This window comes from Bos indicus x Bos taurus, chromosome 3, assembly GCF_003369695.1.
Source record: "Bos indicus x Bos taurus breed Angus x Brahman F1 hybrid chromosome 3, Bos_hybrid_MaternalHap_v2.0, whole genome shotgun sequence".
Classification (NCBI taxonomy): domain Eukaryota; kingdom Metazoa; phylum Chordata; class Mammalia; order Artiodactyla; family Bovidae; genus Bos; species Bos indicus x Bos taurus.
The window spans coordinates 22,491,563-22,563,243 of record NC_040078.1 but is presented as its reverse complement, the minus strand read 5'-3'; the positions used below and the strand labels follow the sequence as shown (position 1 = coordinate 22,563,243).

Sequence of the window (71,681 nt, the reverse complement as noted above, 5' to 3'; positions counted from 1 at the left end):
GAGGGTGGAGAAGTGGGAGGCTGGAGAAGACAGCCAGCTTGTGTTTTCTGACCAGAGAGCAAGCGGAAATGGAGTAACTTGATCCTTGAGGTGCCTTTGGCTTAAGGGGGAAGGTGACTGCTGGAAAATCTTGGGGTGAACCCCAAAGGAACTCAGCACGCAGTTAGCTTCCAGGAAGAATCTTGCTTTCTTCCTCCCTTCCCCACCCCCACCCCCACCCCCCATTTCTCTCTCTGCAACCATCAGAAATAGACTCTGGCTCTTTTCATCTGACATAAGTTTTAATCCAGGGCTAGTAATACCTTAGAGAATCTCCAGAAAAGTGGAGAATGAATTTATACAAAGTGGGAGGAATAAAAAAGGCTGATGAAAGCGAGCCCACAAACCAAATGGCAAGGACACTGGTGCCTTCCGCTGAGTGGCAAACCCTATGGCTTTGCAGCGCTGACCCTGTTGGGCCTGGGCATAGACACCACCCGTGGGTCCATGCCTTCCGCTGCACCTGGCTGCTGTTAAACTGAAGATCTGTGGTGGGGGGATTCTTCTGTTGCCATGGCCAGAAAGAATTTTCCCAGGGCCTACTCCTTGTGTCTCTCACCTGTTAAATGCTGGAGTAGTTGTTACTTATAGGGAGTGGCCAGTTCCTGGTAATAGATCCACATCTTAGCCCCTCGGAAAACTAAGTAAGTGTGTGATCCTCAGAAGTTGCAGAATATGGAAAATTCCTCATCAAGGGAAAGGCGGGTTCAGATAGTAGTTGCTCAAGATATAACAAAGATATAGCCCTGTAGCTAGCCCAGTGAAGAACATTATAAATTCAGTGCCCCAGCCCCTGCAACCCTGTGTCAAATAGACCAGGCATGCACCATCCTGTCTTGGAGCATGCTAGACGTTTATCCCTGAGTGCAAGCGAGGTTTCAGCCTCTTATATGGGGATGGTTGGTACCTCATCCAGTATTATTTACATTTTCCACACTGAGAATTAAGCAGTTTGACAGTTTGCATTTCTGGGGATAGAGTACTTGGTCTAAAGCTATGGTAACAAATTCCCACCATAACTGGTTTTAAATATTCTTTATTCACCGAGGTCCACTGTAGGAGTTTCCTATTGCTACTGTGAGTTGTTCCTACATATTTAGTGGCTTAAAACAACACACATTTCTTATCTTATGATTCTGGAGATCAGAAGTTCAAGGTGCATCTCCCTGGGCTACAATCAATGTGACAGTTGGGTTGTGGTTCTTCTTGGAGATGCTAGGGGAGAATCTGTTGGCCTTGTCCAGCCTCTAGAAGATGCCCACATTCTACTCTCATAGGCCACTTTCATCTTCAAAGCTAGTTACAACTGATCAAGTTATTCTCACAACACATTATTCTGACACCAACTCTCTTTCCTCCCTCTATAGGGACCTTTGTGATTCCATGGGGTGCCCATCTCAAGATCTTTAATTTAATCACACTGCAAAGTCTCTTTTGCCATGTGAAGTAACATAATCACAGATTCCAGGGACCCAGATGTGACATCTTTGGGGAAGCATTAGCCTGCCATCACAGCCAGCCTCCTCAGTGACCACATTTCTGCTCCCTTCTGAAAGTCATCCAGGTGAAAGCAAGTCAGTCCACTGCTTCTTAGTGTCAGCCAGTCAACAGCTGTGCCCTGAGCTCAGGCACTAGAGTCAGAGAGAGAGAGAGAAGGAGAAAGTCTATGGGGAGAGGAATCTGAGTAGCCAGTGCCTGGGAAGTTCCTAGGGACTAGAGCTGGGAGCTGCAAATGCCTTCATGGGAGGAGAAGGCTGGGGAGGGTGTTAGGAGCTGAGTGTATATCACCCCCACCCCCACCCCCACCTAATTCGTATATTGAACCCTAATCCCTGTGGGGCTGTATTTGGAGAAAGCATTTTAAGGAAAATGTTGTTCAGTCATGTCCAACTCTTTGCAACCCCCATGGTCTTCAGCATGCCAGGCTCCCTGTCCTTCACATCTCCTGGAGATTGCTCAAACTCATGTCCATTGAGTCGGTGATGCCATCCCACCATCTTGTCCTCTGTTGTCCCCTTCTCCTCCTGCCTTCTGTCTTTAAGGAAGGAAGGAAGATTAAATGAGGCCATAGCCTTGGGGTTCTGATCTGATAGGATTAGTGTCCTTGTGAGAAAAGAAACCAGAGAGCTTGGGCTCCTACCTTACCCCAGCTCAACCACAGAGAAGAAGGCTGGAGAGGACCCAGTGAGAAATCTTCTATAACATTGGCAAGCCAGGAAGAGTGTTCGCATCATAAATTGAATTGACATGACATGACATGAACATGACAAGAATCTTTATCTTGGACAACCAGCCTCCAGAATGTGTGAAAACAGACCGATGGTTAAGCCACCCGATCTATGGTAAATTTGTATGGCTTGCCTGAGCTGACTAATCCAGGAGGTTACTTAGCCATTGGCTAAGCATCTTCTCCTACCTGGGCCTTTGTGGGATCTGCCCTAGTTTTGTTCATTTTCTGTAATTAGTACTCACAGCTTTAGAATGAGAATAGATCACCTGGTTTAGGATTTTACAGTGTAAGTTATTTCATGTAACAATAACCTGCACAAAGGAGGTGGGGTTTTGGTTTTGTTTCTTTTTTTTTTTGTAAACAGTTTTTACATCTTCCCAAATATCAACCTGGCGTGTCTTGAGCAGCCGGATTGAGACTTTTGCAGAGTGACCCCATGAGTCCATGTGGCCTGTGTTTCCTCTTCTCCTGGGAGATTTCTGTGGTGTGGACTCTCCAGAGCCACAGACCAGGGTTTGGGTGCTGGTGAGGAATCTGTGGCTAGCTCTAGAGAGACCTAGGCAAAAAAGAAAAATACCCCAGAATCAGAGCATGTAAGGGGGCTGGGAGGGCGATGTGATAAGAGGCTGCTCTTATGGGAATCAAGGGGGTTGGAGGATGAAAGAGAGTGGGTGGGAGTATGTAACTGTCCACCATGAGGTCAGAAGAAGTTCAAGAGAGAGCAGCTGCCATTCTGGGACCAGAGACTAGAACCTTCTTTGCCATTCAGGCTCTGTCATCCTCCTCCTTACTCTGCCTCTGTTTTCCCCTCCTCCTACTTTACAATTGACAAGGAAACATATTATCCCTTAGAGCCTTCAGAAGGTAAGGCAGTCCCGTCAACATTTTGATTTTAGTCTAATGAGAACTTTGTTGGCCTCCAACAAAGTTGGAGATAATAAAAGTGTGTTCTTTTAAGATAATAAAAGTGTGTTCTTTTAAGAGGTTAAACTCATGGTCCTTTATTACAACAGACAGAACATCAATTCAATGCGTCTGTTACATTCACTTTAGAAGCTATAAGATGGGGACATAATGAACTGTATGGATCTGCAGGTTGTCTGCTGACAGGTCCAGCAATACTGGTACATGTTTGAAGCATTTCATTAGGTGTCTTTTTTCCTTTCCATTTTTTTCCCCTCAAGGACTCTCACCCTATTTCCTGCACAGTTGTACCCAACATGGTTCTCATTTACAGCCAATTGGAAGACATTGGTGATGACACAAGTGGATTTCATTTGTTTTAGAATGGGTTCTAACATGTAGAGGGAAATAATATAATTTATGAAAAGTTAAATATTGTAGAATACTCCATCTTCAAGATACACTTTTTTGCAACTTTAAAAAAAAAATTAGGGTGAAGAACTACCTTTCATAGGGTGAAACACAAAATAGCTTTCAGCAATTTTCCCCACAAGTAATTTGTGATTTGATCCTGACCAGGTCTGAAATTTACATGATTCATATGCTGTTGTTTTCGTAAAAGGTTTGTCCACAAAATGAAGATTTTTAAAAGCATTACTTGAGTCCTCCATTAATTACTGATTATATGATGAATTCCTAGAAGCCCCAGCAACACTGGGATGAAGGAAAAATTTCTGGGATGCTTGAATCACCACACAGCAAAAGGTACTCAGATTTTACTACTTTATCTTAAAGTAATAGTTCATAGCTTGGCTCACTTTTCACCCATTCTGCTGATTCTGCCAGTGAGTTCCTCTATAGTGACAGCCAGAGGTGCTGATGGAAAATATGTAACTAGTCAAGTATAAAAAGCAGAAGTTGAGGTCATTCCATCTATCAAAAAGGGGGCATGTCTCTCTGCCTCAGGGCTGAGTCTTTTGAAGGATCGTTTTGTAATTGGTGGTAGTGGTGGTGAGTCTTTTTGTTCATGTTGTTGCTTGTTTTTTTTTCAACTGTTACTAGGAAATAATTGTGGAATCAATGCTTGGTTTTAATTCTCGAAGGCAAAAGAATGTAACTAAGGACATTTTCCAAGGAATGTTTGAAGATCTTCATGTTAATTTGTGGTTCAACTAATCTACTTTTTAATTAAAAGAGAACAAACTTATATATATATATAGGTTTCAATCAGTGTTATAGAACAATAGGTCTTAAACTGTGATCTACAGCTTACCCACATCAGAAACATATGGTTGTGCTTATGTGAAAAAGTCAGACTCGAGGACTCCACACCAACTAAGGAAGTCCTTTTTAAATCGCAACAGCTCATTCTAAGAGTCTCTACATTTAAGAACCACTTTTTAATATTTTTAAATAGGAGATACAAAGGCAAGACAGTAAATCATTCTTTTAAACTTAGACGTTAAGTGTCAGTGAGGTGAGCTCTTGGTGACAGTTTGTCTTCCCTATTCTTCCCCACTCAGCCCTGGGACTGGTGCTGAAATTAGAAATGAAGTAGGGGAAGAAAAACTTATTTCTTTATATATATATTTTGCTTTAATGGCCTTCAAAAAGACTATTTCATTTCCTCTCACCAACCCTGTCCACCAGTTATGTGAGTCTTCAACATACCCTTAGAGCAATGTGTATGAGTAAATATCCTACATTTGTTCACATATGCTCACTTTCTAAAGCACTGTGAAGACACAAGGCTTTAACACAGCTGGGGGCTGCTTACATATCACTGTAACTGATCACTGGTTTGCTTTACACAAGACTTCCAATTGGCTTGCTGTGGCCTGTAGTTCCCAAATCCCAAAGTGAAGTTAGGACGACCAAATAGGAAAGCGTATTTAAGAGTGATGTCAGTACACTTTTTGGAGATCTTAATAGAAGTAGAAATAGGAGAAGGGGACGGCAGAGGACGAAATGGTTGGATAGCATCACCGACTCAATGGACATGGGTTTGAGCAAGCTCCAGGAGATGGCGAAGGACAGGGAAGCCTGGCGTGCTGCAGTCCATGGGGTCACAAAGAGTCGGACACGACTGAGCGACTGAACAACAATAGAAACAGGAGGTCTAGGCTAAACATGAGATGACATCTGGGAGTCACCACTCCCACCACATGAATTCAAAGAACTCAGGTGCTACAGTGTAGACTGATGCCCAGCCTGACAGTGACCCAGCTGTGCCGACCCCAAGTCAGGCAGTCGGCCCCCCATGCCCACGCTGACCTGCAGGGCACCGCTGCTCAGTCCTGTGCTCTTACATCTGCCGAGGAGCGCCAATGTGGGGACCGCATGCTGCATTGTCGGGAAGCAGGTCCTGCTTCCCCTGAACTGACCCTGTGAGGACACGTGATGAGGCAAGAAATGTCTGTTGCTGGCTCCCACGCCCCAGCGTGTTCAGAAGCAGTGTCACAAGGTCCTCTACGAACTAGGCATGTTTTCCTTAGTGCTGAGCCGCGGGCACCCTGCCTAGTTATTCCTCAACTGCAGGAAAGGCCCTCTGCCTTTCACCCTGCCCAGGAGGCCACATCTCTGACTCCTTCCAGACCCTCCAGTAGGGGTGGAGGAGGGCCCAGATCCTCCTCAACAGACAGGGAGCTGTGAAGAAGGGGCACAGGCCCATCCTTCCTGCTGTTTTAAAGACCTCTGGTGGCTTCGCTTCTTGCATGTCTCCTTGAAGGCAAGGGGCACAGGACTGGAGTGCATGGCAGGGCCCTTAGGGATTTCACCTGGAGACCAAAGTAACACAGAGTCCATTATCAGGCCCTGCTGGTGGCTAACAGGCTGGAGAGGGCTGAGTGGTGATAGAATCCAGGATCGTGGTGAGAGCCTATCAAGAGGATGAGCTGAAGGGAGGCACTGAGGTCTGGAGGAGCAGCGGGTGCCACCAGATTAGAGTGAAACCTTCCCACACCACCTGTGGTCAGATCTCTGCTCACAGCCACTGCACACCAGGTGGCCAGACCCTACGGCTCCCTCTTCAGGGGCCAGCTCACTCTCCAGTTCACTTGAGAGCAAGAGGATGGCTTTTGTCCTTCCCTAGGGAAAAGTGCTTAGTATGAAACATGTGCATCCAGACACGATCTTCCATAGGAAGTAGAGGATGTTTTCTAGACTCAGAATAGCTATAGAAGTTTGGGTTGGTGGGTCTGATTAGCTCTGTTCTCTCCACCTTCTCTCTTTGCTTCTCTAATTGGTGAATGGTGTGGTCAGGGAGGAAAGGGGCCTGGGAGTGCCCTCCCACCCCTGGAAATGTGACTGAACTGAGCCTGAAGCCTCTGGTGTTCTTCTCTAAGAACTCGGTTCTCATTGCAGAGCTGAGGTGTGGACTCCAGGCCCGGACTGTAGAAGTAAAAGGTGGAGCCTGTCCTGGGAAATGCAGGCAGGCAAGTCACACATTTGAGTAACAGAGGCTCTCTGCTCATTCTGATTCTCCAAACATCTTGTCCAACCCAGCAGAAGACCATGAGGAGCTCAACTCCTGAATGTAGAGCCTTGTGGGCCCTGTATCTTCTCTGTGTGGGTTCTTTGTGTGCATTTCGCATGCCCTGGGTGAGGTGTTCAGGAGGCTCTATTCCCGAAATAGCTGCTGCTGCTGTGGTGTGGGTAAGACAAGGGCGTGGGGAAGGCCAACTCCCCCACCCCGCCCCGCCGAAGTGTCAGCAGCCTGGGGGGAGAGTGTGGGCAGGAAGGCCACCACGGTGAGTGGCTGGGAGTGGCCCTACAGACCTGGCTCTACCACTTGCCAATCACAGGACCAGGGCACAGAAGTCAGCAGGCAGCAAATGAGCGGGTTTAGGATGGATGAGAAGTCAGGATTCTGGGGAGCAGACGTGATCAGATCTGCAGTGAGGAGAGTTACTCTCCGAGTTCAGACACAGCAACAATGGGAGGGGAATGGTCCTTGCCCCCTGCCTTGCTGACTGTAAAAAGCCAGGAGCGGAAAGCCTACCACAGTGTTTTGAAATCTGCAAAGTTTTCCCAAGGACAACCTTCAGATTCTCCCTAAATAGGCCAGAAATAGAAGGCTCTGGGCCTCTCCTACTGCTTCAGTGGACTGAGCCTGTGTTCCAGCTGCTCCCGCAGGCGATCGTTAATGCAGATGGACTCCTCCAGGCTCTGGCACAGGTTCCAGATTTCACCAAGATGCTCCTCTAGCAGGTCAGCCCCTGTAGCCACCTAGCAGGACAGGAGGAGGTGGGGATGGAGCACCCTGGTCACTAGTGGGGCCCACATTGGGGGTGGGGCTCGGCCAGCCAAATCCCCTAACTATCACCATCCTCTCTCCCACAGATATCCAGAAGTTTACCTGAGCTTGCCTGAAGAGCATACTGGCTTCAAACACAGGACCGGTGATGCTAAGCAAGCCCCAGTGGCCTCCTCCCATACAGGGGTCTGTGTCAGGGAGTTGGAATACATGTACAGTGACCTGGGCAACTGGTAGGTGTAAGGGGTTCCCCATTGTCTAGAAAAATAACTGAAGCTTGTGGAACTCGGTGTAGACCCTAGACAGGTGTGACCTTTGCCTGAGTTGACTTGAGGGTACTAGGGAGGAGCTCAATTAACCTTAACACCTCTCCTTGCACTGACCCTTGACTGAACATTGCTTAGCAAGGAACACTGCCCTTCCTCCACCCTTAGAGAGAAGGCCCAAAGTAAAAGTGGGTATCTCATGGACTTCCCTGGTGACCCAGTGATTAAGAATATGCCTGCCAATGCAGGGGACAGGAGTTTGATACCCAGACCAGGAAGATTCCACAGGCTGCAGGGCAACAAAGCCCGTGCGTTCACCACAGCTAGTGACGCTCGTGTGCTCTAGGGTCCTGGCTCCGTAACAAAAGGGGGCCCCACAATGAGAAACCTGGGCACAGTAACTAGAGGGGAACCTCCACGTGCTGCAACTAGAGAAAGTTCCTGCACAGCAGTGAAGACCCAGCACAGCCAAAAATAAGAAATAAATACATTTTAAAAAGTTAGTACCTCATGTCAACTCATCCTGTGTGGTTCATGATTGGTACTCAACAATTCCCTCAAATCACTTTTATTATGGAAGGAAGAAAGCTCACTCAACTTTTCCAAAGAGATCTGTGATGTGGTCTTTGTTTGAGAGGAGCAAAACTGATTGTACTCATGTCTGCTGTTTAATGTTTCAACTAACCATCCCTTGCCTCATCAAGGCCATTGCCTTTGGTTGCTAAAGTTTTGAATAGTTTCCATCTCCAGTCCTTCCAGCAGGTAATCCAGGTGAATCTGCTTTTCCAAAGGAGATTGGCCTAGTCTATGTCCTGTTATTTGCAAACAGACCTTAAAATGCCTCTTCTTAGCTCTTCTTCCCCCAACATCCTAACTTACCCTGATTTGCAAATGCCAGTTCAGTCTCAGTCACAGTTACCTACTACTCCATAAATGGCTGCCCTGGGTTTGCATAAAAACATCTCTAGTGTGACATTATCTTTGTCTGTATGGCACTGAAGTAGGAATCCGACAGCTGATTAGAGAGTTGGAAAAAGCACCCCAAAGGAAAGAAAAAAAGATGCAGGAAAGAGCAGTGGGTGGGGTGCTGATGACCGACTCTGTCAAATGCCTCATTTTGCCTGGACACAGCCTTCTGAGAATCCCAGTTCTCTCCTGTTGGAACTGGGCTGCATCCCAGCATTCACCTGTGTGGCTGCACCTCTCCACCAGGTGGAGACCAGGGAGCTAGGAGTTAGAGAGTGTGAGTTGGGTTTGTACTCAGGGCACATTTAAAGGGTGAGGATCTGTGTAGCGACAACCCCACTTTCTGTAATTACTCTGGATGATGGAAGAATGTTCTGCAAATGTTGGCACCTGGCATTCGGGAAGGTTCTGAGAGTGGGCTGTGAGGGGACCAGGGAGCAGGGACTGAGAAGGATGTGATTGTGAGAGCACAGAGGCAGTCACTGACTCTCACAGCCCTGCTCCGCCCCGAGGCCCAGGGTGGGGAGGATGAGGCATGCACTCGGAAGGACTTGGCACTGCTGGGGCCTTCGCTTTACCTCACTCTGTGAGCAGGGGCTAGAGGAGAAATGGAAGAGGAGGCCCTGGTAGAAAAGAGGGGGGTCCTAAATGAGACTTCATTTCACAGGCTGACCTACTCGGCTTTGTGTTTACCTGTGGGTTTGGAGTGAAGCTGGCACATGGAGGAGCCTGAGGATAGGTCTCCAGTTATGCTCACTTCGTGAGGTCTCATCACATACCACTGGCCACTGCTGCCCAGTTCTGTCCTGGAAGAGAGTGGGGCTGGGCAGGGTTGGGCACCATCCTGCAAAGGAGACATTTCCCTTGAGAAGCCACCTTGACAAGGGACTTGCTTTACTTAAGCGGAGTCATGCTTGTTGCTGCTAGGATTTCAAGGTCTTCATTCTAGGCCCTTTGTTTAATGTTGGGGCTTTTTCCTTCATGAAAATCTCCCTGGAATTTTTGTCTGAAATGCAGTTTCTCGAGTCTTATCCCCAAGTTTATAACAGGCCCTGTTGTGTCTCTGGTGTAGATTTTCTATACTGTGCAGCCAGCACCCAGGGATTGGGGCCTGTCTCCGGTATGATATCACAGTCAATCATCCAAGGTTAGTACTATTTCTCTATTTTACATGCTACATTCTTCTCCACTATACACGAGATCCATGTGCTCAAAGAGGGCAATGAAATCACCATGGAAAGCAGACTTGGTATTTTGGTGGAGTTGAAATGTGCACCTTGGACTTCTGTCACCAGGGCTGTGCTTTCATTGTTTTCACATGGACACAGGGTAGGATCGATGGAGACAGGGTAAGGAGTAGAAGACTTCAGTAAGAGCCAGTGATTCCTGGTAACCAGTGTTGATCTGCTTGACAAGTACTTACTGAATGTTCCCTGTGGCAGGCTTTGAAGAGGCTCTGGGGAGGAGGGCTGACTAAGGCACAGAGGGTGCCTGGCTCTCAGGAATATGGCCTCTAGCACAGGAGCCAGATATTTTACAGAGAATCACATCTAATTTTTAAATAAAGACTGTGATGTATTTAATATTCATGCATTTCTTGGTCCCATTGTGTCCACCAAGGGGGAAAACAGAGTATAAATATAGGATTATTGGAAAGAGATTGGGCTTCCCTGGTGACTCAGATGGTAAAGAATCCACCTGCAATGCAGGAGACCTGAATTCAGTCCCTGGGTCAGGAAGATATGCTGGAGAAGGGAATGCCGAGTCTAAATATAGGACTATTGACAGAGATAAAATTTGGGGCGGGGGAGATGTCTGTCAAGTGTTTTTATTTTAGGAAGGGAAATAAGAAGTAAGTTTGATCAAATGTCCCCTGAAATTTAGCCGTGGGTTCCTGGTGCTTTTGGATACAAACGCTTGTAGTCAAGGTTTGTGTGGCAGCTCTGCTGCATAAGGGCGTGGGAATTTCGGCGAAATCTCCATGTCTCTCTGGGCCTCAGTTTCCTCATCTGTAAGATAAGGTTATTCAAAATCTCCAAATTCCTTTCCTGCTGACTTTTTCCTGAGTGCAGGAGAGACTGAGATGCATGGTAAGTGTGCACTGGGATCTGCAGCCAAGACCTCACCTTGGTTCCTTCTCTGTGTGTCTCCCATAGGAGCCTCAACTGGGCCCACACACTGGAAACACAGAAAGGAGAGAGGGGATGGAAGAAAGGAAATCAGCAGGTTCGGAGGATGAGAAAACCCAAAGAAAAGCGAGGCAATGGTCGAGGAGCTGTTTGCCAAGGGAGGTGAGGACAAGGACAAGTGGAGCTTGGAAAGTTCAGTAGGAAATGAGGAACGCACAGCATCATCTAAGTTCTCAAGGAGCAACCTGAGCTGAGCAGGAAGGACCAGGAGAGTAATTTAGTCCCCAGAGAACTTGTGCACCTGCCGAGGAGATCCACACGACGGATCCAGTTGGTTTATACTGCTGGGAGCACCAATCCCAGGAGGAGGATGAGGTTTATACTGCTGGGAGCACCGATCCCAGCAGGAAGATGATGGGACCTTGAGGCTCTGCACGAGACCCCCAGCTTGAAACTTGGACGTGCCCACATGTGGATGTCCTCCAAGTAAGGGTGTATGTAATAAGGTGGATAAATGGTGTTTGGAGAAACATTAGAGATCTTCATTCTTATCAGGGGCCAGGATAATGGGACTCATTTCTGAAGCAGAGATGGTAATAATATTCTTCTCCATTTACAATTTTGAGGCTTTACACACATCCTCTCTTTACTATGTGTTGAGTGCTTAATGTGCAGACAAGGAAGAGCATGTACACTGTTCCATTTTATAAATTTGTTAAAAAGACAAATTCATGTAAACTGGCTGCTTGGGGCTAAGCGCTGAGGGAGTGATGCACTGCAGAGGGGAACAAGGAGAGTTGTGACCGATGGAAACACCCTGCGTCGTGATGGTAGCTGTGGTTTCCATAGTGTATACATCTATCAAACGCATGTAGTTCTATAGTTTTAAATAGTGCCGTCAAGAGGAGTCATATAAAAATCTACCACATTTCTCCATACCAGCAGGATTAGGGAATGAAATTCAATAAAACATAATAGAGATAAACATCCATGATCATTTAATGCTCAAGAATACAGACTGATGACTCCTGAAAACTACTGCTGAGAGAATTAAAGAAGACCTAAATAAATAGAAATATATGTTATATTCGTAGATTGGAAGACAATATGTTTAGAATGTCAAATCCTTGTTATTCTCAGTAGTATTTCACCTGGCATTGGGGGGGGGGTATATTTTGCAGGCTAATTATAACATGTAAATGGAAATCAAAGTATCTCAATTAGCCAAGACACACTGAAGGAGAATTAAGTTGGAGGATTTACTCTACTAGATTTCAAAACTCAGGTTAAAACACAGTGATTAAGACAATATACTGGTTTAAGTAAGCAGAACACAAATTGATGAATGAAAGAGGAGAGAGTAAGTAAGTGACCATATCCAGTTTTTTAATAAAGTCACCAATATGCATCACGGGGTAATGATAGACTTTTCTGCAAAATATCTGTTGTGAAAAACAGTATCAAGTGAGAAATTATTACTACATTTGGGAAGTTTTTGGTAGAAATGCAGTATAGGTGCAGGAAACAGCTACTGGGAAGAATCTGACACAAGAGTGAACTGGAAAATGTGGGATGGGGTTTCGCAGGAGAAGGGATGCTACCCAGGGGTGGCTCCAGCCCTTACAGCAAGGGGGTCTTGGCCTGTTAGAGACCCTCTCTGTGCCTCCGTTTCTTCACCTGCAAAGCAGCAGAGAGTTATGTTTTTGGCACCAGTCCATTTTGAACACTAGAAGTACCATAAAGGAAATAATCATCCCCTCGAATCATGAGGGAGGCCAAAGAAATCAGTAGGTAACAATAAGTGCACACCTGAGGACCTTTAACAAATAGATTCCAGGTCCCATCTGAACTCACTGAATCACAGTTGCTACAGTGAGGACTGTGCACTTGTTTGGGTACTAACTCTCCCAGATTATTCTTACAGTGATCAGCTTGGGGACAGAACAACTGAGCTGCATACCTTTTACTCCAAACACAGAAGGAGGACAGAGCAGAAGCACAAGGGTGTTTCCAATCCCATGACTAAAGCAGAGAACTACTGGAAGACTCTAGCATTGAAGGACTAGGCCCATCTGACCCCATTTTACTCTTGTCCAGTGTACAGCAGAGACACAAGTCCTTGGGGACACATGTCTGTGGCACCTGACTATCCACCTTGAGGAAAGTGAGAGCCCTAATTTTAAATTCAGTCTGGTTTGAGTGAAAGCTAAATTCACCCTTGTTTGCTCATTGATGGGACCAATCTTCTCCAAGCTGCCACTTTCTAAAAAATAAATCGTATTGCTATAAATGCAAACTTCAGCAAAGATGTTTGTTAGAAAATTTTATTAACACTCAAGCCACCTAACAAGAAACCAGAAAGTTAGCAAGAGCATTCAGTTTCAGGAGAGTTTGGCCCAATAGAGCACAGTCACTGAGAGAAAAGATCCTTGAGTTGAAGGGAAGTGATCCTTTCTGTCCTGGGTCGTCTTGCTAACTTCAGTGGGCTGGGCAAGCAGCTGCCCATTCTAACAGATGGGATTCTCAGGGGGCGCTAGTGGTAAAGAACCCACCTGCTAATGTAGGCCATGCAAGAGACACGGTTTTGATCCCTGGCTCAGGAAGATTCCCTGGAGGAAGAAATGGCAACCCACTCCAGTATTCTTGCCTGGGAAATCCCATGAACAGAGGAGGCTGGAGGGCTACAGTCCATAAGATCACAAAGAGTGGGACATGACTGAAGCAACTTAGCACAGCTCGCATTCTAACAGACGGGCTGCTCTTGCCTCCAGATGGCGACTGGTGTCCTGAAACACATAAGCACTTAGGAAGCCTTTAGAAGGGCCCAGCCATCACTTCTGCTATTGCTCAGTGCACAAAAATGGTTTAGTTGAAAAAAGGTAGGGCTCTAGGAATAAAGTCAGGTCACAGAGAAAAAGAAGAGAATGAAATGGGACAAAGGCAGGATAAAAACAATAGGTTTCTCCTACCTACAAAATGCAAAGCACTAGCTTACTTGCCTTGATAAAGTGGTTTTTTTTTTTTTTAATTTTAACTTTGGTCAAATAAATTTTTTTATGTACCTCTTCTACAATGATGTTACCTTGAATGGTTATGATTAAAGAAAGTATCATAATATGTGTGAAATGCCTGGCATGGTATCAGTCAATGAACTATACCTGTTATGTACTTCTGTTAGCATGGCAAAATTCATTCCTGTTTGACCTCAAGCCAGATACCTCTTGTGAGGTTTTTGGTTTCATCACATTAAAAATGAAGAAATTTGACACATGTTTCTTTCCCCCACAGAATGTCAGGCCCCACAGGGCCGGAAAATAGATTTCGTTAGAGCCTTTGCTGAATCTCACACACCGTCATTAAGCATTGTGGTTGGAGGACTGTGTGGGGATGTGGGGAAGACAAGCTTTCAGAAGTAGTTGTTCCAGTTTTGTATCTTTTCCCTTAACGTGAACAAATGCTCAGTGGCCTGTTGTCACACCCATTTCACCCTTCATCCAGGTTAGACCAACAGCTAAACTGAAGAGACGGACGCTATAGGGGTTCCCCAAGTCTCAGACTCACAAGACCGGGGCAGGGAGAGATGCTGAGGAAGGGAGGAGGTGCTTCAGACCATCACTATCCGAGGGCCTGCCTGTCTGTCTTTCCTCAAACTCAGTTTCTATGTCACTGAACACAATGTTTATGTTCACTTTGGATCATCATGATCCCTGACCTATGACCTTGAACTTAACCATGCTCTGTTTTTGGAATACAACCACAGGTCAATGGCATGAGGAAAACTCAAAGAGATGGATCAAACTGTGTGCCACGAACACTGCTCTGGAAGCCTGGTCTGTTCAGTACGGGGTGAACTGGATGGACACAGAACAAGAGCACGAGGCTGTCACATCTTTCCTAAACAGACAGGCACCCCATGTACTCAGTGGCTCAGTGGTAAAGAATCAGCCTGCAGTACAGGAGACACAGGAGATGCAAGTTCTATCCCTGGGTCAGGAAGATCCCCTGGAAGAGGGCCTGGCAACCCACTCCAGTATTCTTGCCTGGAGAATCCCCATAAACAGAGCAGCCTGATGGGCTACCATCCTGGGATCACAAAGAGTCAGACAAGAATGAAGTGACTGAGCTCAAGCACACCATGTTTTCAAGGATGTACACATGAACTCTCTTAGTCACTTTGACAGCTTGGAAAGAGCTCTTGTGAGGCTATAATGAAATACATAAGTGAAAGTATGAAATGTGGTGTTTAGTAACATTTAAAAAAAAATCAAATAGAACAACCCAGACCCAGAGGAAGAATTTAGAAAGTAGGGATGTCGAATTTAAGTTTATTCTGAAGCCAACATGCTGCCCAGTAAAGAGAAGACATTGACATAACAATGGGATGCAGCAAAAGAATACTGAGATGGGACAGAAAATATTTTTAAAACTTATTTAACCACTTAATATTGTACTCTGATTTTTATCCTACAGTTTTTAGGACACAGACTAAACTGGAGAAGACCAAGAGAAGAAATTCATGACAGTTTACAAGTTTGATGTCCTTCACTTGTGAAAAGCCTTAAGATCTGTGTAAAGAGAAGATGAGGTGATATGGTTTTTCCGGTAGTCATGTATGCATGTGAGAGTTGGACTATGAAGAAAGCGAGTGTCAAAGAATTAATACTTTTGAACTGTGGTGTTGGAGAAGACTCTTGAGAGTGCCCTGGACTACAAGCAGATCCAACCAGTCCATCCTAAAGGAAATCAATCCTGTATATTCATTGGGAGGACTGATGCTGGGGCTGAAACTCCAATACTTTGGCCACCTGATGCAAAGAACTGAGTCATTGGAAAAGACCCTGATGCTGGGAAAGATTGAAGGTGGGAGGAGAAGGGGACGTCAGAGGATGAGATGGTGAATGGCATCACCGACTCAATGGATGTGAATCTGAGTGAACTCCAGGAGTTGGTGATGGACAGGGAGGCCTGGTGTGCTGCAGTCCATGGAGCTGCAAATAGTCACACATGATTGAGCGACTGAAATGAACTGAACTGAACTGAGGTGACTTTATGACAGCCTGACAGAAATTAAGACCTGCTGGCAAAGTATTTCTCCCATGAATATTTTTATACACAGAAGAATGAACAATGAGAACTCAGCTTCAATAATTTTTGTTAGGAGATAGATCAGTGGTATCTGGACATGTGTAGTAAACATCAGAGTGGCTGCTGAGGGCTTGGGTGCTATCAGTGGTGATGTTCACAAATGGTCATGGCCTAGGCACCTGGAAGGCAGGGGCCCCCAAGATTCCATGAACCCCTCCCCCTACCAGTTCTGTTGTGGCAACTCCAGATGGTTGCCTAGCATGCTGGGTCCCCCTCCTTCACTGCTGTCTGAGTCTGAGCCCCACACAGCACCTTTGGCTCTGAGCTCTGGCATCTTCAACTTCTCTTTGTGGTTGAGAACCCTCTAGTTGTTCCCAACAGTAAGTCAGGAGTTCCAGTTTTTGTCATCCCTCAGTGCTGATTAAACCTATGTGATTTTGCTTGTCTTTAATCCCCCATATATTGGGTGTCTCCTCCCCACCCTTGGCTTCTACCCCTTCTACCACATGTCACCATGGCTCTGTGTCTTCCCTCTTTATCGGATCTGAGGGCAGAACGTACCCTCACGGAAATCAACCAGGAGCTTCGGTTGCAGCTGGCAAAGTACAAGCAGGACTTCAGGGACCTCACAGAGAAATTCCTCATATCCCAAGCTACTTCTTACTCCCTGGCCAACCAGCTGCAGAAATACAGTAAGTCTTCGAGGTCATGATCACCAAAGCAATGAACGATCACTGTCTTCCCTCTAAGACACTGTAAGTCTCCAGGATTGGTCTCCTTTTCCCTTTGTCCTTCTGAGTTCCATTCTGACCACAATCCAGGAAAGGTAGTAGTGGCTCTTTTGCCTTCAGTTTCCTGAGGCTGGGAAAACTGAGGCACAAGGACTGGAGGCCTTTTCCAAGTTTGCAGTGATGTGTAGGGTGAGATTAGAGTTAAAATCCCAGACAGTGATTCCTGGTGCAGGCACAGGAGTGCCTGTGTCTCTCAGCAGCAAGCTAAGCTGTGTGGACTGGAGTCTTTTCTGTTCTGTATCGGATCCTGCATGCCTCTTGGCTAAACCTAAACTAATGAACTCCATCAGTTCGAGGTTCCCTGAAGTTCCATTGGCAAAGCCCTGTGCCAGTTACACTGGGGTAACGTGTGCTTAGACTCTGTAAGAAGGAGGGCATAGGATTTAAAGGAGCTTAAGGATGAGTCTGCTTCTCATTGAAACCATGGTTTCTGTGATGCCATCAAGACAGAGACTGCCTGGTGAAAAGGAAGCTGTGCTTTCTGAGTGTGCAGGTTCTCCTTCCTGAGTCCAAGAAAGCCATGTGACTCTGTGGCAAGATTGAAGGTGTTTTTGGTGAAATCAGACAATCTGCCCTTTCCTCCATCTCCCCACTTGAGCTGGGGAATCTTTGGTGATACAGGTTGACCAGGAGTCCAGGGGAACCTGAGTCTGTGCTATAAGATGTGTGACAAACATGAGGATGATGGTAAGTGGGGGAGATCACCAGCCCCAGTAAAAACCCAGGCAGAGTGTGAGGAGCCCTTTGCACCCACAGTCAGCCTGGCAATTGGAATCATTTTTGCCTGTTCAGTAAGAGCGGCCTGGCATAAGGACAGAAGTCAAGACCAGGGTACATGCACAACAAGAGCATGAGAGGAATCTTGACAAGTGTGTCTGTGTCACTTTCCTACAGTCATTTTCAATGAAGCGATGAGGGAGTCAATGACAAATGACGGACACAGAGACAAGTAAGGGGTAAAGCCTCTTATTTAAGAAAGTGAAAGGATGAGCTTTGGGGAAAGGACAAACTAAGTTTTATTTGCACCGCTCCTTATGATAGTAACAAAATTCTAGGAAAGAAATTGTGAGGCTGGTGAAGAAGAAATGTCTCACCAGGAGCCTGGTGTGGAGGTCACCAGAGCACAGTGGAAAGACGTGGACTCCGGGCCAGGCTTCCTGGGCTCACCTCCCTCCTGGGAACCTTCCTGTGTCTCTGTTTCCTCCTGTGTCTGTGTGGTGCTGTAGTAGTAAGTATTGTTTGAGTTGGAGTGAATGCTGAGTAAATCTGACAAAGCCCTGACAGTCGTGCCCGGCTCAGTGTAAATACACTTAGTTCATAGCTCTACTGTTCCTAATAACACAGACTTTCTCAGTGTTTGGCATATCTCTTTAGGTCCTTTGGTTTCATGTATTCTATTTCACACAAGTGTGTCCAGGTGAGTTTTATACCTTGAGACCCTTGTTCGTTCCTGAAATCCCAGCATGAGGGAACCAGCGGTCCTGTAGTCCTAGGGGCCTTCCTGACCTCACAGGAATCGCCACCCCAGGCCCTGCTCAGGGTCTCACCTAAGAGGCTGCAGGTCTTGGTTCAGTGGCCCAGGATTCAGGGTCCGTCTCAGGAGACGTGAATTCTGACTTTGTCAAAGGGCAGTTCATCCTGTCTATTTACATTCTGTGCCTAGGAGCTTCTCTTTCCTCACCTCTACAATGGGGAGTAACCTCGGTTCAGACGCTGAGGAATCAGATGTGGAAATCTCTCCATTGACACTGGAGGAGGAGTTACATCCACCACTCAGGTGGCCTGTCCTCCTCCCTTGAAGGCAGTGACCACAGCAGCAAGGCCAGCTTTCCCTGAGGCAGTGTCTCTCTTTCCTCAGAGTGTGAAGCATGTAAGGACATCGTTGAATCTGTGCTGGGGGAGAAGCTGCTGTTTGAGGTGCGGAGGCCAGCAGAGAAGCTGGCAGAGAAGCCAACGCTTGATGAAAGGCTGAGGTAAGGAGGGCAGGGATGATCACGGCGAGCACAGGGCACAATATTATAAAATAGGTGGAGAATACCAGTTGGTGAATTATGGATTCCAATTGTATTCAGGAAGTAATTTACTTTGCTTTTACATAAACTACTGACTTGAATCTCATTGTGAATTCACTACATTCAAGTGAACCGGGGGCACTCGGCTCATTCACAATGTTGCGCAATCAATACCTTATTTGCCTTTAAACCACACCCCCTCCTGACTGACCACATCCTGGAATCCTTCCTTGACCTTGTGTTCTTACGTTCTTTCCAATTCACACCAGCTTCACGTGCCCACACTCTATATCTGGCTGTGTGCCATTCACTGGACAGTACTTTGTGTTGCCACATTAAAAACACAGAAAACACTTTGTGTATTCTTTAATGAAAATGGGCATGGCTGAGTGAGAAACCGAAGAGACACTTCATGGTGCAGGTTAGGAAGACATTGATGCATGCATGAGCACTCAGTGGTGTCTGACTCTTTATGACCCCATGGACTTAGCCCACCAGGCTCCTCTGTCCATGAAGTTTCCAGGCAATAATACTGGAATGGGTTGCCATTTCCTGCTCCAGGGAATGTTCCCAACTCAGGGATCAAACCTGCATCTCTTGTGTTTCCTGAATTGTCAGTCAGATTCTTTACGAGCTGAGCCACCAGGGAAGACATAAGGTTATCTTTATACAAGGACAAGATGAGTGAAATGTCACAAAATCTTACAGGAGTACTTTCTGATACAGAGGAAACCTTTGTTTACCTTCTTTCTCTTTGACACAGGCCAGTCATCACATACGGAGTAGGAAATGGCAACCCACTCCAGAATTCTTGCCAGGATAACCCGATGGGCTGAGGAGACTGGTGCACTATAGTCCATGGGGTGACAAGAGCCGGACACGACTGAGTGACTGAGCCAGTCATCAGATGTGTGCCAGAATTCTGTTTCAAGGTCTCCTTGGGGAGACCCTAACCGTCTTTCATCTAAGTCTTTGCCTTTTACACTTGCATCTTCTATTCCACCTAGGACGTGTGCCACACTAATTCGAAGTCAGGCAAGAGAGCTGACCCAGTTACGGCAGACACTACGGGATGGGAAAGATGACTCTGTCCTGCTCAAGCAGCACCTCGAGGACCTCCTCACCCGCAATGACCCCGACAGCCACCAGGGGCAGGGCTTCCGAGAGAGCCTGTCTGAGGGGTACCGAGTGGCCAAGCGCCTTGCCTGCAAGCTCAGTCCAGGTGAGGGGGCCACAGACCCTGATAGCACTGATCCTCTCCTAGGTCCCCAGTTGATAAGGTGAACACCTACACTAGGAATGTTTATCAGATTTCCTGTTTCGTGTCCTATGCGGGGCTATGTAGGAGCAGGATTGTCTAAGAGGACAGAGGAGAAGTGCACAGAGTGGACGTCATCATGTCCCAACGGTCTGCTTCCTCCCTGATGGACCATGGCCACTGGGGCAGGAGGCAACATCCAGCCAGCATTAAGGCACAGAAAGGAGGAGGTGACAGGAGGCAGCTTGTTAGAGTCAATAGAGTCCTAGACAAAGCTTGAAGTTCCCAGGTTCCAAGCTGAGTGCTGTGTTCATAACTATGTGAGAATGATTACTTTTCCTTATGTTAGTAACTGTTCTCATCTGTAAAATGGATGAAATAATCTGTTGATGGTAGCTATAGTGATGAAATTTTGGAATATTTACAAATACACTGCAGAAAAAAGAAAGCCCTTCACTTTGTGGTGTTGGATAAGGTACTTGATAGAGTTGGACTTGGCATTGGGAAAATGGTTTAAACTGGAGCACTCACTTTCCATAGAGAGACTTTCCCAGATAACACGCAAAAGCCACGTTGAGGAGCCAGGATGTTCCCAGATGGAGGAATGTGGACATGGTTGTTCTCCTTCGAGAAAGGAGGGCATCTTGTGGGACCTGGGAAGCTTTATAAAGGCTGTGTCTTTGGCAGAATTTGTGGCAGGATGGATGATACATTTGTAGAAGTGGAGATGGAAAATGGACAATGTGAGGTGATATAAGGAAGAAAAGACAATTTAAATGTTTGCCCAATTTCAAGCAGAGGGTGTCCTGAGGATGATCTACCAGTTTAGAAACAGACTGCCTGCTGGATCAGAAATCCATGCTTGGGCAGTTGTTTAAAGACAATGCATTAAAACTTCCATACAGTACTAACTCATACATAGATATTTATGACTCTGTGACCATATGAGTCCTGTGATTGTAGTGGGTGAGGTGACTAGAAGCTGACTGGACACTACTGATTTTGTTTGCAGAAATGTATGAAGATGAAGAGGATGAACAAGCACAAGAAAAACTAACCCCCAGGTAACAATTAACTATCAGTTCAGTTCAGTCACTCAGTCATGTCCGACTCTTTGTGACCCCATGGACTACAGCACACCAGGCCTCCCTGCGCATCACCAACTCCTGGAGTTTACTCAAACTCATGTCCATCGAGTCGGTGATGCCATCCAGCCATCTCATCCTCTGTCGTCTCTTTCTCGTCCCTCCTTCAGTCTTTTGTAGCGTCAGGGTCTTTTCAAATGAGTCAGCTCTTTGCATCAGGTGGCCAAAGTATTGGAGTTTCAGCTTCAACATCAGTCCTTCCAATGACTATTCTGGACTGATTTCCTTTGGGATGGATTGATTGGATTTCCTTGCAGACCAAGGGACTCTCAAGAGTCTTCTCCAACACCACAGTTCAAAAGCATCAGTTCTTTGGTGCTCAGCTCTCTTTATAGTGCAACTCTCACATCCATACCTGACTACTGGAAAAACCATAGCCTTGATTACATGGAACTTTGTTGGCAAAGCAATGTCTCTACTTTTCAATATGTTGTCTAGTTTGGTCATAACTTTTCTTCCAAGGAGTAAGTGTCTTTTAATTTCATGGCTGCAGTCACCATCTGCAGTGATTTTGGAGCCCCCCATAATAAGTCTGGCACTGGTTCCACTGTCTCCCGATCTGGTCCCATGAAGTGATGGGACCAGATGCCATGGTCTTAGTTTTCTGAATGTTGACCTTTAGCCAACTTTTTCGCTCTCCTCTTTGACTTTCATCAAGAGGCACTTCAGTTCTTCTTCACTTTCTGCCATAAGGGTGGTGTCATCTGCATATCTGAGGTTATTGATATTTCTCCTGGCAATCTTTATTGCAGCTTGTGCTTCGCCCAGCCCAGTGTTTCTCATGATGTACTCTGCATGTAAGTTAAAGAAGCAGGGTGACAATATACAGCCTTGACCTACTCCATTTCCTAAATGGAACTAGTCCATTCCATATCCAGTTCTCTAACTATTACTTCCTGACCTGCATACAGATTTTTCAAGAGGCAGGTCAGGTGGTCTGGTATTCCCATCTCTTTCAATATTTTCCACAGTTTGTGGTGATGCACACAAAGTCTTTGGCATAGTCAATAAAGCAGAAATAGATGTTTTTCTGGAACACTCTTCCTTTTTCCATGATCCAGCAGATGTTGGCAATTTGATCTCTGGCTCTGCTGCTTTTTCTAAATCCAGCTTGAACATCTGGAAGTTCACAGTTCATGTATAATTGCAGCCTGGCTTGGAGGATTTTGAGCATTTCTTTACTAGCGTGTGAGATGAGTGCAATTGTGGAATAGTTTGAGAATTCTTTGGCATTGCCTATCTTTGGGATTGGAATGAAAACTGACCTTTTCCAGTCCTGTGGCCACTGTTGAGTTTTCCAAAATGCTGGAATATTGAGTGCAGCACTTTCACAGAATTATCTTTTAGGATTTGAAAGAGCTCACCTGGAATTCCGTCACCTCCACCAGCTTTGTTTATAGTGATGCTTCCTAAAACCCACTTGACTTCACATTCCTGGATGTCTGGCTCTAGGTGAGTGATCACACCATCGTGGTTATCTGGATTGCAAAACTCTCTTTTGTACAGTTCTTCTGTGTATTCTTGCCACCTCTTCTTAATATCTTCTGCTCTGTGAGGTCCATACCACTTCTGTCCTTTATTGAGCCCATCTTTGCATGAAATATTCCCTTCGTATCTCTCATTTTCTTGAAGAGATCTCTAGTCTTTCCCATTCTATTGTTTTCCTCTGTTTCTTTGCACTGATCACTGAGGAAGGCTTTCTTATCTCTCCTTGCTAGTCTTTGGAACTCTGCATTCAAATGGGAATATCTTTCCTTCTCTCCTTTGCTTTTCGCTTCTCTTCTTTTCACAGTGATTTGTAATGCCTCCTCAGACAGCCATTTTGGTTTTTTGCATTTGTTTTTCTTGGGATGGTGTTGATCCCTGTCTCCTGTACAATGTCACAAACCTCTGTCCACAGTTCATCAGGCACTCTATCAGATCTAGTCCCTTAAATCTGTTTCTCACTCCGCTGTATAATCATAAGTGATTTGATTTAGGTCATACCTGAATGATCAAGTGGTTTTCCCTACTTGCTTCAATTTAAGTATGAATTTGGCAATAAGGAGTTCATGATCTGAGCCACAGTCAACTCCCGGTCTTCTTCTTGCTGACTGTATAGAACTTCTCCACCTTTGGCTGCAAAGAATATAATCAATCTGATTTTGGTGTTGACCATCTGGTGATGTCCATGTGTAGAGTCTTCTCTTGTGTTGTTGGAAGAGGGTGTTTGTTATGACCAGTGCGTTCTCTTGGCAAAACTCTATTAGCCTTTGCCCTGCTTCATTCTGTACTCCAAGGCCAAATTTGCCTATTACGCCAGGTGTTTCTTGACTTCCTACTTTTGCATTCCAGTCTCCTATAATGAAAAGGACATCTTTTATGGGTGTTAGTTCTAGAAGGTCTTGTAGGTCTTCCTAGAATTCTTCAACTCAGCTTCTTCAGTATTACTGGCTGGGGCATAGACTTGGATTCCAGGATATTGAATGGTTTGCCTTGGAAACGAACAGAGATCATTCTGTCATTTTTGAGACTGTATCCAAGTACTGCATTTCGGACTCTCTCGTTAACTCTGATGGCTACTTCGTTTCTTCTAAGGGATTCTTGCCCACAGTAGTAGATATAATAGTCATCTGAGTTAAATTCACCCATTGCAGTCCATTTTAGGTCGCTGACTCCTAAAATGTTGTTCACTCTTGCCACCTCCTGTTTGACCACTTCCAATTTGCCTTGAAACATGAAGCTAACAATGCAGCTTCCTATGCAATATTGCTCTTCACAGCATCAGACCTTGCTTCCCATCACCAGTCACATCCACAAGTGGGTGTTGTTTTTGCTTTGACTCCGTCTCTTCATTCTTTCTGGAGTTATTCCTCCACTGATCTCTAGGAGCATATTGGGCACCTACCCACCTGGGGAGTTCATCTTTCAGTGTCCTATCTTTTTGCCTTTCATACTGTTCATGGGGTTCTCAAGGCAAGAATGCTGAAGTGGTTTACCATTGCCTTCTGCAGTGGACCACATTTTTGTCAGAACTTCCACCATGACCCTACACGGCATGGCTCATAGTTTCATTGAGTTAGACAAGGCTGTGGACCATGTGATTAGATTGGGTAGTTTTCTGTGATTGTGGTTTTCCATCTGTCTATCAGGAGCTGGTAATGTGTAGGGAAAATATGGACAGGGTCACACAAGAACAATAAGTACCTCAAGAGAGTCACATGCCGGAAGTGCTTATGGTGTAATTGACTTCACTCAACCCACATGGAAATGTCCCTGTAACTTGGTTGTCTGCTGTCTCTGTGCTACTTGTATGTGTGACCCAAGGCGAATGCAGCACCCTTAGGATTTCATATACACACAGAGAGCGTCTGTTCTCTTCTAAAGCAAGTCCAAGTGAGATAAATATTTGTACACAGTTGTCTTAGATCCTTGGAAGGAAGGTAACTAGCAACAGAATTAGTAAAGAAGCAACTAGAAAAATTAAACACCAGGACAACTGTCCCCAAAAAAAAATTGGTAGTCTGTGACAATAGTAAGTGAAAGAGGCCTTGGAGGACTTTCAGTTCCTAAAGCGAAGGTAGTAACATCTCAGAGAGTCTATAAGCTTTAATATCTACATTCACTTCACTGTGCATACTCAGTTGCTCAGTTGTTTCTGAATCTTTGTGACGCCCACGGAGTGGAGCATGCCAGGCTCCTCTGTCCATTGCATTTTCCCATCGAGAATACTGGATGGAGATTGCCATTTCCTTCTCCAAGGGATCTTCCTGACCCACGGTTCGATGCCACATCTCTGCATTGGCACGCAGATTCTTCACCACTGAGCCACCGGGGAAGCCCTTATTCACTTGGCTACTTCATCTTAAATTCAACTAGGACCCGGGGGAAGCACTTGGTGTGGAAGTTCATTTGTGCTTCCTGTTCCTGAAAGGACCACCCTGGGATGGTTGAGTCTCCTTCCTCATCAGAGGTTTGTGGCCGGTATGTAGGGTACCTGCTTGTCCCCCTCTCCCATCCCCAGACAGACACACTCTGCTTCATACAAGAGAGGACAGTTCCTTCTCTCTTTAAGGGGCCTGCTCCTTTCCTCTCTGTGACCACTCCCCATGCCTCCTGTCAAAACCAACCAGAATGGCTTGGGGTCAGATCTTCTTCATTTAATTTTCTGTCATTCCTTTCCCATCTGACACAGCATGGAGCTGCAGGAGGTTGAAAAGAGGGAAGTGCCTGAAGAATCCAAGGATGAATGTGGTTTGATGCCTTCAAGTCTCCAAGGAAGTTCTGACAGCCATCAGCCTTACAGTGATGACAAATTTAAATTTAATGAACTGGAAGTAGACCTTGGTCAGGATGGAGCGTGTGGTTGCTCTCATGCTAAAGAAGATGAAATTCCAACCAAAATCTCAGGTAGCCCCCATATTATTTCTCCTCACAAGCTCTGTAGACCAAAGAAGGTCATCTCTGAGGACAGGTTGCATAGACACATCTCAGTTGAAACCAGGAAAAAGGGTCTATTCTGGAACACAGACATCAGGTGGGTCAGGGAGCTTGCATTCTTCTTTTGCTCCGGGCTTGTCTCTGTCATCCTGACCCCAGTGTCAGGCATTTGACCCAGATCACTTGTGACAACTCTCAACCAACTCAGCTGGAAATCCACAAGAGGGGTCTGTCAGAACTAGTTTGGAGCCAGTGTGTTGTTCCCTGCAATGATCTAATTTTTGTAAATGTTCCTGGCCTCTCCACAAATGATGACAGACTTGCCTCTTTATAAGGAGAGGTGATTTCCAGGTTTTGTTTTACTGCTCTCAGCCCCAGTCTCCCTTTTCTCGATATTGGCAGGTCTTAGCTAAGATGTTATCTGACACCAAGACAGAGACAACTGTACCATTGCCTTGCTTGGATGTTTCCATGAAGCAAGGCTGGGCTCTGGCAGTTCCTCCAGCTTCAAATGCCATGGTTTCTGTGTAGCACCAAAGATTCCTTTTGATTTGAGGGTTCATACAATTCACTGGGCTTCCCTTCTGGCTCAGATGGGAAAGAGTCTGCTCGCAATGCAGGAGACCCAGGTTCAATCCCTGCATCATGAAGATCCTCTGGAGATGAGAATGGGACCCACTCTAGTATTCTTGTGTGGAAAATTCCATGGACAGAGGAGGCTGGTGGGCTGTAGTCCATGCGGTCACAAAGAGACAGACACTACTGAGTGGCTAACGCTTTCACAATTCCCCTGTCACTCTAGTCTCAAGTATAAATTCCTCTAAACCATCAACAACCACATAATCTGATGGGACTAAGCAGTACTATAGAAACAATCTAGAAAATAACTCAGCTCATTTTCTAGCATCTCTGTGGAAAATACATTTTTAAGTGCTTATACAGACTCAGAACAAAGGATGTTGGGAGAGATACCAGATCAAGCAGCAAATTTCCTCAATGGGTCTGGACGCAGTCCAGTCTAATTCTCATAAGACTTAAGTGTCCTAGAATATCTTTGCTAAAGAATTATGTTCTTACAATGAAAATATTAATGTCCTTGTTGTATATGTGTTTACTGAGTAGATACGTGTGAGGTCTGATTTGCTTATTATGACCTGCTGTCTCTGAATTTCCTACTAGACAATGAAAATGATCACAAGCAAGTGAGTGGACAAGAGCTCACATTTCCCAGGTAATTTGAAGATCTGTGGGCTGTGAATGTCAGTGGTGACAGCAGGAAACCTCAGATCAGAGAAAAATAGAAAGTACTCTGTGTAACTCTTTCATCTATTCATTTGACTGCAATTATCTCATTCACAGGGTTGTCATTTATGTTTCTCAAGTTTGTGCATTTCAGTTTTTTAATCCTTCAAGTTTAGCAGTGGACAGTGAGCTGACCCAGGTGGAATAACTAAACCTGGGATTCCCGTACTCATGAGTTTTCTCCTGAGTGGTTAAAGGAGGGGGAGATCCTATGGGTCTTACACTGGTTTGGCATCAGCCTGCTGCTAAATACTGTATTTCAAGGGAAGAAAATAGAACGATATTCATATTACAACAAAATATTGAAAAAATAGTTCTTGAAGGCAGAATGTCTAGTCTATAACTCCTTTTTCTCCAACTCTGAAAAACTGATTTTGAAGCTGTATTTGTGCAAATAAAAATTTTAATTGAATGGAAGAGTCCAAACTCAAACAAAACTTTAACTTCTTAAAAGCTGTGTTCACTTGGACACAGGATATCCAGATCAACACAATGTGTGCAGAAAAGTCTGAACCACTCTCCCGGTCCTCTGTGTGTGCTGGGGGTCAGGACGTCAGCGTGCAGGGAAAATCCGTCTCCTCCTTCAACCGCTGGTTGTGTGCCCAGTGCCCAGAGTACCTGCTGGCTCTCTCCCACCCCATGGCAGCCACCCTCCACTCCACATCAGGAGGAGTTACTTCCCTCCTTAAGGGGACTGCGCTTTTGCTTTCTGTGACCACTCCCAATGCCTGTCATCAAAACCAGCCAGATAGCGTGGGGTCGAATCCTCTCAACCTTCTGTCATCCCTTCTCCATCTGGTACAGCGTGAACCTGCAGGATGATGAAGAGAAGGTGGTGTTCCAGCAATCCCAGGATGAGTGTGTTTCAGTACCTTCAACTCTGCGGGAAGGTTCTGCCTGCAACCAGCCTTCCAGTGATGGGGAATTTGCATTTGATGAAGAGAATGTGGCGTCTGCCGTGGATGGAGCCTGTGGCTGCTCTCAAGCTGAAGAGGATGAAATTCCAACTGGTCTCCCAGGTAGTCTTCAATGTGTCTGCTAGTCTACTCTGGGAGAATTATCCCCTTTGATAGACCCTGGGCTTACATACTGAAGCCTGATTTGAACCAGACTCTATATCTGCATTTAAAATAAGACATTCTATGAACGAACTTTTCTAAGTTTCCTGTCATAGTGGTCCCTGTGGTAAACCACTCTGCCCAAGGCGGTCCTGCCAGACGCACGTGTACCTCGGCAGTCGTGGCACAGGAGGTGCCTCTCAGGCTTCCTAATTTTGAATGAACCTCTTATCTCACGTGAAATGCTTTAATTTTCATTTCTGGGTAATGTCCCTGAGTTCCTACACCTGTCCAAGGCTGTTGGCATTCTTGTTTATACCTTTGGAGATCTCACTACTTTGGTTCACTTCTATCAACCCATGGTCTCTCTCTTTTCCTTTGACTTACCTTGTTCGAAGTCTTCTGAAACCAGAAGGTAAGCCACACTGTCTTCTTTTGGTATGTTTCTCTGAGGTAAGGCAGGGCTGGAACTTCCAACCTGATGAATGGCCGCTGTTTGCAGCTTTGAGATTCATTTGACTTGATGGTGTGTGGGTTCCACTCCCATTATATCTCAGTGTGTAATCACTTATCCCATTAATAAACAACATTTCAGATGAAAAAAGCCTGAGTGTTATAGCAGGCTGTGGATGTAGCTAAGTTGTTCCCCAGGAACTGTGGGGAAAAGGATGTATTTAGCTGTTTGCACAGACTCAGGACCAGGATACTCTGCCAATGACATATCATATCAAGGACATTCATCCAATGGCTCAAGAAGGAAACCCAGTGCCTTCTTATGAGGCTCTTTCTAGGGCCTCCTGTATTATTTCTGTCTCAATAGCCTGTTACCACATTGTGAAGACAGACACAGGATTGGGCGTTTTTGAAAGGTATTTGCCTGATATAACTCTTCTTTTAATTTATTTGCAGAAAACCAGAATGATCACGATGACCTGAAAAGCCCAGAGGTGGTTGCCCCGAGGTAAGTTTGCATATCTGTGGGCTCCTATACAGTGATGACATCTGCAGACCTCTGATCCAGGGAAAAACAGAAAGTGCTGAATATATTGTGTCGTCAGTTTTGCCCACCACTATTATCCTATTTCATAATGTCCTCTGCTTTCACTGTGGTACTTCTATTGTTTCCCATTTCTTATTTACTTGTCAAGTTTAAATCCCAAGTCCGTTGACCCAGGTGAACTAAGTCAGAGTGCTGTTTTTGCACTCAGTTTTTATATCAGGTGTGGTTTACAGAGTGAGATGCATATCTGCTTTCTGTTTGGTGTTAGCATGCTGGCATGCGTGCCATAGTGATGTCAATGCAATGTGAATGGAAGTGTGAGAGCCAGTGTTCTCTGTCCCTGTATGTGAGGCGTGACTGTACCATCAGAGGGAATTCAGTCTGTTCATCAGCCTGTTATTTGGCCAGAACACTGAGCACCTGCTGCTCTTTCTCTCTTCTGCCCTGTAAAACCTCGCTGTGTCTCACGCACAAAACAGAGTTTTCTCTCTGTAATGGATCAGACCCTTGACGTGCTTCACCACTCAAACATTCCATCGAAACCAGATAGGACTCTACAGTTTCTCCTCAGTCTTGGCTTAATCTTTTGCCCTCCCTCCCCGACCAGGTTCAGCAGACAGCTGCCACAGATGAGAGAGAATGGTGTCCCACGGGACTCTCTGGATGAATACTATCTGACTTACTCGGTTCTTCCTGACCTGTCAGACTCCTTCTGGCCTTATAGGAGCAATGCCATCTTCTCACCTGAGGACGTGGATGTCTCTTATGCCCGGGATGTAACCAGTGAGTATTTTCTTGTGATAGACCTCCACCTGGATGCCCAGGTAGACTCTGTATTCTTTGTACTCCTTGCCTCTGGGGTGCTGAGATTTGTCATCCCTGTTGGAAGCTCTGTAGATGTGATTTGAATCAGACTCTGTGGTAGAGTTTTAAGTACAGACATCAGGTGGGTCTGGGAGCTGTGCTGTCTTCTTCATTCAGGTGAAGCCTATGAGTCAGGCCCCAAGTTAGATCATGGACCCACGGCTGGTGCGACACACTGACTCACTTGTATGTGTGCAGGGGTCCGGAGATGACTGTATTTTTCCTGATTCCTATGCAATGTCTCCACTTGCCCACAATGCTCCCATTTCCATACCCAGTTGTCCCTTGAACTTCCGTGCCTTTCCAGAGATGCTCACAGCCATAATTATTTGTTGCTTCCCTGGTGTCAGTGCTGTCATCCCCAGGGTTTGTCTCCTCTAAATTGCTTGTCTTAGCAAGCCAATCATCTGGACCCCAGGATGCAAAGAGCCCTCCCATCACCTTGCTTGTATATTTCCATGAAGCAAGCCAGAGCCCTGGCATTTTCCCACCCCATGAATGACTGAAGGTTCCATGTAACAACTAGGATTCATGTGATTTGAGGTTTTCTTCATTCCACTCATCATTCTGCTAAGGCAGTCAGTATATGATGAGAAAAGCCTGAGTATTACAGTATTCTGCCAGAATGCAGGTGGGCTATTCCCCAGACTCTGTGGGGAAGATAAATCTTTAACTTTTTACTCAGTCTTGGAAGAGAATACTGTGGTGAGGATATACCAGGGCAGGGAGATCTTGCCTGATGGGTCAGGAAAGCAAACCAAGGAGAGACTGAGATCCAATTTGAGGCATCTGGAATATCCTTCTTAAAAGCCTATCATCAAAAAAAAAAAAAAAAAAAGCCTATCATCTCACTGCTGATATTGTTGTCCCTGTGGCAGAATACTGGACACTGGACACTGGATTATTAATTTACACAGTGAGATCTGCTAAGTGTTTCTCAACTTCTCTGAATTTATCCATAGAAAATCTTGCTGATCTTGAGGACGAGGAAGATCAAGACATCATCTCTTCTAGGTAACCATGGAGAAACATGGGTCTAACATCAGTGGTGACACCTGGTCATCTCACATGCAGGGGAATCGGAAAGTGCTGAACATGCCTATTTCTTCCATTCAGACAACCACAAATTGTCCCTGTAACAAGGTTGTCTGTTTTCACCCTTTATGAATCCCTCTCAATTATAGTAAATTGCAGTCAGTTGCAGAGAAGGCAATGGCACCCCACTCCAGTACTCTTGCCTGGAAAATCCCATGGATGGAGAAGCCTGGTAGGCTGCAGTCCATGGAGTCGATAAAAGTCGCTCAGTCATGTACAACTTTTAGCGACTCCACCTTCACTTTTCATTTTCATACATTGGAGAAGGAAACAGCAACCCGCTCCAATGTTCTTGCCTGGAGAATCCCAGGAGGTGGAGCCTAATGGGCTGCCGTCTATGAGGTCGCACAAAGTTGGACGTGACTGAAGCGACTTGGCAGCAGCAGCAGCAGTCAGTTGAAGCAGGGCTACTGATCAGCCACAGGATTTCTTGTACTCCTCTGTTTTCTCCTTTTTATTAAAACCAGCATGTGATACTTATCTGCCTCTGCCACTCTGGGTTATGACCTTGGCAGGTATTTCACGGCACGGAAAGTAACTAGGAAAAACAGTCATGTCACATTGCATACTTGAAAAATTGGTCTTGCAAACGCAAGATATCTAGGAGTCTATTATGCTGCCAGTGCTGGTGTTCATTTGTATGCAGCATGTAAATTTCAACAAAACTTATGTTGTATTTGAAGTCACCTTGATGTTCTGAGGACGTGTGTGACATGACTATGTGTCCTGGGGTGGCTCATCTCCTTCCTTCTGAACTCATTTCGTCTCTGTGCTCAGAGCATCTCATGCTCACTGTCCCTCACTCTCTTTCCCTTTGCAAGCGCCTTCAGGCCCCAGATGGGAATTGTGGGTCAGGGGGATTGTTGTACCTCCCTCTAAGGGGACTCTCCATTTGTGTTTTGCAACCTGTCCCTTAACCCTCCCATCAAAACCAGCTATGGCTCCAGGTTGACTAATTCCTCTTGTTTAACCATGGGCTCTCCCAACCCCACAAATCTCAGTGTGGAGCAGCTGGTGGTAGAAGAGAATGAAGTCCAGCCGGACTCACTGGATGAATGTTATCTGGCTGCTTCTGTTGGCCATCATCTGGCAGGCTCCTGTCATCCTTATAGAAGTGCCTCCTTCCCAACAGAGAGAAGAGAAGTTTTCTTGGCTCTAGATGTAAACGGTGAGTACTCCCAGGCAGCTTCTTAGGCTCAGGTTGATTAGAACTATGTTCTCAGTTTTAATTTTTAGAAGGCATCACGAGCCTTTGCATTCTTCTTGCCCCAGACTGCCCTCTGTCACCTGAACTCATCTCATCAGCACAGCCTTGTGGTAGCAAATCAGACCAGAGAGGGCAAGTGGAGGGATAAGGGCAGAATCTCAGCTACCACTGTCTCACCTGCAGGAATTTGTGTAACAGAGCTCTTTTTATCAAGATAAGAATCCTTATAGTCATGAAATTTTGTTGCTAATTTTATTTCTTGAATAGTTTCTGGCAAGCTCTCTGACTTTGCATTCATGATTGCAGTCTGCTCCATATTTGTAATGCATGTTATACTGTCCCCAGCTCCCAATTCTTACCCCTGGGCTGCCTACCTCCCTCTGAAGCATTTAGATACGAGATCCTGAACATCAAATCTGCCTATGCCCTGTAATTTCCAGGAAGCCAAATATATGTCTCTGTTGTTCCATCCTCTAGAAATTCCCGTGTGTTTCATCCTTTATGCAGCAAAAAGGAGTCTTCCATGTGTGGGTTATAGTTTCAATGTTTTACACAATCTCAGTGGTATAATCTCATGGAAACTATCCATAAGCTGTGTATATGATAGGGGTATTGACCTAATTTATGAGCCAGGTCTCCTTGGGTAGCAGTTCATAGGGTGTGGAAATTAAAACCTAGTATGAAGTCCTTTGGGGCTATTTTTTTTACTTTTTCTTTAGGAGATGCATTTTTATTGTTAGGAATTTGACTCATAAGATCATCTTGATAAATGAGGAGAAACTCCATTATGTATCAGACTATATCTGACTTCTTTAAAAATGATATTGGGCATATAAATGCTGTCCGTCAGTCATTTGGTGCCTTTTCACATTGGAAGCAGTTTCTTTCTTATTTCCCATTCTTCCCTGAGGAGCAGAGAAGCAAAGGCTTTCTCAGGATCACAGTAGTTCACAAACCAGAAAGGGAACACACGGTTATTGTGTGCCTATTGTCTGCCAGGCTGCTTACTAAGCGAGCTCCAAGTGCACCACAAGCCCTTCAGCCTCCCAGGCACCCTCTCAGGGAGCTGTGGTGCCTCATGGTGGAGCCGAGGGCACTGAGGCTCAGCGAGGTGCCTTCACTTGCCCCGGATTCCGGGCCACTGGCAGGTGGGACACTGACCTCTCCTGGGCCTGACTCCCTGGCTCTGGCTGTGTCCTCTCCTCTCAGCAGTTGGACCATCAGTGACTAAGAGAGGATGTTGCTCACCTTGTCCTTTTTGCACTGAACCAAATCATTTGCAACTATCTTAATCTTCAACAGAAGTTGCCAGAGGGCTGCAGAGAACCCTGTGGTCCCTCACTCAGATCTGCCAGCTCCCAAACCCTCTGTGCACTCTGTCCCAGGACCAGAGCCCGTGGCTTCTGCAGCCCCTCCAGGTGGAGCCACAGCTCCTCAGGGCTCTCTGGGGAATCAGCCAGGATGAGAGTCCACGCCTCTCCCCACCTCCTGCCCCCAGGTCACCTGCTGTCATGACGGGTCCAGGTAGACTTTGAATTTGGCTGTGCTGAAGCCATTAAAAAACTGTGGAGCTCTATCTCAGAAGCACTGACAGCCGGGTGTGGGTTCCTGTGAAGAGGATGAGTGAGGCTCAGCCTTGTGTCTCAGATGTGTGTTTGTGATGTGTGTGATATGGCCCAGGCCTGGGAGTCCATTGTTCACAATGGGCCAGGGAAGGCCACATCCCCACAGATGGATTGAGATGAGTGAATAGAATATCTAATCTATGCAGGGATCCATCCTGTGTCTTGATTCTCATGATAACCCGAGGACAGTGTGGATAGCTATTATGCAGCCATGTGGGTGCAAGTCATCAGCTCTACCCCGTCCTCTCTGTACAAGGAGAAACCCTGCAGAAACAACACAAACACTTGATTCTTAAATTACAAGTTGATCTTCTATTGGAGGCTTTCCCCCACACTAACAATAATGGGCAGTATTGTTGATGTTTGATAAAATGTTTGGTTATTTTATATTCTGTCAATGCAGAGAATATTCAAAGCATAGCTTATAAAAACCCATTCTCAAGAAAGGACAAATAAAATTAGATGATGAAATTACACAATGATAATTAAAAACAATCCTAGACATTGATTCAAAATAATATTAGAGAATAAGAGGATACGTAGTTTTGACAGTTCTTTCAACCACCAAACGTTGTACAAGGATTTACCCTTCAGCCCAAATGAATTATCATAAAATCTGATTAAGTGTCCTAAAATATGATGATTAGTGATTAATGAACTTTGCCTAGTGAAATATGAAGGGCACACCAGACTGAGAGAAGTGCTTCTGGAGAAAGCCCTGGAAGCTCACAGAGGCTCCTGGTACAGGCCTGGGGTCAGAAGGGGGCCAGCCTGAGTCCTGGGAGGATTTGCAGTGGGAGTTGTGGGAAGTGATGTTGCAGAAGAAAGAGGGACTAGAAGACAGGAGCACTGGAAAGGCGGTGAGGAGGTTAGATTTGTGTAGCAGGGAAGGGAGGATGAATTTCCGTAAACTGAGGAGCATGTGATGAACCAGGATTGGGGGGTGATAAGACAGGTGAGCTTTGAGAGTGTGGAGAGGACTGAATCAGAGAAAGCAGTTAGAAGGAGGTTGGATGAATCTTTGATGAGAGTCAGACACAGATGCTCTCTGGAAGACTAAGAGATAACAGGTACATGAGAGACAGTTACAGAAACACACCTTGTGAGGGTGCGGATGCATAAGCAAGAGGTGAGAGGAGAGCCCCCCAGCAGTGTAGAGCAGCCCTGGGGGCCGTGACCTCACATGAGCCTGACCTGGACCAGATGAGGGTACTTCACGTCTTTGATTAGCCCATGTTCTGAGGATATGTACTCATTTCACAGTAGAAACATAAGCAGATTTCATTAGCAGCACTGTCCAGGCACCAGTGGAGGGACGTGTATTGAAGGAGTATACGTATATTATCTCTCTAAAGAGACACAAAGGTGTTCCCAATAGGATCTCAGCCCTCTCCCCCACTAGTTCTAGTTGCTAATACCATCCATCCCCACTCTGCCCCATGTGGGAATAGAGTTTATTCTGTATATACATGTATGGGTGAGTGGAAGGGTAGACAAAATTTCAAGCAAGGAAGTTCAGAAGTGTCTGGAATGTACTGTATTTTCTCAGCTCAACTTCTAGTGGTACCTGAAGCCTTCAGGCCAAATGTCTCTCCCTGTTCTTTTATTCCTGTGGGTATATATTAACAACTCTTTCTCCCCCATGCCTAGAGGCCTGTCTAGAACCTTCTCTCTAGGCTACAAGACTAAGGCTAATAACAGAATAAGAGGCCTGACCCCCTGTGTCACCCAAACCCTCTAGACTCAAGTGGGTGATTTCTCATTTCAAGAAATTGCAGCCTAGCCCCTGCCTTCTCAGCACCCCAGTCACAGCCATAAATATGGCATCTTCTTCACACTGACGTCTGCCTTTGCTGTCTGGGGTATTGGGTGGTTTCACTCATGGGCTGGGACAGCAGAAATGGGAGTCTGGGAGGGCTTAGCAAGGAAAAGCTTCCACTGATCCTACTGAACCCTCTTTTACTTTCAGGGGACACCTGGGAGGACTGTCACCGGGGACCTGTGAGTTTCCCAGGGTCAGAGGTGCCAACTTCACAGGCACAGCTTCAGGAAAGCACCCATGTGACTGACTGTCTGCAGTGGCAGCTGGACCAGCATTTCGACTGTGGTGACAGCAAAGCCATGCTTGGTCTTTCTTCCACCAACGGGGGCTTTACCTCCAACCCTGATTCTGGAAACCAAGGACCACTCTTTCTAGGTAAGAAAGAAAAGGGGATTAGGAAGCTCTGGTCCATGTGCTGGTCATCACAAAGCTGTGGGTGGAGGAGGCAGTGGTCTTCTCCCACGCCCACTGTCAGCCCAGTTGAAACCTGTGAGACTCTAACAGTGTCAGGTGATCAAGAGCCTGGGACTTAGGACCAGCTCAGCCTCAGGCCCTGGTTCGGAAAATTCTTGCTTGTTTAACTGAGCCAAGTTATTTATCTTCCTAGGTATTTGCTCTGTCCCTCATCTGAACTCTTGAAAAATTCTATCTCCTTTGCATATTGTTGGGAATCTTAAACAATATAATGTCCAGGGCATCTGATTCGCTACAATTTGTTTGATAACCACTATGAATATATAATATCTAAGTATTGTGTCTTTCTGGTGCTTTAACACTTACAAAACGATTGCACAATGGTTGTTTATGGTAGCATAAGCTTTATAGTCTCCACTTTTTCTAGACCCCATCTTCCCTGGCTTTCGGAGAAAGGTAGCTTGTCCAATATTTTCCTCTCCTTTCAACATCCGTCATCAAGGCAATTTACTCTGTTGGGTGCTCTCAGTAACAGTGTATTGGTGGTGGTTTAGTCACTAAGTCGTGTCCGACTCTTGTGACCCCATGGACTGTAGTCTGCCAGGCTCCTCTGTCCATGGGATTCTCCAGGCAAGAATACTGGAGAGGGTTGACATTTCCTTCTCCAGGGGATCTTCCCGACCCCGGAATCAAACCTGGATGTCCTGCCTTGCAGGCAGATTCAGCAAGAATAATTCAGCAACACTGTATTAGCAACATTCAATAGGGGTGTAAACACTGGCCCTGCAACTCAGTCCCATGTTTGCTTTTCATATCCAGTTTCTTTTCCTTATTTTTCCCTCATTTTAAAATAAAGGGCGACCCTCATTCTTGAAGTGCACCCATCAGTCTCTTTTATGACACTCCATTTAATTCATTCTTTCCACTCATCTCCATGTCAGTCTCCTCTGGGTCCACCTCTGTTCAAATTTCCTTAAAAGAGCTTCCAGACCCTCACATCCATTTCATCTGGGACGTATTCATCCTTACCCTCCATCGCTCTCCACATCCTCCACTGGAGCCTGGCGCTACCTGGCGCTCATCCCCCAGGCTGTGGCCTCATCTGAGGAATGAGGAGAGACCCACGTCCTCAGGTGGAGCTGAGATGAGAAGGAGCCCCCTTGTGGCAGCATGGAGAGTCTCAAGGAAAGCGCTCAGGGAGGGCAGGGATGCAGAGCCTGACAAGAGCCACTAGGTCTCGTGGTGTTTGTTGTCTTCTCTTCCCTCTCGTCTCTCCTTGTGCTTGGCCTCCCACATTCCCAGCCAGGACTGAACCCCACTGGCTCAGTCACTGTTTCCTGCTCACCTTCCATGGAGACCTGAGCAGGAATCCAGGCTTCACAGCAGATTTTGCAGCCAAGGGTAGTTTTAATGCCCTTTACTTTCACACCCCTTCACACTGTAACTCCCACCCGCCCCCCGGCATATCTCCTAGTTCCTGTCACCAAACAGAGTTTCTTTCTCATTCTTCTTATTTTTCTATTTTCTTTTCCAAAGTCAACTCATCAGGAAGCCAACAGAATGATCCATTCAATAGCTCGAATCCTTCATTCATTTATTCCATCACAAACACACTCACTTGTGAGGTTTCTTCCATTTTATCATATTGTCTATGCCTTATTTTAATTATGTATAATATCATATGTAGTGTGTTTACATTATATGAAGTGTATATTGATGCACATTTAAAAGTTTTCCAATTTAGACTTCCCCACTTCTTTTCTCTCATGAGGTTTTCCTTCAGCTTTGACTTTGCTTCATCTCTTCCCTCCCAACAGTACAAACTGCATCCTGTAGGTGTTTCTTGCCTCTGTCTTTTCTACCTAGGAATTTTTTGTTGTCATCCATTTCATTTTTCTTGCTCATTTATGGCATTTGGAAAGATGTTTGCCCTGTGGCACACTTAACAATACTGGGTAGTATAAGGAAAGTCAGCAAAAAAGAAAACACAAAAATATCTCCATGTCTTCACCTACCCATGGGCTTTCAGATGACCTTTCATGTTCCTGCACACTTTCTGTACCTGATGTCCTTCTTGGGTGGAGGAGTGAGTCTTTGTAAATCATGAATAACAATGGATCCTGTTGGCTGTGGTTTTATCTTCAGAGCTGGGTGCTTCCATCAGCATGAAGAACCCTCCCAAGCTGCAAGGTGAGGGCTCCACAGCAAGCACACATGAGCATCCAGTCTGCAACAGGATTAAGGGCTTAAGTGTCCTGAAACAGAAGAGCATCAGAAGAAAACTGCTGTTTGGCAAGTGGAGACTAGCCTGCAGATTCCCTGGCCTTCAAGCGTAGGGTACAGAGGTAATCCCATGCACTTCTTCCTTATGCTCTTGATCTGTTATGGCTCAATCTCCCACTAATTTTTCTCTTCCTCGTTTGTTCACTCAACAGCTGACACTACCTCTGTGTGGTCTTTCCTCTCTTTTGGGGGCTGCCACCCTGCAGGGCCCTTGATCTCAGTGTCGTGTTTCCACTCTGACCTCTACTGTTTCTTCACTGCTACCGTCCTCACATTCCCTCTGACCTTTTGTATTAGCCACAAGGAAGCCCAGATCCATGGTCCTCCTCATCAGAATAGCAGCATTTAAGCCTCTGAAAACGCTGGCCTTAAACCACACACATTCTCCGTCTCTTCACCTTACTTTCCCCACCCCTGCCTCCACGTCCACTGCCTCTTTCTTCCAGGATCACGTCATAAGGAATCACTCGCATGTGAGTTGGCTTCTGGAGAAATGAACCTAGGACGGCCCTTAACCCTCAGCTTTTCCACCTGAATAAGAAATGCCAGAACTGAAGGGAAAAGCCTTGATTACTAAAATAAAATAAGAACCTGGGTCATAGGTGAGCATGCTGGACTGGCCCGAGTCATGATTCCCCTCAGCCTCTGATAGGCGGAACTTTGCTAACGTGCAGGGGGCTTCCAGGACCTCACTGGAGCTGGCATTCGGTGGAGGGCAGTAAATGGCCCACTAAAGGATATCGGGGAAAAGGAGATACAGAAGCCAGGTTTTCAAAATACACAGAGCATGAGATGGACAGGCATTCAGACCTCTCCAGTTTTACTCACATTATTCCTTCTCCATATTAGTAAAAGCCCAGAAAAATGAACTGAGTTGAAATCTGAGGCCAGGGAATGTAGGACAGCATTATACTGAATTAACTTTGGGCCACATTTATGAAGACCCAGGGAGCTACACAAGAATACGAGATAATCATTGCTTCAGACAATCCAATTGAGAAGGCCAATTATTTATATGCGAGTAACAGAGAAAGACCAAAAAATTTTTAGGCCAGTGGAGAGACGTCCATATTGGACTAGAAGGAGGAAATAAAAAGAGTGGTGTGAAATAGTGTAGGTCTAGTGAGTAGTTCTAAATCATGCTATTGTAAAATGAAAACGGATTGAGTTTTGAGCTAACATGAATGCCTTAACCCAATCCATTGAAATTCTGATTTTAAAGTTCTGGGGATGAGGTTTGGATATCAGTATCTTTCAAAGCTCTGCTAATATGCATCAAGGATTAGAAGCACTGTGGGTCTGATAGGATATAAGTAACCAATATGGCAGTGGCCTATGAGTGGCTGCTTCCTAAAAAAGCTGAATATCAACAATTAAGGGAATTTGCATTCTTCTCTCAACAGAACTATTTGTACAGCCTGAAGAAGATAAAAGAGAAAAAAGGAGACGTAGATAGTTAAGTTAGATATATAATCTCTCTGTTTGGATTCAAATTTCTCACAATTTTCATAGTGCAAGATTTAAAAAAAAATTACATAGAACCCAAAGTATAAAATTGACCCTCCCCTTGCCATAAGAATAAAATTTAGTATTTCCTCTTCTGCTGTTAAAATGCAACTTGCAGTTAGCTATTCACTAAACATGTTTCACAGACTACTAACTGGCTCAGAACAGCAGGTTCAACAAATTTTTTTTCATTGAATATATTCTTTATGCAAAAACCCCATAATGAATATTAGGCCTTATCCTGCTATAGTTATCCTTTTACATACCCTTCTATCAGTTCAGTTAAATTGCTCAGTTGTGTCCAAATCTTTGCGACCCCATGGACTACAGCACGCCAGGCTTCTCTGTTCATCACCAACTCCCAGAGCTTGCTCACACTCACGTCCATTGAGTAGATGATGCCATCGAACCATCTCATCCTCTGTCGTCCCCTTCTCCTCCTGCCTTCAATGTTTCCCATCAGGGTCTTTTCTAAGGAGTCAGTTCTTCACATCAGGTGGCCAAAGTATTGAAGTTTCAGCTTCAGCATCAGTCCTTCCAATGAATATTCAGGACTGATTTCCTTTAGGATGGACTGGTTGGATCTCCTTGCACCCCAAGGGACTCAAGAGTCTTCTCTAACACCACAGTTCAAAAGCACCAATTCTTTGACACTAAGCTTTCTTTATGGTCCAACTCTCACATCCATACATGACTACTGGAAAAACCATAACTTTGACTAGATGGACCTTTGTTGGCAAGTCACGTCTCTGCTTTTTAATATGCTGTCTCAGTTTATCATAACTTTTCTTCCAAGGAGTAAGTGTCTTTTAATTTCATGGCTGCAGTCACCATCTGCAGTGATTTTGGAGCCCAAGAAGATTAAATATCTCTCTGTTTCCATTGTTTCCTCATCTATTTGCCATGAAGCGATGGGACCGGATGCCATGATCTTCGTTTTTTTGAATGCATAGTTTTAAGCCACCCTTTCACTCTTCTCTCACTTTCATCAAGAGGCTCTTTAGTTCCTCTTTGTTTTCTGCTATAAGGGTGGTGTCATCTGCATATCTCAGGTTATTGATATTTCCCCTGGCAATCTTGATTCCAACTGTGCTTCATCCAGCCCAGCACTTCGCATGATGTACTCTGGATAAAATTAAATAATCGAGGTGAAAATATAAAGCCTTGACATATTCCTTTCTCAATTTGGAACCCGTCTGTGTTCCATGTCCAGTTCTAATGATGCTTCTTGACCTGCATACAGGTTTCTCAGGAGGCAGGTAAGGTGGTCTGGTATTCCCATCTCTTTAAGAATTTTCCATAGTTTGTTGTGATCCACACAGTCAAAGGCTTTGGCCTAGTCAAGAAAGCAGACGTAGATGTTTTTCTATGTTTTTCTATACACTAGCATAAAATATTAGGAGAGACTCTTTCTTTGAGAAAAGTTTGAGGAAAAGGTGATGAAAATTCAGTATAACTAAACTGAATGCTCTTTCACTTCAGAGTTTTATTTGTGTAGATGTCAAGGATATTCCTAGAAATGCCTTAAGGTAGATCCAGCATGAAATGAAATCACCTTCATAGCATTTTGGTGTCCATGGGATGCGAATGGCTTGAGACACAGTTACACTCCCTGCTCTCTTTTTGCTAATTTTATTTTGAGTTTCCCCCCTTTCCATTCATTCCTCAGTCTCTTTGGAGCAGGATTTCCCTGGAAAGCCTTATTCCTGTCCATGAGGATGACCAAACAGCCTCTATTAACTGTTGACTCCTCCAGATTGGAGATTTCCTCTTCTCCTCTCCCTTCCTGCAAATGTATAGGAAGGACCTTGTGGCCTGGGTTGTCAGTAACAAGTCATGTGGTTTTGGATAGTCCTTAGATCCTTGAAAACATAGCTCCTCCTCTGTGAATTATGGAACTGGACTTGGATTCGTTCTGAGGTCCCTATGGGTGCTCACAATCCAGGACTCTCTGGTAGCCTGCTTCTCCTCCTCAGAAGGCAGGATGAAGAGGTAGAAGAGGGTGTCTTTCTCAGTTGAGGGTCCTCTGCTCCCATAGCAGTCTGTTTCTAATTGTGTATGAGGGATGCTCGGCATGTCCATCCCTGAACATGTGGGAAAGTGTACAGATGAAGGGGATTCAGGGGTGAAATGACTGTTGAGGATTGAGTGGTGGGGGTCCATTTAAGGCTCAGAAGCAGCTTTGAGCTGAGATATCACCAAGCAAGGTGGGGTGAGGACTGGGGTCCTTAGATGCTGCACCACAGGCTGGATGAAAGTTTAGGGAGCTATTCCTTCTAACTCATGGATCTCACTTTTCTCTCCAGCCAGCCTGTGGCTCTCCCTTCAGCTCGTCCTGTCAACAGGAGCTCTGTCTGCCCCTGGCCCCAGTCACCATGTGGCCATCCCTCCAGGCTCAGCAGGACCTAACAAACACTCACGTTTCTTCTCTCTCTCTCTGTCTTTCACAGATACCAATTATTTTAGGAACTAAGAAAAGATATTGTCAAGTTGAGAAACCACACTATAAAATTCCCTTTTCCATTTGATGAAAAACAAAATCTACAACAGCAACTCAATTTAAACCTCAGCAACACTGGAGGGATCCTTTCCTGAGAATGAACATCCCAACCAACAACCACTCTCCACACCCCAAGGGACAGAATTGATGGGAGTAATCCCAGTCATCAGCCTCGGAATGTAATCCTCAGTAAGGTGATCAATGCTTTGATGGACACACAGTTTGGAAAGACCTTAACTCTTGCTCCTCTAAATATCCATCCTCCACACACCAGCATGGGAACAACTGCAAGAAGACAACATATCAACCCGGTCACTCTTTGCCACCAGATGGACTGTGCTCAAAGCATTTACTATGCATTGTTCTCGCTGAAAGTGTTCATCCTGTGTTTAATGTTGAGGTAGATATCAGATAACTGCAGAATTTAGACCTTTGAACCAGACAACTGGCCTGTCTTTCTTCAAACAGTCGATGTTTGCACCAAAAAGACAACAGAAAGGAGAAGAGATGTTTTAGGTCCCAAAGAACTAAGAAGATTGTGTTACTTTATTTCTTTAGTCCTTCGGAACCTCAAACATCTCCTCTCCTTCCTGTAGTTGTCTTTGATGGTCGTGACATTGACTTCTTTGCAGAGGATAGGTCAGTTGTCTACTCAAAGGTCTACATTTCGCAGTTGTCTGATCACTTCCTCATGATTAATTCGGGTGAACCCTTTTTGCCAAGAACACCGTCTAGTGCCTGCTGTGAGCTTCCTAGTGCAGCCTGTGGAGGCTGAGTGTCCACTTCACCTGTCACCACTATTATTATTCCAGCATTGAACACTGTTATGCAGAGGCTTGTAAGATCCGTTCACTGAAAAGACAGGTTTTTGTGTCTGTAATGAGTAATTTGATTAGTGGTATTTTGAGAGTGTATGAATATTGTATTATATGAATATTGTATTATATGATGCTCTTTCTGTAAAAATTTTACCGTCCTTTATTGATCCCTGATGTGTGTCAGTTATCATATCTGTGGTATTGCCAGCTTTGTGCTGTGGAAAAGACAATCCCTACCCCTAACACATTATTAAAAATGTTTTTGAGTTTCACTGTGGACTCATGCTTTTTTAAAGTTCACTGTTATATTCCATTATTTTCTTACATTTATTTTTAATTGGAGGCTAACTGCTTTACAATGTAGTGTTGGTTTCTGCCATACAGCAGTGGGAATCAAACATAAGAATAAATATGTCCCCTCCTTCTTGAACCTCCTTCCCACCTCTCCCCCATCCACAATCCATTATTAACATGATTGATTTTATTAATATCAATACTCTTGTTCTCATGTGCCATGCTGTGATTAGTTGCTCAGTTGTGTCTGACTCTTTGCAACCCCATGGACTGTAGCCCGCCAGGCTCCTGTGTCCATGGGGATTCTCCAGGCAAGAGTACTGGAATGGGTTGCCATGGTCTACTTCAGGGGATTTTTCCAACCCAGGGATCGAACCCAGGTGTCCACCATTGCAGGCAGATTCCACCAGGGAAGCCCAAGAATACTAGAGTGGGTATCCTATCCCTTCTCCAGGGAATCCTAGAAAACCAGGAATTGATCTGGGCTCTCCTGAATCGCAGGCAGATTTTTTACCAGCTGAGCTACCAGGGAAGCCCCTTTGTTTCTCCTGTTCAGTTTTGTATCTTAAACTCCTCTCACATCTTTTCATCTATATTTACCATTTGTAATAGATTGTATCTTCTGTGTTTCTTTCTCTCTTATTTTATTTTCTTTATGTATGCATATTTGTGGGTGTGTGTCTTTTGCTTGGTATTTTGGAAGGCCTGCTGCTGCTAAGTCACTTTAGTCGTGTCCGACTCTGTGCGACCCCATAGGCACCAGCCCACCAATCCCCCGTCCCTGGGATTCTCCAGGCAAGAATACTGGAGTAGGTTGCCATTTCCTTCTCCAACGCATGAAACTGAAAGTGAAGTCGCTCAGTCGTGTCTGACCTGGATAGGTAGTTACTGCACTAAAATTTTTGACACGTTAGTCCTTTAGTATTTTGTCATATTTCTAATATTTGAAGTATATGTTTTAAATGTTATCTGTCAACTTCAACTTTTTACTACTGTGATGCTTGAGGACATTATTCTGCTTTTTTTTCTGTGTTTACCTACCTTATAGTATTATTACCTTATGGTATTATTTCAACCCAATCAAATGTATACCCTTTATATACTATATTTTTCCTACCTTTTTTTGTTTATGTGCTAACTGGTAGGGTAGAGGTAGGAGCTGGAGGAGGGGCCCACTGGGTCCTTTCGACCCCCTAGTGGCAAAGGATGGCTGTCCCACTCTGGGAGTACCAGCAGCCTCCCTGAAGAAGTTTGAGGGTGTACCTAGGCTGCCCCCAGAGCAGGGCCCACGACACAGTGGCTTACATCTACAATCACATATATTCAGTGATGACCAGATGTACGAAACTCATAGTTTCCAGTCAATTCTTGATGAGCAGAGTTCATCTTTAAAGATTTCTCATGATGGACTGAGGACTCCTTAAGTTTGATATATTTAATACTTGTTTTCTGTTGCTTTGATACAGTACAGATACCTTGGCTAAATATAAAGAACTTGTCCACAATGAGTTCTATTGATTTTTTTTTTTAAATAATATCTTACTTTGTATGTCCTGCTGAAATGTAGAATGTAAATTGATTTTTCTTCACTGAGGGCAAAGGGTGGTCTGGAGCTTCAGGACATTTTTTCTTCTTCAAAAAAAGTCTTTCAGCTCTACTAGGATAGGTCTTAGTACTGACCATTCCAGGTCTACTTCCCCTAGGTCTCTATGACTTTCTCTCTGATCCTTTCTCACTATCTTTTGTTCATTTCTATTCTGTTTGATGCTTTCATTTGTAATGCAGTGCCCCTTATAAGTTGGGATAAATATGTTCTCTATTCAGCCTTTTTTTTTTTCAAAGAGTTTTCTTTACCTTCAATTTTTTTAAGTCTCTGCCAGTTCCAATTTCTCATTTCTCCTTTCCTGTCTACTTCTATCTCGTGTTCCATATTTCTTACGTAAAATATTGAAGTTTTCTCCATGTGCATGTATCTACAAATGCTTTGTTCAGAACAATTCAAAATATGGATGCCATTTTACATTTCCCAATTTTTTTTTTTATTAATTTTGAGGCAATCTTTTCACTTGCTGAAATTTTTGACTCTCATTTTACACTTTTTTCTTCTGTCACCTTGGAAGAAATGTCTGCTATATAGTTTTCATCTTCACATGACTAGATTTACCTGAATGAGAAACACTTGTTCCAGTTCAGAAGGGATTAGTGCTTTGAGTGGCCTAGTTGATTTCTTTGTTTTAGTTCTGTCTTGTCCAGTTATTCTAGCAGAGCTAAGGCTTGGGGGAAAGGCTTGGTGTGTCTCTTGATTTGGGGATTCTATTTCTTCCGGTAGGACCTTTAATTTCTGCCAGTGGCACCATTCTTTTTTCATCACCACAAGTGTCCAAAGGATGCTCCCTTCAGCTCGGTCTCACACCTGATCCCAGTAATTGTGCCTCCTCAAGATTGCCACCCTCAGTCCTCTGCACTGTCGAACCCCTTCCTATCAATTCCCTAGTCACCAGAGCTAGAGCCAATCATGTCTCAGACACCCTCTGAGTTTATCCACATGCTCTTTCTGTGAGTTACTTTACCTGAGTTCTGTCCAGAGTACTCTCTCCCTGATGCGCTCTCCTCTATATGCAGGGTCTTTGTTGATCCCTCTGCTGCTGTGTGGCTCCCAGACCTAGCTGAATACAAACCAAGTCACACCCACAGTGTTCTCTGGTCCCTGGTTGTTTGGGGCAGGGTTTTGAATGGTGTCCTTGACTCTCTCTGTTAGTCCCTAGCCCTCAGAATTGTATGTTGAGAGATTCAGCTGCTATTATTCAGGTGGACCTGTGTTCTCCTATCATTCTTTTTCAAATCCAAAATTTCGGTAGTACACAAAAGTAGACATAACAGAACACTCCCAGCTTTGTCAGGCATGGTCTACAATTACCAGCTTATGGTTGAACTTGTCTTACTATATCCATGCACTTACCTTTTCCTATTTTTTTAAAGGAAATCTCAGACATCATGTTTCATCTATAATTATGTCAGCATGTTTCCCCTCAATGAGAACTCTTTTTGAAAGTATTATCATCATGCCATTATAATCATAAATTAATTCAAAATCTTTAATATCATAAAAGACTATTCAAAAATTCCATGTTTAAAAATGCGGCATTTTTTTCAGCTTATTTGATCACATAGGCTTTTAAAATTAATTTATTTGTTTATGGCTGCCCCGGGTCTTTATGGCTTGGTGCAGGGCTTCTCCAGCTGTGGAGAGGGGGAGCTCCTCTCTTGCCGTTTGCTGGTTTCTTGGGCTTCAGTAGTTGCTGCCCATGCGCTCAGTTGTTGCGGCTTGTGGGCTTAGGAGCCCCACACCATGTGGGATCTTCCTGGACCAGGGATCAAACCTGTGTCCTCTGCATTGCTAGGCAAATTCTTAACCAGGGAAGCCCCCCTCCCCCTCCTCCATTATTGTTTCTAAGTTAGTATTCTTTTTTGGATCCAAATGGAATCCACAAACTGGAATCACTAAGATAATGCATTTAAGTCTCTTACATATATGCTACTGCTGCTACGTCGCTTCAGTCGTGTCCGACTCTACACCACCCCAGAAACGGCAGCCCACCAGGCTCCCCCATCCCTGGGATTCTCCAGGCAAGAACACTGGAGTGGGTTGCCATTTCCTTCTCCAATGTATGAAAGTGAAAAGTCAAAGTGAAGTTGCTCAGTCATGTCTGACTCTTAGCAACCCCATGGACTGCAGCCTACCAGGCTCCTCTGTCCATGGGATTTTCCAGGCGAGAGTACTGGAGTAGTTTGCCATCGCCTTCTCTGTCTTACACGTATGCTTACCTTCAATTTCTTCTTTCCTTTCTTCCTTGCTCTCTCTCTCACTCGCTCTCCATCTCTCTTGGTCTATTGCTGTCCTTTTTTTCCCTTTAAATCATTCATTTGTTGAAGAAACTGAGTTGGTTTTTCTGTAGCATTCCCACAGTCTAAACTGTATACTAGGGTGTACTTTAATAAGTGTTTCTGTCCTTCACACTTCCTTCTTGGTGGTAGAATAGACAGCAGTGCTGTAATGTAATGAAAATGCAAGTCACACACGTAGTTTAAAATTCTCCAGTAACCACATTGACAACTAAAAAGTATAAGAGCACAATAATGCAAATATAATCTTCTACATAGCTGATAATGCTATATATACCTTAAAGGAAATATGGGGCTTCCCAAGAACTCGCCTGCCAATTCAGGAGACACAAGAAATGCAAATTCGATCCCTGAGTCAAGAAGATCCTCTGGAATAGAAAATGGCAACCCACTCCAGTATTCTAGCCTGGGAAATCCCATGGACAGAGGAGCCCGGTGGGATATGATCCATGGACCCAAAAGAGTTGGATAAAACTGAGTGACTGAGCATACACACAAAAGAAATATAATTCTACCAATGTTTAAAAGTTGTGTTTAATAGAAAAATATTGTGCATGTCTCCAACTTTTAAGGTTACAGTCACATGAATTATAAATGAGAATCCAGGTCCTCAGTGCTACTGCTAAGTGCTAAGTTGCTTCAGTCGTGTCCGACTCTGTGCAACCCCATAGACGGCAGCCCACCAGGCTCCCCCATCCCTGGGATTCTCCAGGCAAGAACACTGGAGTGGGTTGCCATTTCCTTCTCCAATGCATGAAAGTGAAAAGTGAATGTGAAATCGCTCAGTCGTGTCCGACCCTCAGCAACCCCATGGACTGCAGCCCACGAGGCTCCTTCATCCATGGGATTTTCCAGGCGAGAGTACTGGAGTGGGGTGCCATTGCCTTCTCTGGTGGTGCCAGCTAGTATACTCTTATATATACTCTGCAATGTATATTATATATATATATATATAATATAAAATATATTATAAATATATTTATATAAATATTTATATAAATATAAATTTATTTATATAAATATAAATATAAATATATATTATTATTATATATATAATAGCCCCCTACCCTATATTATATATAATATACATTATATATATAAATATAAATATATAAATATAAATGTATATATATATAAATAATATAAATATATATATACTCTGCAATGTACAGCTCAAAATAATATCCTTTTCAGTTTCCCAACCGAGAAATGAACATTGAACTACAGCGCCCCCTGGCTTACATAGCAATTCAGATCCCTCACCCTAGGGTCAAGTTGGCCCACAGACATTTAAGACAAACCTTTACTAGGCATCAACTGCATGGCAAGCCCTGTGTCAGACCCTGGGGATACAAATAGACTACATATAGCTTGCACCCTCCAGGGATTCCTATCAAGTCAAGTGAGACACACCCAGAAGCTGTGTTGGTTTAAAGAGAACCAAGCTCTAATGGAGGGTGTGGACATGGAGACCAGTGGACGCTGTGGGGCAAGATGTTTTCACAAGATCAGGAAACAACTTACCTCACCTCCCTTCAGGGAACCCTACCCTGATGCCATCTGGAGCTCCCTTGCCTGGCCTCAGTGCCAAGATTTCCTTTGGTCCTTCCTCCCATTGAAATGTCTGTGTCTTCCTTCCTGGTCCGAGTGTATGCTCCCAGATGGCTGCCTAGCTAATCTCAGAGCCTCATTCAAAGTCAAGGGTTAATGACTCCTGAATTTTAACAAGAGTTTTCAGTGCTGTAAATCAGGGATCCCAAGCATGAACAGCAGAGGGTCAGGCAGATAATGTCAGTATACTAAGCAGGCCTGTATTTGCACATTAAATATGCAGGAATATTCTTTATTCCCACAAAGAGATACTCTCACCTTTTTTTTTTTTTTTCTTTTTCCTAAACCACATTGTTTTCTGGAGCTGCCTTTCCCTTTTCACTTTTAATAAAGATCAAATACAGATAAATATTTCTCTACCAGGAGAAGAATGACAGTGCAACATGGTGATAAATGCTAACAGTCACGTGGAAAACTAAGGGGACTGGTGATTTAGGCAGTCTCAGAAACAAACTCTGAGAGTAAGATCTGATGCAATTAATTTATTTGGAAGGTGATCCTTGGGAAACATTGGGGAGCTGGAAACCAGGACATGGAAAGGAACGCAGCCTCTCAATAAAGGTACATTATGGAGTGAATTATAATATATAAATAAATAATTTATATAATATAAATAAAGGTACATTATGGAGTGAGAGGGAGGCCTGGCGTGCTGCGATTCATGGGGTCACAAGGAGTTGGACATGACTGAGCGACTGATCTGATCTGATGGAGTGAATTACCACTGTGGGTAGCTGGGATTCACACTCTGGGAGCAAGTGTAAAAGGTGCCTTTCAGCTATCGCATCTGAGGACTTAGGGACCTGGGGTCTTTATACCTCAGCTTTTATCATTGGTTGGTTAGGAGCTGTTGAGGGTAGTAGACTTTTAATTCTCTCACCATTCTGGCTGAGCAGGCTCCAGTGGGGCAGAGAAAGTCCTCAGGCAAAGGAACATGGGTTCTGGGGATTGGAGTCAGTCCTACTACTTTGTAACTATTCAACAGCCATATGTCTAGTGGTCCCTGTTTTGGACCTGTAGATACAGACACTGATGAGATTCACACTTGTAATCCTGGCAAGATTACTTCAGAGGATGAGATGGTTGGATGGCATCACTGACTCAACGGACTTGAGTTTCATTAAACGCTGGGAGTTGGTGATGGACAGAGAGGCCTGGCATGCTGCAGTCCTCGGGGTCTACAGAGTCAACACGATGAACTGAACTAGCTACTATAGTATATATATATAAAACAACGCATAGCCTCTATGTACAATACAAAAACATAAAAAGTTAATAGCTTGAGGGAGCAATGTATTCACCACTCAGCTGAACTTATTTTTTAATCGTGTTTACTTTTTGCAATCTCATGGACTGACCAGGCTCTTTCATCCATGGGGTTCGCCATTTTTTTCTCCAGGAAATCTTTCCGAGAGCTTCCTGCGTTGCAAGATATTTCAAACCGCCTGAGCAGCCAGGGAAATCCCACATTACGGTAGAAAGTAGTTTTATTGTTGAAACCATAGACACCAGGGGAAAGCGCGCATGCAGTCCTCCACTACCACAAATTATGCAGTCGAGTTTCCCGCATTTGGGGAAATCACAGAGGTCAACACACCCGCAGTGCAATGGGTGAGCCTCGCCCTGGGAGAACCACCTTCGTGATCACAGTATCTCCCCTGCCAGGTAAGTATGAAGTAATTCTGCCCGCCGCCCATACAGCCTTAGACACGTTCACTGTACGCACAGGCTCACTTTGCTATTGCCACCATCTCTTCCACCACCGACCGCACCCCATCGTTTCCCGCGCCTCTCGGGCACTCCTAACAACTCTTCTGATAAAATCCAAACAGTATCTCGGGAAAAACTTCCACAACCGGCAAAATGGCAGGCCAGGAACTGGTGGCCAGGAACTGTACCACTTCCGCTGCAAAATTTACATAAGCCACGCCCTGTCCCATGCCCCTCATCTCCTCTCTGACCCCAGGCCGGCTGCTGGAAGAGAAGTGACGTCATGATTCCGGACAGCTTAGGGAGCCCAGGAATCAGTGGAAGCAAACCGTTTATTCTTTAGGTGAGATGTGGGGGAATTTAGCCAGCCTCCTTGCATTCTTAACCTTTATTCTAGGTTAAGAAACTGAAGTCGCTCAGTCGTGTCCGACTCTTTGCGACCCCATGGCCTGTAGCCTATCAGGCTCTTCCGTCCATGGGATTTTCCAGGCAAGAGTGCTGGAGTGGATTGCCATTTCCTTCTCCAGGGGATCTTCCCAACCCAGGAATCGAACCTGGGTCTCCTGCATTCCAGGCAGACGCTTTACCGTCTGAGCCACCAGGGCCACCCTTGTACTGGGTTACATGCTGAGAATAGTAATTCTGCGGTCCTCTGTTATGCTGATCCAATTTTGTTTTAAGAAGTAATAAGTTGTAAAACAATGAATGTAAATATATATTTGTAGGAACAAAATAAACCATAAATATGTGTTCCGTATGTAGACATATAGATTCAGGGTGCTAACTTTAAAAAAAAAAAAAAAGCACAGCGTCAGAGTTGTGAGTTCAAGTATTATTTGGGGCAAAATGAGGAGCTCAGGAGGCAACATTTCAGATAGCTCTGAGAACTTGCTCCACAAAGGTAGGGGTGAAGGTCAGTGTATGTGAAGGGAGAGTATGTGCATTCAACTGCAGATTCTTTGCAGAAGGTTACTGCTAGTCATGAGGATTACATGTCACCATGAAGGATTTTAGTACTTTTCTAGGTACTAGGAGATATTCGGGTCATAAAATCGGGTCCTGAAAATACATCATTATCTGAAGACTTGTTCTGCCAGTTTTTCCCAGAGTACAGAGTGGGCTCATTTCTGCTCTCCACCCTGAACTCCTTTCAGGGGGTGTTGAAAATTAGCGGCCACAGCCTTTAATCCTTGTAAAGATAGATGGCAAGTGCCAGTTTGTAGTTGACAAGAGTTATATCTCAAAGTTCTACATGGTGTATTTTCTGTGCACCTTCTTACTTCATCCTCATGGTCTCCCAGGTACCATGTTTAAAAGTGAAGTCGCTCAGTCGTGTCCGACTCTGCGACACCATGGACTGTAGCCTACCAGGCTTCTCCATCCATGGGATTCTCCAGGCAAGAATACTGGAGTGAGTTACCATTTCCTTCTCCAGAGGATCTTCCCGACCCAGGGATCAAACCTGCATTGGAGGCAGACACCTTAACCTCTGAGCCACCAGGGAAGTCCTTTTTCTCACCATACAGAATACAAAAGTTGAAGATTCTGAAGAAGCTGATGACCAAAATAAGGGATTGAAAGATGATGTGTTTGCTTGAAGAATGAGGTTTGTATGTTTTTTCTTACTGGATAAGACTGGGTTAGACCTGAGGGCCGGGAATGGGGAGGCTAGAGAAGGCAACCAGCTTGCTTTTCAGACCAGAGACCAAGGAGTGGAGGAACTTGATCCTTGAAGTGCATTTGGCTTAAGAGGGAAAGTGACTAGCCTGGAGGGAAAATCTTGAACTCAGCACCCAGTTAACTTTCAGGAAAACCTATCCTTTCTTGGAACAGCTGACACTACTCGTCCTGCACACTGACTTTAAATATTCTTTATCCACCGCTGTCCACTGTAGGAGTTTCCTATTGCTCCTATAACCTGTTACTACACACTTCGTGGCTTAAAACAACACACGTTTATTATTTTATGACTCTGGAGTTCAGAAGTCCAAGATGCATCTCCCTGGGCCAAAATCAAAGTGACAGTTGGGTTGTGGTGATTCTTCCTGGAGATGCTAAGAGAGAATCTCTTTCTTTGCCTTGTCCAGCCTCTAGAAGATGCCCACATTCTACTCACATAGGCCCCTGTCATCTTCAAAGATAATTACAGCTGATCAAGTTATTCTCACAACACATTATTCTGACACAAACTTTCCTTCTGTCTGTATGAACTTTGTGATTCCATGGGGCCTCCATCTCAGTTCAGTTCAGTCACTCAGTCCTGTCTGACTCTTTGTGACCCCATGTCACAGCACATGGAGGCAGCACACCAGGCCTCCCTGTGCATCACCAACTCCCAGAGTCCACCCAAATCCATGTCCATTGTGTCGGTGATGCCATCCAACCATCTCATTCTCTGCCGTCCCCTTCTCCTCTGGCCCTCAATCTTTCCCAGCATCAGAGTATTTTCAAATGAGTCAGCTCTCTGCATCAGGTGGCCAAAGTATTGGAGTTTCAGCTTCAACACCAGTCCCTCCAATGAACACCCAGGACTGATCTCCTTTAGGATGGACTGGTTGGATCTCCTTGCAGTCCAAGGGACTCTCAAGAGTCTTCTCCAACACCACAGTTCAAAAGCATCAATTCTTCGGCACTCAGCTTTATTTATAGTCCAACTCTCACATCTATACGTGACCACTGGAAAAACCATAGCCTTGACTAGATGGACCTTTGTTGACAAAGTAATGTCTCTGCTTTTTAATATGCTATCTAGGTTGGTCATAACTTTCCTTCCAAGGAGCAAGCGTCTTTTAATTTCATGGCTGCAATCACCATCTGCAGTGATTTTGGAGCCCAGAAAAATAAAATCAGCCACTGTTTCCCCATCTGTTTGCCATGAAGTGATGGGACTGGATGCCATTTTCTTAGTTTTCTGAATGTCAAGCTTTAAGCCAACTTTTTCACTCTCCTCTTTCACTTTCATCAAGAGGCTCTTTAGTTCTTCTTCACTTTCTGCCATAAGGGTGGTGTCATTGCATATCTGAGGTTATTGATATATCTCCCCGCAATCTTGATTCTAGCTTTGGCTTCCTCCAGCCCAGCATTTCTCATGATGTACTCTGCATATAAGTTAAATAAGCAGGGTGACAATATACAGCCTTGACATACTCCTTTTCCTATTTGGAACCAGTCTGTTATTCCATGTCCAGTTCCAACTGTTGCTTCCTAACCTGTATACAGATTTCTCAAGAGGCAGATCAGGTGGTCTGGTATTCCCATCTCTTTCAGAATGTTCCACAGTTTATTGTGTGCTGCGGTCCAGCCTCAGCAGAGTCCAGGGATACCCTCAGGATGAATGGCATCAGCGAAAGATGACACGGGGAGACCAAGCTTAGGTGAAACGGGGTCTGCAGCTTTATTTTCAAAAGGAGCTTTTATACCCTGAGTTACACATTTCCAGAAGTGAAAGATGCAGAGTCATGCAGAGTCAGCTCAACATTCCATCAGTTTTGACCTTTATTGAAACCAGGATGTTTTCTGCATACCTTTCCATTTACAAGGGTCTTATGTTATGTACATTATCTTCTGACCCGGAGGCCTGTTGACATTTTATGACCCTTTTCTGATAAAGGTTGGTCAACCAGAGAACTTATTTTCCTTTAAAGTGTTTTTTCTTTATTTTTCCAATCTGTGTCACCCCCAGAAAGTACTAAATAAAGTTACATTCTTATGGAGCAAAGGTGCAGTGGGTTACAAAAAGAAAGAACTTATTAACTCAAAGGTCTTACGTTGCTAATGCCAAGGCTACTACTTGTTTTTCCTACATTCCAACTATATTAACTAATGCACTCCCAGGCACACAATAGATAAGGGATATGGAAGCTTGGCAGCGAGCATTGGCTCAACAGTGGAACCCTTCACCAGTACTGTTCTAATAATTTTGCACCCCTCGAAGGGCTCTATGCCCATTAGGACTTTTAGAATGCTTAGGCTTCCCGTGCCTTTCATGGTTGGGATGTTGTGAACAATCATGTGCGTTAGTTGCAAGAGTGTGGATAAACCTGTCAAGCAAGCTAAAATGCCAATAGAGGGGTTTGAATTGAAATACTCCTTTCGTGCCCAGGAGACTTATTAACTAGAGCCCTAAGTTGATTTTCTTCAGAGAATAGTGGTCGGGGACAGACGCCTGTTAATGTCAAAAGAGTTGGTGAAAGGCATAATATAGGTAACAATAGACAGACAGATTTTGGTTTCAGGGTAGATGCTCGAGCAGGTCCAGGGAGTCCCTCGAGTCCTGATCCGCCTTGCCTGTCAGGTCTCCTCCTCATGACCTTGTCATTGGTGGGGTCTCCTGTGCTGGCTCCTGGCAATTATGATCCACACAGTCAAAGGCTTTGGCATAATCAGTAAAGCAGAAATAGATGTTTTTCTGGAACTCTCTTGCTTTTTTGATGATCCAGGGATGTTGACAATTTGATCTCTGTTCCTCTGCCTTTTCTAAAACCAGCTTGAACATCTGGAAGTTCACAGTTCACGTATTGCTGAAGCCTGGCTTGGAGAATTTTAAGCATTGCTCTATTAGCGTGTGAGATGAGTGCAATTGTGCAGTAGTTCGAGCATTCTTTGGCATTACCTTTCTCTGGGATTGGAATGAAAATTGACCTTTTCCAGGCCTGTGGCCATTGCTGAGTTTTCCAAATGTGCTGGCATATTGAGTGCAGCACTTTCACAGCATCATCTGTTAGGATTTGAAATAGCTCAACCGGAATTCCATCACCTCCATGAACTTTGTTCGTAGTGATGCTTCCTAAGGCCCACCTGACTTTTCCTTAATTTAATCACACCCACAAATTCTCTTTTTCCATGTCAAGTAACATAATCACAAACTCCAGGGACCCAGATGTGGGCATCTTTGGGGAAGCATTAGTCTATCACAGCCAGTCTCCCCAGTGAACACATTTCCGCAAGCATATCAGTCAGTGGTGGCTGCTCCATTCTGAAAGTGATCCAGGTGAAAGCAAGTCAGTCCACTGCTTCTGACGGTCAGCCAGTCAACAGCTGGGCCCCGTATTGAGGCATCTGAGTCAGAGAGAGAAAAGGAAAATGCCTGTGGGGAGACGAATCTGAGGACCCAGCCTGGGCAGTTCCCAGGAATCAGAGTTGAGAGCTGCAAATGCCTTCATGGGGGGAGGAGGCTGGGGAGGGTGTTAGGAGCTGAGTATATCTGTTTCCCTCCCCCACCCCCCACAAATTCATATCTTGGACGCTATTCCCCAGTGAAGCTGTATTTGGAGAAGGAACTTTGAAGGATGTAATTAAATTTAAATGAGAGCATAGCCTTGGGGCACTGATCTGATAGGATGTTTCAGTTTCAGTTGTCGCTCAGTCGTGTCTGACTCTTTGTGACCCCATGGACTGCAGCATGCCAGGCCTCCCTGTCCTTCACCAACTCCCAGAGTCTACCCAAACTCATGTCCATTGAGTCGGTGATGCCATCCAACCATCTCATCCTCTGTCATCCCCTTCTACGCCTGTCCTCAGTCTTCCCCAGCATCCGGGTCTTTTCAAATGAATTAGCTGTTTGCATCAGGTGGCCAAAGTATTGGAGTTTCAGCTTCAGCATCAGTCCTTCCAGTGAACACCCAGGACTGATCTCTTTAGGATGGACTGGTTGGATCTCCTCACAGTCCAAGGGACTCTAAAGAGTCTTATCCAACACCACAGTTCAAAAGCATCTATTCTTAAGCACTCAGTTCAGTTCAGTTCAGTCGCTCAGTCGTGTCCAATTCTTTGCAACCCCATGAATCACAGCATGCCAGGCCTCCCTGTCCATCACCAACTCCTGGAGTTCACTCAGACTCACATCCATCGAGTCAGTGATTCCATCCAGCCATCTCATCCTCTGTCATCCCCTTCTCCTTTTGGCCCAGCTTTCTTTATAGTCCAACTCTCACATCCATACATGACTACTGGAAAAACCATAGCCTTGACTAGATGGACCTTTGTTGACAAGGTAATGTCTCTGCTTTTCAATATATTGTCTAGGTTGGTCATAGCTTTCCTTTCAAGGAGTAAGCATCTGTTAATTTCATGGCTGCAGTCAAGGTTTTAGAAAAGGCAGAGGAAACAGATCAAATTGCCAACATCCGCTGGATCATCGAGAGCAAGAGAATTCCAGAAAAACATCTATTTCTAATTTATTGACTATGCCAAAACCTTTCACTGTGGATCACAATAAACTTTGGAAAATTCTGAAAGAGATGGGAATACCAGACCACCTGACGTACCTCTTGAGAAATCTGTATGCAGGTCAGGAAGCCACAGTTAGAAATGGACATGGAACAACAGACTAGTTCCAAGTAGGAAAAGGGATACATGTCCTTAAATGAAGAGATACCACAGAGCTTGGGCTTCTGCCCTACCCCAGCTCAAGTAACCTGAAAAGACCTTGTGAGGACCCAGCCAGGCAAGGACTATCTCCAAGCCAGGAAGAGAGCTTGCAGCAGAAACTGAATTGCTGGGAAGTTCCAACCATGATCTAGGACTTCTCAAAACTGTGAGAAAACAGATTTCTGGTTAAGCCACCCAGTCCATTGCATTTTTTTCCTGGAAGCCCAAGCTAATACAGGAGGTCACTTAGTCATTGACCTAAGCAGCTTCTCCTACTTGGCCCTTTTGGGGATCTGCCCCAGTCTTGTTGATTTCCAGTAATTAGCACTGACCACCTGCTTTGCTTTTAAAGGCTTATCCATGACTTTCGAATGAGGAGTCATCACGTGCTTTAAGATTTCATAGCATAGTTGGACATGACTGAGCAACTGAGCACAGCACACAGCACAGCATAATTTGCTACATGCAGCAATGGCCTGCAACAAGGATCTCAGAGTTTCTTTTGAATGAGTTTGACATCTTCAAAAATAACAACCCAGGATGGCCTGAGACAGCTGATCATTCTTCAGGATGACCCAATACACCATGTGGCCTGCATTTCCTCTTCTACTGGATGAGTTCTATGCTTTGGACTCTCCACAACCATAGACAAGGGTTTGGGTGCTGGTGACGAATCTGTGCCTAATTCTGGGGAGGCTCCGAGAAAAAGGAAAGAACTCCCAGAATCTGGGCATGGGAGGGGGTGGGGGCTGAGAGGCTGCTCTTCTGTGAATAAAGGAGGTTGGAGGGTGTGAGTGGAGCTGAGGTGTGTGTGTGTGTGTGTGTGTGTGTGTGTGCCCATTGTGTGTGTCCAGGATAAATTCAAGGGAAGTTCAAGAGAGGGCAGCTGCAATTCTGGGACCAGAGACTAGAGCACCTTGGCACTCAAGCTCTGCTCATCCTCCTCCTTCTTCTGCCTTTGTTTCCCTTTCTCCTCTGTGTCCTCACTAGTGTCTCACCAGTGTTTTATTGTTCCCACTCCTCCTCCCTCTTCCTGCTCCTCTTGGATCACTTCCACTACCATACCCCCTCCTGGTATAGGGATACACAATGAGCATACCCCCCCCCCACCCAGCTGCTCTCACATCCTCCAACCTCCTTTATTCACAGAAGAGCAGCCTCTCAGCCCCTGCCCTCTTACATGCCCAGATTCTGGGAGTTACTTCCTTTTCCCCTGAGTCTCCCCAGAATTAGGCACAGATTCTTCACCAGCACCCAAACCCTTGTCTATGGTTCTAGAGAGTCCAAAAAGCAGGCCAGCAAAGGAGAGGGCTGGGTAGTCTGAGAGGAAGATTAGGGAATATCTTCCACCAGCCTAAGAAGCACAAATACATTTCTTTCTAGTTACATCCTTGTTTGGAAGAGACAGAGTAAGATTGTTCCACTTCCACGGCCAACCGAGGCAGCACAGGCCTTAAGGCCAGCCTCAGGGATATGTGACCAAAAGTCAAGAACTCTGGACATAGATGGAGGACATCTGGTTCACAAGATCCAATTCAACTTAAAATCTTGGTGCCACCTTCTTTATAAGGCAAGTTCCAAGGGAAGGACCACGTTGTACCCTCCTGGCTTTGTTCATGTAAGAGTGCATAGGTGCATGCTTGTGTCTGACTCTTTTTGACCCTATGGACTGTAGCCCACCAGGCTCCTTTGCCCATGGGACTCTCCAGGCAAGAATATGGGATTGGGTTGCTATTTCTTCCTTCAGGGGGTCTTTCCAACCCAGGGATCGAACCTGTGCCTCCTGCCCTGCTTTGGCAGGTGGATTCTTTTCCACTGAGCCACCAGGGAAGCCTTGGTATTTTAGTAGTTCTGTCTTCTCCCTTCTCTATGGATTTTGTTATCTTCCCAATCAATGACCTTTCCTCATATCTATCACTCAGAGGAGGCTAATTTAGAAATATCTCTTTGATGTCTTTTTCCTTTTCCACAAACATTCTTTCATTCTGGGCTTAATCCTTTTGAACAATATTCTGAGTCTTTTAAGATTATTCAGTAAATATTTGTAAATAAAAATTGTGGATGTTGATATATTGATTCAATCAATCAACAGTTAGGTTGGCTCCCCAACGCCACTCCACCCACACAGGAAATGAGGCCTGGCTGTGGATGCCCATTGAACAGTGTCGAGAAAGCTCTGGAGGAAATTTTGCTGGCACCTCCAGACACAATTGTATGGTCAGGTCATTCAAAATGACTGTTCTCTTGCTATCTGTTCATTCTCCTTCACCAACCAATCCTTCACCCACATGACTACCCAATCCCCTTAATTGTAGAGCGTAATCAATAACCATCTACACAGTTGACCCTGCCCCCAGTCTCTGGTTTTCCTGGTGACTGGTGAGCCAATCAGCCGTCAATGGTCCCTATAAATTGTAGTCTCCCCTCAATTCCGCACCCCATACCCCCAGCAGTGAAGATTGCTGCCTTGTTCTGCCTGCTGTTTGCTGAATACTGTGGCATGTCACTCCAGGACCCTTTGTTTAGGAATTCTATGTCCACTGAACGGTTGTCTCTGCCACTGTCTATGGGCTGTTTTTCTTTTGTGTTGCAGCTGGGGAATTACAAGGCTTGCAGGCCTGCATGGTAGGCCTCAGTGTACAAGTAGGAAGGAGTGAGTGAGGAGACATGGGGCCAGCATTTCAGCATGGGAGGGACACAGGGAGCTTCAGCAAGTTCTGGAGAAACCTGAGAAGGTGTGTAGGTCTCCTGTTCCTCCCTTTCCTGGATCAAAACTAGCTGTGACTTGTAGGCAGGTAGGACAGGCACTGGCTGGTGTCCAACTTGATAACTAATGACTGAATATCTGCAAGTGGGTTGCACAGAAGTGGTGTATTTCCTAAAGCTTCTCCTCCCTGAAGCTTTGGAGTCTGAGGGCCCTTGGTTGGGGATTGTCAGGAAATAGCCCTTTCTAGAGTGAGAAAAGCTATGGGAGTTTGGGTTGGTGGGTCTAAGTAGCTCTGTTCTCTCTGCCTTCTTTCTTTGTTTCTCTAATTGGTGATTGGTGTAGCCAGGGAGGAAAGGGATCCAGGAATGCCTTCCTTCCCCTGGAAATATGACTGAACTGAGGCTGAAGCCTCTGGTTTTCTTCCCTAAGGACTCTGTTCTCATTGCAGAACTGAGTTGTGGATTCCAGGCCTGGACTGTAGAAGTTAGAGGTGAAGCCTGACCCAGGATGTGCAAGGAGGTAAGTTACATATTTGGGTAACAGAGGCTCCCTGTGTTGCTCATTCTCTGTCTCCAAAGACACTGTCCCAAACCTGCAGAAAAGCCTGAGGACTCACCTCCTGGGCATAAAGCTTGGTAGGTCGAATGCCTGGCTTTCCTCTGGCTCCTCCTCATGGGTTCTTTGCATGTTTCTTATGCCCTGGGTGAGCTGTTCAGGAGGCTTTATTCCTAAATAGCAGCAATTGCTGCTGCGCTGTTGACAAGATAAGGGCACGTGAAAGGTCTGGCCTCCCAGTGTCAGCAGCCTGGGGGAGAGTGTGGGCAGGAAGGCCATCTCAGTGAGTGGTTGGGGGAGGCCCTGCAGACCTGGCTCCACCACGTGCCAATCACAGGACCAGGGCACAGAAGTCAGCAGGCAGCAAATGAGCAGATTTAGGATGGATGAGAAGCCAGGATTCTGGGGAGCAGACCTGTTAGATCTGCAGTGGGGAGAGTTATTCTCTGAGCTCAGATACAACAACAAAGAGCGGGGAATGGGACTTGTACCACCACCCCAGCCCTGCCCCCCACCCAAGGACAAGTTGAGGAAAGCAGACCACAGTGTTTTGAAATCTGCAAAGTTCTTCCCAAGGGCAACCTTCAGATTCTCCCAAAGAAACCAGAAATAGGAGGCCCTGGGCCCCTCCTACCACTTTTCAGCAGTGGAGCTGAGCCTGTGTTCCAGTTGCTCCTGCAGGCGGTTGTTAATGCAGATGGATTCCTCCAGGTGCTGGCGCAGGTTCCAGATTCTACCAAGATGCTCCTCTAGCAGGTCAGCCTCTGCAGCTACCCAGGAGGACAGGAGGAGATGGAGATGGAGCATCCTGGTCACTAGTGGGGCCCACATGGGGAGGTTGGGGCTTGGACAGCAAGATCTTTAAGTATTACTGTCCTCTCTCACACATTCATGAGTTTACATGAGCTTACTTAAAGGGTAGACTGGCTTCAAATACAGGCCAGGTGATGCTAACCAAGCCCCAATGGCCTCCTCTCATACTGAGGTGCATGTAAGGAAGTTGTAAGTATATACGTACAGTTACCAAGGTAACCAGTAAGTGTAAAAGATTTCACATGACTTAGGTAAATAACAAAAGGCTGTGGCCCTTGGCTTAATACGTAGACAGGTGTGGTCATTTCCTGAGTTGACTTTGAGTGTAACAGGGTAGATCTCACTCTGATCTAATACCTTTTCTCTTACTGAGGCTTGACTGAACTCCTTAGCAAGGAACAAAGCCCTTCCTCCACACTTAGCAAGAAGGCCAAGGTAAAAGTGAGTACATCAGGTCAACTCATCCTAAGTGGTTAATGACTGGTATTCAGTGCTTCCCTCACATCTCTTTTAATTTGAAAGGAAGAAAGCTCCCCTGTTTTCAGAGGGATCTGGGATGTGGTCTTCTTTCAGAGGAGCAGAAGTGATGGTATTACTGTTTGCTCGTTTGTGTTTCAACTACCCATTCCATTGTCTCATCAAGGCCATTGCCTTTGGTTGCTGAAGTTCTGAATACTTGCCAGTTGTGGTCCTTACAGTTCGTAACCCAAGTGAATATCTGGTCTCAGAATGTGTCATGGCTTGTTCTGTGTCCTGTTTATTTGCTAACAGCACTTAAGCCTTTTCTTAGCTCTTCTTCCTCCAACATGGCAACTAACGCTGATTTGGAAATGCCACTTCAGTCTGGGCACTACCATTTGCTACATAAATGGCTACATCTATGTTTGCCTAATAATGTCTCCTGTATGACTTGATCATTGTCAGTATGGCACTGAAGTAGGGATCTGACAAGTGATTACATAGTTGGAAAAAAACACCCCTAAGAAAAGAAAAAAAGATGCAGAAAAGAGCAGTGGGGAGAGGGTGCTAATGACTGGCCACATCAACTGCCTTATTTTGCCTTGCATGCATGCTAAGTCGCTTCAGTTGTGTCCGACTGTTTGCGACCTAATGGACTATAGCCTGGCAGGCTCCTCTGTCCATGGGATTCTCCAGGTAAGAATACTGGAGTGGGTTGCCATTTCCTCCTCCAGGGGATCTTCCTGACCCAGGAACTGAACCCGAGTCTCCTGCTGCTCCTGCATTGCAGGTGGATTCTATACCACTGAGCCATCAGGGAAGCCCCACACATATATTTTTAATAATGACTGTGATTTTTTAATAGTCATACCTCCCTCAGTCCCACTATGACAGTCAAGATGGAAAACAGTGTATAAATATGGACTATTGAACAGATAAACATTTTTTTTTGAGAAATGTCCTTCAACTACTATTGTTTTAAGAGTGGGAATATGTATGTTTAATCAAATGTCCCCTGAAATTCAACCATGGGTTCCTGGTGTTTTAAGACAGAAAAGCTTGCAGCCAAGGTTTGCCTGGTGGCTCTATTGCAGCAAGAGGTGTGAGAATTTAGGGATAATCTCCATCTATTTGGGCCTCAGTTTCCTCATCAGTAAGATAAGGTTATTCAAATTTTCCAAATTCCCTTCCTGTTTTTTTTTTTTTTTTTTTTTTCTGAGTGCATGAGAAACTGAGATGCCTGTTAGATGTGTGTTGGAACCTGCAGCCAAGACCTGACGTTGGTCCCTTCTCTGTGTGTCTCCTGCAGGAGCCTCAACTGAGCCCACATACTGAAAACACAGAACTCAGAGAGGAGATGGAAGAAAGGAAATCAACGGTTTTGGAGGATGAGACAACCCAAAGCAAAGCAAGGTAATGATCGAGGAGCTGTTTGCCAAGGGAGGTGAGGATAAGGACAAGTTGAGCTCAGAAAATTCAAGAGGAAGTGAGGAATGCACAGTATCATCCAAGTCCTCAAGGAGCAGCCTGAGCTGAGCAGGAAGGACCGGGAGAGTAACTTAGTCCACTGTGAACTTGCGCACCTGCCGAGGAGATCCACACGCTGGGTCAGTGTTGGTTCATCCTGCTGGGAGCACCAGTTCCAGGAGGAGGACAATGGGACCTTGAGGCTCTGCCCTAGACCCCCAGCCTCAAACTTGGAAGTGGCCACACAGTGGATGTCCTCCAAGTAAGTGTGCAATAAGGTGGATAAATAGTGTTTGGAGAAGAATTAGAGATATGTATTCATAGTAGGGGCCAGATTAATGGGACCCTTGTTTCTGAAGTAGAGATGGTAATAATATTCTTCTGCATTTACACTTTGGGGGCTTTACACATAACATCTCTTAACTATATATTGCTTAATTTTCCTTATGCTATGATAACAACGTGGAGTTCAGATATCAGTAATATATCCATGAGGAACTTAAACAGCGAGAGGACGATTACAAGTGCATAGTGACAAGTAAATGTGGTGGCTCTCCTCAGGTGGGATATCATGGCCGCCAGAGGATGGGAGGATACACCAAGGACCTCTCTTTCTAATGACAGTGTGAACCTGCTGGAGGAATCCCTGAGGACAGTCATGTCTTCATCAGAGTCAGCTCAGGCGAGTGTCCTAGGGCAAGGATAGTGTAGGCGGGGTCCTCTCTAAGGAAGGGGATTGCTGCTTCCTGGGAGAAAGAGCATCTCTGACCAGACAGTTGTACAGGCGCATAGTTGAGCTGAGTGGAGTCTTGTAACCATGTTTATGCAGTTAGTGAACAAATGTTGCTGAGAGTCTCCTCAGTGCTTGACTCAATGCCAGGAGTCATGCACACAGAGATGAATGAAATATTATCCCCAATTTCATGGAATTCTCCATCTAGTAACAACAAAATCATGAGAGGTGTAGTGGTGGTGGATTCATTGGAGGAGATGGTCAGTGCTGGCTACCATGATGTCATGCGTGATCTGTTCCCTTTCTCTTTTTTCCAACAGATATATGTCTCTTCTGGCCCCCAAATCCTGGTTCTCACCAAGGTTTGAGCCTCTCAGGATACAGCTAGCACTTGGGTTCCATGTTGGTTCAAAGCAGTCAGCATTACCACCGTCTCCAGAGAAAACTTCTTATATCAGTAGCTACTGACTGTTTCTTGGCCAACTGGAGGAATAAGGAGGCAAGTTTGATTTGTCTTATAGGTTCATGGCTGTCATAGTGATTAATGGTTTCCTGTCTCATAAGTTACATACTTTCCAGATTTCAAGATTCTTCATGTCAAAAATAATTTATATATCAATCTTATTCTCAGAATTGTAGAACTTGGTGTTTTATCCCTAATTTTGGAGGAAATAACTAAAGTAAAAAAGGGGGAAAGCAAATTCCTAGTTTACACGGAGACAATAGGATGCTCTTTTTATACTTTTCATGGGGTTCTCCTTTGAACCATGGTGCTAGAAGAGACTCTTGAGAGTCCTAGGACAGCAAGGATATCAAACCAGTCAATCCTAAAGGAAATCAACCCTGAATATTCATTGGAAGAACTGATGCTGAAGCTCCAATAATTTGACCACCTGATTCAAAGAGCTGACTCATTGGAAAAGTCCTTGATGCTGGGAAAGATTGAGGGTAGGAGGAGAAGAGGGTGACAAAGGATGAGATGATTGGATAGCACCACCAACTCTATGGACATGAGTTCGAGCAAACTCCAGAAGATAGTAAAGGATAGGGAAGGCTGGCACACTGCAGTCTAAGGGGTTACAAAGAGTCTGACACAATTTAGTGACTGAAGAACAACAGTTAAGATACTATACACTATTGTAAGTAGACAAAACACAGATATATGACTGTAAAGGTGTAGAGAGTAAAAAGTTTACATATATCCAACTATTTGTGTTTTCCAATAAAGTCACCAATATGTGTAGTGTGGTAATGAATAATTTTTCTGCAACATATGCTAGAACAAATGATTGTTCATTTAGAGATAATTTCACATTAAAAACCATGTCTCTCCACACAAAGTTAATTGGAGACATTATTTAAAAATTGCAATGCTTTAAAAAGGATAATGGAAATTCTTCTTGACTAAGGTAAAGACAAAAATTTCTTACACATAATGCCAAGTCACTTGCCATAGATTGAAACTGAATAAAGTGGGTTTCGTGAAATGTTAAATCTTTAAGCTTAACATTATGACCAACCTAGATAGCATATTCAAAAATGCCAACAAAAGTCCATCTAGTCAAGGCTATGGGTTTTCCTCTGGTCATGTATGGATGTGAGATTTGGACTGTGAAGAAAACTGAGCACTGAAGAATTGATGCTTTTGAACTGTGGTGTTGGAGAAGACTCTTGAGAGTCCCTTGGACTGCAAGGAGATCCAACCAGTCCATTCTGAAGGAAATCAGCCCTGGGATTTCTTTGGAAGGAATGATGCTAAAGCTGAAACTCTAGTACTTTGGCCACCTCATGAGAAGAGTTGACTCATTGGGAAAGACTCTGATGCTGGGAGGGATTGGGGGCAGGAGGAGAAGGAGATGACAGAGGATGAGATGGCTGGATGGCATCACTGACTTGATGGACGTGAGTCTGAGTGAACTCTGGGAGTTGGTGATGGACAGGGAGGCCTGGCTGCAATTCATGGGGTCGCAAAGAGTCCGACATGACTGAGCGACTGAACTGAACTGAACTGAACTGAAGCTTAACAGAATTTACTATATATATACATACATATATATATACACACACACACACACACACACACACACTCTACCATGTGTAAAATAGAGAGTTAGTGGGAACCTGCTGTATAGCACAGGTGGCTCAGCTCTGTGCTCTGTGAAGACTTTGATGGGTGGGATGGGGTTGGGGGTAGAAGGGTGGTCCAAGAGGGAGAGGAGATATGTATAGCAGATTCACTTCACTGTATGGCAGAAACTAATGCAACATTGTAAAGCAATTATACTCCAAAAAAAGGGAAAAAGGCAAGTCATAGACCATATGTATTACTTGCAATATGTATATTTGACAAGAAACTTCTCAAAAATATATAAAGAACTTATGCAAATCACAAAGAAACTTATAAGCAATATATTAATGAGCAGAAAATTTGAAGTGCACTTCACAGTAGAAGATATCCAAATGACCAAGCAACTTTTGGAAACCAAAACTGGAATCCACTACAGACATAAGAATGGCTAAAATTTAAAAGATTTAAAATACTAAGTATGTGGGAATGTACAGAAACTGGATCAAGCTTATATTTGGGGGTAAGTGTAAAATGACACAGCTACTTTGCAAAGTCTATGTCAGTTTCTACTCATTGACCAAGCAATTCTCAACTTTAGGTACATATACCTAAGTGGATATCTAGATAAAATAACTTGTGTACTTGTGTACAAATATTCATACTTACTTTGTGTATAATAAAACATCTGTTCATCATGAGAAAAATGGATAATCCAGTTGTGTTATACTCATAAAAAAGGGTATTTCTTAGCATAAAAATAAAGCCAAATTATTGACATGAGCAGTTAAGATTGAACCTCAAAACTGAATGAAAGAAGAGAGAAAAAAGACAACATACTGCATCATTCATTCATACGAAGTGTAAGAATAAGCGAGGTTAATCTATGAGAGGATTCAGAACATATTTATCTCTGGCAGATGGGGATTAACGGGCAAGTAACATGGCAGCACTTTAGCGAGTGGAGGAATATGTTCGATGCCCTGATTTGCATGATGATTGTACAGTGCACACGAACGTTGAATTCACTGATCTGTGTTCTTCAATTTTGTACATTTTGTTTTAGGCAAATTATATCTCATTATACAACTGACAGCATTAAAAAAAAGGAATGACAAAGTGTAAAACAAGTGGTAAGTGACATAAGATAATATTCAGCACATAAATAACAGTATCCCTTGAGAAGAAACTCAAAGTAATTGAGCAGCACAGACACAAAAAAGGATAGTCAATGAGAAATGCTAATGAAATTTGAAAGTCCAAATGACACACTGCCCCCTTTGAAGAAATCACCCTAGACAACAAAGATGTAGTCTAGTAAAAGTCCTGCCATTCAGTTTAATATAATGGTACAGCACTGACTTTGAAGGACAGATAGAAATGTTTCCTAATGCTCAATCTTCTCACCAAATTTAGATTTGGGGAAGTTTTATAACCTTTTGAATTTTGCTCTCATAAAGAAAAGAATAACACCTGACTATTAAGATAGTTCATGGGATTAACGGATCACTTGAACTATACTAGGTTCTGAGAGGAGATTGACTTTATCCCTCCTTTCCCCACTTAAAATTGTTAGAATACGATTGACAGAGCGCACAGAAGACATTCTAAAGTAAATACTTTCTCACTATTTCTAGGAGTCATGTTAATAGTAGAAAGAATAGGAGAGGCTTCCCTCATAACTCAGTCAGTAAAGAATCTGCCTGCAATGCAGGAGACTCAGGTTTGATTCCTGGATTGGGAAGATCCCCTGGAGAAGGAAATGGCAACCCACTCCAGTATTCTTGCCTGGAGGATCCCATGGACAGAGGACCCACTCCAGTATTCTTGCCTGGAGAATCCCATGGACAGAGGAGCTTCATGAGCTACAGTCCACGGGGTTACAAGTGTTGGACACAACTGAGTGACTTTCATTTCGTTTCATTTTCATAGGAGAGGAATAAGAGTCTTTTGAACAGTCATCCCCGAACCCTGGTGCATGGCAGCATGCTAAGTTGCTTCAGTTGTGTCCAGCTCTTTGCGACCCTATGGACTGTAGCCCACCAGGCTCCTCTGTCCATGGGATTCTCCAGGTGAGAATACTGGGGTGGGTTGCCATACCCTTCTCCAGAGGATCTTCCTGACCCAGGGATTGAACCCGCATCTCTTATGCATTGGCGTGTGAGTTCTTTTTGTGTGTGTGTGTGTTTATTCTAGTAGCTTTGTTGAGATACAATTTATATACCATATGATTCGTCTGTTTAAAATGTACAGCTTATTGATTTTTAGTATACTCACAAATGCATGCAACTCAAAATTTTAGAATATTTTCATTATCTCAAAAAAAAAACACCCACAACTTTTAGCTGTCAATCATCATACTCTATGCTCTCCACTAGTCCTGTGGTGGTTTAGTCGCTCCGTCATGTCCGACTCTTTGCAACCCCATGGACTGTAGCCTGCCAAGCTCCTCTGTCCATGGGATTCTCCAGGAAAGAACACTGGAGTGGGTTGCCGTTTCCTTCTCCATCCACTAGTCCTAAGCAGCCACTAATCTTTTTGTCTCTATAGATTTGCCTATTCTGGACATCTAATAAGAATGGAATCATGCAATATGCAGTCTTTTGTAATTGGCTTTTTTCACTTAGCATAATATTTTCAGGGTTCATCTTTGTTGTATCATGTATCATGTATTTCATACTTTTTATGACTAAATAATATTTGTTATATGGATATACTATATTTTTTATCATCCATTCATCTTTTGATGGGTATTTGGGTTGTTCCTACCTTTTGGCTATTACGAGTAATTCAACTATAGGCATTTGTGTACAAGTTTCTTTGTGGACATAAGTTTTCATTTCTCTTGAGTATATACCCTAGTGTGGGATTGCTGGGTTATATGATAACCCACATTTAATGATTCAAGGGAGCCAGATTAGTTCCCAGAGTGATGTACCATTTTATAATCCTACCAGTGGTGTATGATTTTCCACACCCATGTCAACACTTGCTATTATTGGTCTTTTTGATTCTAGCCATCCTACTGGTTATCAAAGAGTACCATTAAAGGTTTGTAAGTAGAGAAGAATTAAAATTTTGATTTTATGAGGATGACACCAATATAAAGATGTGAAAAGAACTAAAATAGAAGTGGGACTAGAGACAAAGGATTTAACAAAGAATGAATCTGTCTCTGTCATTGGCTGCTTAGAAAAGATAACAAGTGAAAATGTTACCATTGCTCCAACTACCTTCTCCATATTAGAGTCTTCCCTTCACATTGTTTCTTCTAAGCAATTTTCATTAGAATTTTAACAACTACTGCAGGAAAATGGGGGGCCACTTTCTGAGAATGCACCCTATGAGAGCCTCCACTTCTCAGTTACCATCAGTTCAGACTTTCCAGTCTGTTCTTCCAGTCTTTATCCACCCCCAGTGATGCTTCTGGACACAACTAGAGACATTCCAGTTTACAATGGATTAGCAAGTCCTGGCAACTGACTGGCTCTAGAAGGTGGGAAAGAGAGATCTTCCTCTAGAGACTCCTTGGTTTCTATCAGTGGTGTCTAAGGAAAGGAGCAGTTCTTATCACTCAGATACAAAAATAAGACCAGGAGAGAGTGGATTGAAGTACATTGACTTCATCTCTGGGGGATAGCAAAGCAAGACCTAGGCAGATAGCTGGATAGAAGTCCCTGAGGTAGGAGTTCAATTGCCTGTTTTAAATGTTTAAAGTATACAGACGCACAGAAGCTGGTATTTGCTATTTTAAATGCCTAAAATGTGCCATCCAGCTTGCCCTTTGCTTTAGGAAATGGATTTGAAATCGGGAAATTTGCCCAGGTACTCAGTCAAAAGAAATTTGGGGGAGGTGTTCAGTTAAAAAATAATACCTATGCATCTCTCCAGTTCTTTTCTGTTCTTTGCTTGTGATGTATACTATGTCTCAAAGTCTAAAACTAATTACAGATTTCCCCCAGTACTTGAATTCATTCATCCACCCAAATCAATCATTCACCAGAAACTTACTGAATGCCAGGTTCTGTTCAGGTGCTCAAGATACAATTTGTTGAACAAAACATACCCCAGCCCCTCCATCGAGTTATTTCCATGGTTTTTGTCACTCAAAAGCTATTCATTTTTCTGGAAAAGGCAATCATCTAGCATCTGGGAATTGAGCTAGATAGGAATATTTTATTTCATGCATCAAATAATTTTTTAATAATTGCTTAAACCATCTTAGAAAAAGATTTAAATTGTTGGCAGTTCTCATAGGACATCAAACTTTATGAATAGCATTGAAAAAATGGTTATGAAATTGTTTGACTCTCCAAAGGATATGCTTTTAATTTTCTAAAGTAAGATAAGAATTGAAAATCTGGTTTAAAAATGGAAATGCAGAATAAATGTTAACTGAAGACTGTAGCACTGCTTGCTCCTGGCTCAAAAAAAAAAAAAAAAAAGAGCTGTGGGTGGCAACATTGATGTTTGTGAGACTTTTATTTAATGGTACAGTTTCACTGATAAAAATAACTAAAACCCTAGACTAACACATTAACACCTTTTTATTCAAACAGTAATTTTTGTTGAAGTGTCATTTACATACACAAAACTCACTAACTCTGAGTGTACGGTTTGATGCATTTTGACTAATGTATACAGTGATGTACCATTCAACACAATGAAGATATAGAGCAGAGCTATCAAACAGAATTTTTTGTGATGATGAAAATGTTCTGTACCTGTTCAATATGGTAGTCATTGACCACACTGGCTATTGGGCACTTGAAATGGCTTTGGGACTGAGGAACTGAATTAGTAACTTTCATTTTAATTAATTTAAATCTTAATTTAAACAGCTGCATGGGATGCTGGACAACCATATTAGCGCCCAGCATTTCCATCACCCCAAAAAGTTCATGTTGCTATCATCTTGCAATGTTACTTTAGTGCCCTCTACTGACAAAGCCTGGCATTACACTAAGTGGCAAAGAAATGTTTATAGGTTGCAGCTTCATTATTACAAAACCGGGACTGGAGGAGCAGGTTGGGAGCTGAGAGAAGAGATGACTTGCTCAATGGGCATGTGAGTTGTTTACCGCTAGCACCACCTGGGAAGCACTGGAGCATGGCTAGTTTCCATCTAAAATCAGAGATGAAAATCTTCACCATAGTCAACACCTGCAGTCTTCTCTGTCTGGAATGAAATGAGGAAACCCACCTACAGCCTTAAGATAATCTTGACTCCCAAGTGTTCCCCAGCAAGACAATCATTTGTTCAACTCTAAGGAAACTGAACAATTTTGAAAGCAGGAAAGGTGCAGGCTAAATTGAACCACATCACCAGAATTCTCACCTGCATCATAGCCAAGATATTAATAGATATCTTTTCCCAGATCAGTCCTGTAGCACATGCAGACTCCATTGGAGTGAGTGGTAGACCTGTGGATATCAATCAGGTAGAAATATATGTTCATTTGTAGGAAACAAAATTCAAAATGTCCCTCTATCCTCAAAACCCAAGAAAGTTCTCATTCAAAGCAATGTGTTTGAGAAAACCATTGTGATCTTTGATTAGGCAATGATTTCTTAGATGACATCTAAAACAAAACAACAGCAAATAAATGGCTAAAAGTACTTTATCAAAATTAGAGTCTTTTGTTCTTCAACAGATACTAATAAGGAAATGAAAACGCAACTCACACGACCAAAGAAAATTGCTGCAAAACTTATATCTGACAAGTGTCTAGTATCCACAATATATAAAGAACTCTTACAATTCAAGAGGAAAAGGAGAAATAATCTAATATATCCATGGAAAAAGTGATCTGAATAAACATTTCTCACTAGAAGACCCAACAATAGCCAATAAGCACATGAAAAGATACCCCAAACCATTAGATACAACTAAGAAAATGGAAGTGAAACCCACAATGAGATACCACTTTCCCCTACTAGCATGGCTAGTATGTTAAAAGCAAACATAGGGATAAGAAGTGTTGGGGAAGATGTGGAGAAACT

General features: G+C 44.3%; 1 protein-coding gene, 2 long non-coding RNA genes and 2 other non-coding genes across 5 annotated transcripts; 2 read left to right on the top strand and 3 right to left on the bottom strand.

Moving 5' to 3' along the window:
• The first annotated feature begins 16,387 nt into the window (after positions 1-16,387).
• Positions 16,388-42,949, top strand: LOC113890295 (putative neuroblastoma breakpoint family member 5). Its single transcript, XM_027538232.1, has 12 exons — positions 16,388-16,565; positions 18,523-18,637; positions 19,684-19,898; positions 20,947-20,998; positions 27,605-27,819; positions 28,768-28,819; positions 29,466-29,641; positions 30,685-30,736; positions 31,753-31,985; positions 35,619-35,846; positions 38,031-38,075; positions 42,771-42,949. The coding sequence occupies exons 1-12, from the start codon at positions 16,388-16,390 to the stop codon at positions 42,947-42,949; spliced, it is 1,740 nt and encodes a 579-aa protein (XP_027394033.1).
• Positions 42,950-47,142: 4,193 nt separating this feature from the next.
• LOC113888149 lies at positions 47,143-60,858 on the bottom strand. Its single transcript, XR_003509872.1, has 3 exons — positions 60,776-60,858; positions 60,203-60,339; positions 47,143-47,335 (listed from the first exon to the last, which is right to left on the bottom strand). It is a non-coding gene; the product is annotated as an uncharacterized LOC113888149 (long non-coding RNA).
• On the bottom strand, positions 50,310-50,473 carry LOC113890638. Its single transcript, XR_003510593.1, has one exon. It is a non-coding gene; the product is annotated as a U1 spliceosomal RNA (small nuclear RNA).
• Positions 51,044-51,115, bottom strand: TRNAS-GGA. Its single transcript has one exon. It is a non-coding gene; the product is annotated as a tRNA-Ser (tRNA).
• LOC113888141 lies at positions 60,815-64,417 on the top strand. The gene is made up of 3 exons (XR_003509871.1): positions 60,815-60,897; positions 62,723-63,142; positions 63,934-64,417. It is a non-coding gene; the product is annotated as an uncharacterized LOC113888141 (long non-coding RNA).
• Positions 64,418-71,681: the final 7,264 nt, after the last annotated feature.

Coding starts and splice junctions, on each gene's coding strand:
- LOC113890295 (XM_027538232.1), top strand. CDS start 16,388: ATGGCTCTGTGTCTTCCCTCTTTATCGGATCTGAGGGCAGAACGTACC. Junction 18,638..19,683: donor ACGCTTGATGAAAGGCTGAG/GTAAGGAGGGCA, acceptor TATTCCACCTAG/GACGTGTGCCACACTAATTC. Junction 31,986..35,618: donor CTTGGCTCTAGATGTAAACG/GTGAGTACTCCC, acceptor TTTTACTTTCAG/GGGACACCTGGGAGGACTGT.